A 60,948-nucleotide genomic window follows, 5' to 3' on the forward strand; every position below is an offset into this window, starting at 1 on the left:
TGTGCCTAAGACTTTTGCACAGTACTGTACTTCCAGGGGTTTATCACTCTATTTCTTGTCCATTGTCTCAACCTGTCAGAATTCTGGACAAGTTGAGACAAAGGTAAGGACATAGAGAGATGAATACTAATTGGAAAATGTAAAAATGTAAAAAGTTCAGGACTCTCTTTGATATTTTTAGGTGTAGACATTTTCTGTATCTGCATGACCTTTATATAGAGTTATACAGAAATTATTCTCAACTGGTCATGTTTTAAAATGGGTGTCACTTGAAATAAATTATAATTCTAGACCACCCCAAGATAGTAACCCAAACAAATGATGGTTTACACCATAATTATTGGTTGTAATTTACAAACTATGCATTTTCAGCTTTTCTATGTACTAGACCTTATGACATACAGTGGTGCTTGAAAGTTTGTGAACCCTTTAGAATTTTCTATACTACTTCTTCATGAATATGACCATCATCAGATTTTCACACGTCCTAAAAGTAGATAAAGAGAACCCAGTTAAACAAATGAGACAAAAATATTATACTTGGTCATTTATTTATTGAGGAAAATTATCCAATATTACATATCTGTGAGTGGCAAAAGTATGTGAACCTTTGCTTTCAATATCTGGTGTGACCTCCTTGTGCAGCAATAACTACAACTAAACGTTTCCGGTAACTGTTGATCAGTCCTGCACACCGGCTTGGAGGAATTTTAGCCCATTCCTCTGTACAGAACAGCTTCAACTCTGGGATGTTGGTGGGTTTCCTCACATGAACTGCTCGCTTCAGTTCCTTCCACAACATTTCGATTGGATTAAGGTCAGGACTTTGACTTGGCCTTTCCAAAACATTAATCTTATTCTTCTTTAACCATTCTTTGGTAGAACGACTTGTGTGCTTAGGATCGTTGTCTTGCTGCATGACCCACCGTCTCTTGCGATTCAGTTCATGGACAGATGTCCTAACATTTTCCTTTAGAATTCACAGGTATAATTCAGAATTCATTGTTCCATCAATGATGGCAAGCTGTCCTGGCCCAGATGCAGCAAAACAGGCCCAAACCATGATACTATCACCACCATGTTTCACAGATGGGATAAGGTTCTTATGCTGGAATGCGGTGTTTTCCTGTCTCCAAATATAAAGCTTCTCATTTAAACCAAAAAGTTCTATTTTGGTCTCATCTGTCCACAAAACATTTTTCCAATAGCCTTCTGGCTTGTCCATGTGATCTTTAGCAAACTTCAGATGAGCAGCAATGTTCTTTTTGGAGAGCAGTGGCTTTCTCCTTGCAACCCTGCCATGCACACCATTGTTGTTCAGTGTTCTCCTGATGGTGGACTCATGAACATTAACATTAGCCAATGTGAGAGAGGCCTTCAGTTGCTTAGAAGTTACCCTGGGGTCCTTTGTGACCTTGCCAACTATTACACACCTTGCTCTTGGAGTGATCTTTGTTGGTCGACCACTCCTGGGGAGGGTAACAATGGTCTTGAATTTCCTCCATTTGTACACAATCTGTCTGACTGTGGATTGGTGGAGTCCAAACTCTTTAGAGATGGTTTTGTAACCTTTTCCAGCCTGATCAGCATCAACAACGTTTTTTCTGAGGTCCTCAGAAATCTCCTTTGTTTGTGCCATGATACACTTCCACAAACATGTGTTGTGAAGATCAGACTTTGATAGATCTCTGTTCTTTAAATAAAACAGGGTGCCCACTCACACCTGATTGTCATCCAGTTGACTGAAAATACCCGACTCTAATTTCACCTTCAAATTAACTGCTAATCCTAGAGGTTCACATACTTTTGCCACTCACAGATATGTAATCTCATCTCATTATCTCTAGCCACTTTATCCTTCTACAGGGTCGCAGGCAAACTGGAGCCTATCCCAGCTGACTACGGGCGAAAGGCGGGGTACACCCTGGACAAGTCGCCAGGTCATCACAGGGCTGACACATAGACAACCATTCACACTCACATTCACACCTACGGTCAATTTAGAGTCACCAGTTAACCTACCCTGCATGTCTTTGGACTGTGGGGGAAACCGGAGCACCCCCACGCGGACACGGGGAGAACATGCAAACTCCACACAGAAAGGCCCTCGCCGGCCCCGGGGCTCAAACCCAGGACCTTCTTGCTGTGAGGCAACAGCGCTAACCACTACACCACCGTGCCGCCACCAGATATGTAATATTGGATAATTTTCCTCAATAAATAAATGACCAAGTATAATATTTTTGTCTCGTTTGTTTAACTGGATTCTCTTTATCTACTTTTAGGACTTGTGTGAAAATCTGATGATGTTTTAGGTCATATTTATGCAGAAATATAGAAAATTCTAAAGGGTTCACAAACTTTCAAGCACCACTGTATACCTTGGAAATTAGTCACTGCAGACTGTGCAGATTAGTACTTACACACATGTCCCATATTTTATGTTGGTTTTGTTGGTTTTCCTTTTTTTTTAATTGAAGAAGTCTAAAAGGTAGCCACCCACTGCCAATTAAAACACACTGTATATAGCACCCAGTGGTGGTTAATATTTCTTACTGCAAAATAGTCTTAACATGTAGAACAGCTACAATACTGTATGTCCTTGTTATGTGGTCATGTGATTACACAAACCATTAATATGAAATGCAGTGTCTTGCAAAAGTATTCATGCCCCTTCGTGATTGTCCTGTTTGTCGCATTACAAGCTGGAATTAAAATGGATTTTTAGGGGGTTAGCACCTTTTGACTTACACAACATGCCTACCACTTTAAAGGTGCAAATTATTTATTGGTCTCATCTCATTATCTCTAGCCGCTTTATCCTTCTACAGGGTCGCAGGCAAGCTGGAGCCTATCTCAGCTGACTACGGGCGAAAGGCGGGGTACACCCTGGACAAGTCGCCAGGTCATCACAGAGCTGACACATAGACACAGACAACCATTCACACCTACGGTCAATTTAGAGTCACCAGTTAACCTAACCTGCATGTCTTTGGACTGTGGGGGAAACCGGAGCACCCGGACATGGGGAGAACATGCAAACTCCGCACAGAAAGGCCCTCACCAGCCACGGGGCTCAAACCCGGACCTTCTCGCTGTGAGGCGACAGCGCTAACCACTACACCACCGTGCTGCCTCTGTTTGTTTGTTTTTTATTGTGACAAGCAATAATTAAGATGAAAAAAATAGAAATCTGGAGTGTGCATAGGTATTCACCCCCTTTCGTATGAAACCCCTAAATAAGAGCTGGTCCAACCAATTCACTTCATAAGTCATAATTAGTTGATTAAGAGCCACCTGTGTGCAATCAACGCATCGCATGATCTGTCACATGATGTCTATATAAATCAACCTGTTCTGGAAGGACCCTGACTCTGCAACACTACTAAGCAAGCAACATGAAAACCAAGGAGCACTCCAAACAGGTCAGAGACAAAGTTGTGGAGAAGTATAGATCAGGGTTGGGTTATAAAAAACAACAACAACCCAACTTTGAATATCCCACGGAGCACTGTTAAATCCATGATAGCAAAATGGAAAGAATGGCACCACTACAACTTGAAAGAGAAGGCTGCCCCCCAAAACTCGCAACCCAGACAAGGAGGGCATTAATCAGAGATGCAACACAGACACCAAAGATAACACTGAAGGAGCTGCAAAGATCCACACCAGAGATGGAGTATCTATCCATAGGACCACTTTAAGCCGTACACTCCACAGAGTGGGGCTTTATGGAAGAGTGGCCAGAAAAAAGCCACTGCTTTAAGAAAAAAAGCAAGAAAACACATTTGGAGTTTGCCCGACTCCCCAAACACATCAAAGAAGATTCTCTCGTCAGATGAGACTAAAATTGAACTTTTTGGCCATCATGTCAAGTCAAGTCAACTTTATTGTCAAATATGCTATACATGCTTGACATACAGCACAGATGAAATATCAGTCCTCTCTGACCCACGGTGCAAACAGGCAATGCAATAAATAAAAATAGAATAGAATAATTGAAAAAAACAAACAATATAAACAGTATAAACACTCTAGATAGGAACTAGACAGACTAAACACTCAAACAATATAAACAGTATAAATAAACAGTATAAAAACTAGATAAGAACTACACACAGACTAAACACTCAAACAGACAATATAAACAGTATAAACACTCTAGATATGAACTAGATGTAGACTAAACACTCATATATACAGTATACATACATACACACACACACACACACACACACGGGAAACATGTGTAGCACAAACCCAACACTTCCCATCACCCTGAGAACACCATGTCCTACAGTGAAGCATGGTGGTGGCAGCATCATGCTGTGGGGATGTTTTTCATCTGCAGGGACAGGAAAGCTGGTCAGGATTGAAGGAAGGATGGATTGCATTAAATACAGGGCAATTCTGGAGGAAAACCTGTTTGAGCCAGCCAGAGGTTTGAGACTGGGATGAAGGTTCACGTTCCAGCAGGACAATGATCCTAAACATACTGCTAAAACTACACTGGAGTGCTTTAAAGGGAAACATTTAAATGTCTTGGAATGGCCTAGTCAAAACTCAGACCTCAATCCAATTGAGAATCTGTGGCATAATTTGAAGATTGCTGTACACCAACACAACCCATCTAACTTAAAGAAGTTGGAGCAGTTTTGCCTTGAGGAATGGGCAAAAATCCCAGTGGCTAAATGTGCTAAGCTAAGAGAGACATACCCCAAGAGACTTGCAGCTGTAATTGCAGCAAAAGGTGGATCTATCTATGCACACTCCAGATTTCTATTTTTTTTTTTCATCTTAATTATTGTTTGTGTCACAATTTTAAAAAAAAACCCAACTTGCTCCTTTAAAGTGGTAGGCATGTTGTGTAAATCAAATGGCGCTAAGCCCCCAAATATCCATTTTAATTCCAGCTTGTAATGCGACAAACAGGACAAACACCAAGGGGGATGACTACTTTTGCAGGACACTGTACGTTAATAAAAACTAAGGAATAGGTATAAGTGAGTCAAAAAAATTATTTTTAAATGTTTAGTGAATAGAGAAATTTTAGAAATAACTAATTTATTGGAACACTCTAGATCTAATTTAATTGGAAAGCCCAACATCTATATCTTTCCACTGTTTACCTACAGGCTTGACATTATTTTTCCAAGTATGACTGCCTTTAAGCATTTATTGAGAATCCCAATAGGATCTGAAAACAAGCAATTTATAAGTTCCACAAAGATATGGGTTTCTTTAAGTGCTAATATTGATTAAAGTGTAATAAAACATAAGAAACTTCATATGCTGACTGGCAGTGTAACTGTACATTCACTTAAGGATGATGAGCCTTCTCTTGACACACCTCATGAAAATATTTCAGATTCCTCTGCAAACTTGGCATAGAGATGGGAAAATAGGGCCCAGGTTTAAAAAAAAATCCCGGAGTTTTCCTTTAAACACTTGAAGTTAAATCGTAAAAAATTGACAGTAGAATTCAAGGATATAGAAGAATAGAATAGAATGCCTTTATTGTCACTATACCCATGTACAATGAAATTAAAAGCAACTCCAATAACAGTGCAAACAGTGTGTAGAGAAAAAAGGAAAAAAAAAGTGAGGGTGTAAGGTGCACAGTCCTGAGGCGTATGTGTTGTGTTTCACATTTTGGAGTGAGGTATTGCACATTATAAAGTACTGCACAGAGAGAGTCATATTATAAAAGTATTGCACATTGTAAATTATTGCACGAAGAGAGTCACATTATAAAATAAAGTATTGCACATTATGAAGTATTGCACAGGGGGGTTAGACTATAAAGTCAGAGCATATTCGAGTTCAGGGTGGTTATGGCTTTTGGAAAGAAGCTGTTTTTGAATCTATTTGTTTTTGTCCTGATGCACCTGTAGCACCTCCCCGAGGGCAACAGGTCAAACAGATTAAAGCCAGGGTGGGAGCTGTCCTTGATAATGTTCTTAGCTCTGCTAAGGCAGCGGGAGGTGTAAATGTCCATCAGGGAGGGGAGAGGGCAGCCGATGATCTTCTGTGCTGCCTTTACTACTCTCTGGAGCATCTCCCTGTCTGCAGCAGTGCAGCTGCCGTACCATACTGTGATGCAGTATGTCAGCAGGCTCTCGATGGATGAGCGGTAGAAGGTCATCAGCAGGCTGGAGTCTAGGTTGTGCTTCCTGAGGACTCTCAGGAAGTGTAACCGTTGCTGAGCCTTCTTAATGACTGCCGTAATGTTCTCTGACCAGGAGATGTTGGTGGAGATGAGGACCCCGAGAAACCGGAAGGTGTGGACCCTCTCCACATACTCGTTATTGATGTAAAGGGGGGCTAGGTCAGTGCTGTGCTTCCTGAAGTCAAGGATGAGCTCTTTGGTTTTCTTGGTGTTCAGAGCGAGGTTATTCTCTGAACACCTGGCTGCCAACTTCAGGACCTCCTCTCTGTAGGCTGCCTCATCTCCCTTTGATATGAGTCCGACCACTGTGGTGTCGTCAGCAAACTTGACGACAAGGTTGTTGTTGTGGGTCGAACTACAGTCGTGGGTGTAGAGGCAGTACAGGAGAGGGCTCAGCACACAGCCCTGTGGAGAGCCGGTGCTCAACATGCGGGTGGAGGAGAAGTGAGGGCCAAGTCTCACAGTCTGGGGCCGGTTGGTAAGAAAGTCCTTTATCCAGGCACATGTGAGAGGGGGGAGGCCGAGAGTGTCCAGTTTTCTGATAAGGATGTCCTGGATTATTGTGTTAAAAGCTGAACTGTAATCCACAAAGAATATGCGGACGTAGATCTGCTGCTGCTCCAGGTGGTTCAGCGCAGAGTGGAGAGCTATGGTGATGGCGTCCTCTGTGGATCTGTTCACGCGATATGCGAACTGGTAGGGGTCGAAGTCTGGGGGGAGGTGGTCCTTGATGTGCTGAAGAACTAGTCTCTCAAAACACTTCATGATTACTGGGGTGAGGGCCACAGGACGGTAATCATTCAGGCTGGTGACGGGAGACTTCTTCGGCACTGGGATTATTGTTGCAGATTTTAGGCAGGGCGGGATGACCGCGTGAGCCAGGGAGAGGTTGAAGATCCTGGTGAAGGTAGGGGCGAGCTGGTGGGCGCATGCTCTGAGCACCTTACCAGGTACACCATCTGGGCCGGCAGCTTTCTTGGGGTCCACTGCCAGGAGCACCCGTCTGACATCGTGCTCCTGTACAGTGAATGGAGTGGTGTAGGAACTGTGTGGTGGTGGGGGCAGGGCTGGAGCAGATGAGTGCTGCTGAAATGTATCAAAGCGAGCAAAGAAGCAATTTAGCTCCTCTGCCAGCGGCGCACTCCAATCTCCTGTTGACGCATCACAGTCTCTGAAGTTTGTGATGTCTTGTATGCCCTGCCACACCTCCCGTGTGTTGTTGCTGGACAGGTGGGACTCTATATGCAGCCTATGGTCCGCCTTGGCTTTATTTATTCCTCTTTTCAGATCAGCTCAAGTGGCTCTTTACAGAGCTCTGTCACCTGACCTGAAGGCAGCGTCGTGAGCCCTGAGGAGTGAGCGGACCTGGCTGGTCATCCAGGGTTTCTGGTTTGGGAAAACCCGGGTGTTTTTATCCACCATCACATTCCCGATGCAGAACCTGATATAGTCCAGCACCATTCCTGTGACTGTCTCCAGCTCCTGGTGTTCAAATAAGTCCCAGTCTTTCCATTTAAAGCAGTCCTGTAATTTGGATAGTGCGTTGTCAGGCCAGGTTGTGATGGTCCTTGTGGTGGGTCTGGCTCTGCGTCTGAGGGGGGTGTAGGCTGGGGAGAGCAGGAGGGAAAGATGGTCTGACTGGCTGAGGTGGGGGAGGGGTATGGCTCTGTACGCATGCTTGATGTTGGAGTAAACATGATCCAGAGTGTTCTCTGATGATATGTTAAATAGTGAAAGTAAGATCATTTCTACATGCACAGTTCAACAGTAACTCACAGGATTGGGACTAAGGCCCTGTCCACACGGCAACGGATTCAGGTGACTCCGATACAATTGCTTATCGTTTAGGCCTGGTGTCCACACGGCACCGGCGTTTTGGGTGCCCAAAACGCAATCTTTTTGAGAACGGGTTCCAGAGTGGAAAGATCTGGCAACGTTGCCGTTGTGAAGTCGTCTGGATGAGTAGAACGGATTTGTTTACGATGACGTCACAACCACATGACTGTGAGTGCTTCACGCCGGGTAGAAGTGTAACGAACTCGATGCGAGTTGTCAACAAATCCTATAACTTGGTTCATGAAACGCGCTTACAAAATATTTTCACTGTGAATATTTATTGTGTAATGGTGCAAAGTGAGAGAGAGAGAGAGAGAGAGAGAGAGAAAGAGAGAGAGAGACTCTGCCCTTAGGGCAGAGTCAATCCCGCCAGCAAAAATAGGGAAAAAAAGGAGCGATCTCACCTCTTCAGATGTTGGTTTAAGTCCTAAAGTACATTCCTCAAAAAGGGCGTAGAAGAGCAAATTAATCCATCAACGTGTAGCATTCAATTTATTCCGGACCATTAAAGATGCCGCCTTCCGTGTAGAATCATACGTCATCCTCGCCGCCATATTGGATCGGTCAAAGCGGAGAATAAAGATTAGCTGCGTTTAACTGTACCAACAGGTTTGCCGTCCAAACGAGATCACATGGGATTACCTTTCACAGGTGAGACTGGAAAAATACTTTTCATTGTATTTGGTCATTATAATGTAATTTTACGAACAGATTTTCCTGACTTTGTGGCTAATATGAAGTCTCGCGCATAATAGTTTATGCGTATGCGTCCTTACTTCTTCTATTGTTCTGGTATCTCCGAAGGGACCGTCTTACAGCGCCCCTAGAGGTGTGGCATGTGTATTGCATCGTTTTCAGCAAGCGTTGCATTGCCATATGGACCTGATATTTTACTGATCGTTGCCCATTTGGACGCGATATATTTTTAAATAACATCTCGTTGTCGTGTGAATGTAGCCTAAAGAGCTGTGTGGCCATAAGAAAACCACTTGTTAGTGAGACTAATCAGAAGAAAAGGCTTCAACTTGCTAGCAAGCATAAAGATTGGACTCTAAAGAGATGGAAAAATGTCATGCAGTCTGATGAGTCCAGATTTACCCTATTCCAGAGTGATGGGGGTGTCAGGGTAGGAAGGGAAGCACATGAAATGATGCACCCATCATGCATATTGGCCACTGTACAAGCCTCTGGAGGCAGTGTTATGATCTGGGGTTGCTTCAGTTGGTCAGGTTGAGGCTCACCAACATTGTGGTAGTATTATTAAGTCAGATGATGACCTGAATATACTGAGTGGCCAAGTTATCTAATTAATTAATAAATAAAAAAAGTAAAAATTAAAATAAATAAATTTTATTATTATTATTATTATTCCAGGATGACAATGCCATGATTCATCATACTCAAATTGTGAAAGCGTGGTTCAGGGAGCATAAGGAATTGGCCCCCACAGAGTCCTGACCTTAACCCCATTGAAAGTTTTTGGGATGTGCTGGAGAAGACTTTACAGAGTGGTTCAACTCTCGATACAGGATCTCAGTGAAAAATTAATGCAACTCTAGATGGAAATAAATGTTATGATGTTGCATAAGGTTGTTAAAACAATGCCACAGTGAATGCGCTCTGTAATCAAAGGTAAAGACAGTCGAATGAAAGAATGTGCTTTTTTTGGCTAAGCAGTGTGTCTGTATATTTAGATAGATTTGCAATAACAATATTGACACAACAATACACTTTTCCAAGTTGCTCTGGATGAGATGACTTATCCAGATAACAATAACACTGTAATCTGTGGGTGGTAAAAGAGAGCAACTGGACTTGCTTGAAGATTCTTGAAGACATTTCACCTCTCATCCGAAAGGCTTCTTCAGTTCTGTCTGACTGGTAGGGAGTATCGGGTATTTATCCTCTCATGGATGAAAAGCTCATCTAAGGTGTCATTGAGTCATCCTGTTGGTGTGGGTCACTGGGGGCTGGTTGTGAACGGCCTCGAGAGTCATTAGGATGATCAATGGATTGCCCGTTAGGGTGATCAATGGAATGCTGATTCTCTCTGTCCTCCTGTGAGTCACTGAAAACAGCTGGGTTTTGGTGTGCATTCAGTTGTCTGGGAAGTATGCCAAGGACTGCATTGTAGGTGGCTGATAAATGATGTCTTAGACCCCCACCTCTGTTCAGTGATGGCCGTTCCAGGTTAACAAAAATGGCTTCTTTAACTCCTCGCTCATACCAACGATCCTCTCTGGCTAAAATGCGTATGTTGCAATCCTGAAATGAGTGTCCTTTGTTGTTAAGATGAAGGTAGACAGCAGAGGCCTGGCCTGAGGAACTGGCTCTCCTGTGTTGAGCCATGCGCCTGTGAAGCGGTTGCTTTGTTTCACCAATATACGAGTCTGTGCATTCCTCACTGCACTGAATTGCATACACTACAATTCAGTGCAGTGAGGAATGTCTGACTGGTAGGGAGTCAGGCAGGGAGTGGTAGGGAGTCAGTTTCATTCATGGACTCAGGCCAGGACTCTGCTGTCTACCTTCATCTTAACAACAAAGGACACTCGTTTCAGGATTGCAACGTATGCATTTTAGCCAGAGAGGATCGTTGGTATGAGCGAGGAGTTAAAGAATCCATTTTTGTCAACCTGGAACGGCCATCACTGAACAGAGGTGGGGGGCGCCACCAACGGCTAAAGTCTCAGGCACATTTCTGCATGTAACTTTTCAACCGTTGGTCCGATTTTCGAAAATTTGGTTTCCCTGGAATCCTTGGACCCAGCCGAGTCCAGTGGACCCTATGACGTCATTTTCCGCCCGACTACTTTTCCCGCCATTTTGATTTTATTCTTGTTCATCTTTCCATGCAAACTTTGATTGCGTGTTACTCGGCCCTGTCCACACGGCAACGGATTCAGGTGACTCCGATACAATTGCTTATCATTTAGGCCTGGCGTCCACACGGCACCGGCGTTTTGGGTGCCCAAAATGCAATCTTTTTGAGAACGGGTTCCAGAGTGGAAAGATCTGGCAACGTTGCCGTTGTGAAGTCGTCTGGATGAGTAGAACGGATTTGTTTACGATGACGTCACAACCACATGACTGTGAGTGCTTCACGCCGGGTAGAAGTGTAACGAATATCACCAGGAAAAAGCCTTACAGAGCACTAGTGAGAGTGAAACACGAGCTTGGATATTATTATTATTATTATTATTATTATTATTATTATTATTATGTTCAGTGTTAGTTCACAGTAGTAATGCAAGAAGCAGAATAGTGACAGTAATAGTGAAGCAAAAACATGCAATTGTACAAACACTGCAGCTCTACAGCAAAATATTCATTTATGAAATGGTCTGATTCTTAACACCAGTAGTGCCAATGATCTTCTCATTGCGATGTGATGCGAGTTGTCAACAAATCCTATAACTTGGTTCATGAAACGCGCTTACAAAATATTTTCACTGTGAATATTTATTGTGTAATGGTGCAATCCCGCCAGCAAAAATAGGGGAAAAAAGGAGCGATCTCACCTCTTCAGATGTTGATTTAAGTCCGACAATGCATTCCTCAAAAAGGGCGTAGAGGAGCAAATTAATCCAATTTATTCCGGACCATTAAAGACGCCGCCTTCCGCGTAGAATCATACGTCATCCTCGCCGCCATATTGGAGAGGTCAAAGCGGAGAATAAAGATTAGCTGCGTTTAACTGTACCAACAGGTTTGCCGTCCAAACAAGATCACATGGGATTACCTTTCACAGGTGAGACTGGAAAAATACTTTTCATTGTATTTGGTCATTATAATGTAATTTTACAAACAGATTTTCCTGACTTTGTGGCTAATATGAAGTCTCGCACATTATGCGCATGCGTCCTTACTTCTTCTATTGTTCTGGTGTCTCCAAAGGGACCGTCTTACAGCGCCCCTAGAGGTGTGGCATGTGTATTGCATCGTTTTCAGCAAGCATTGCGTTGCCATATGGACCTGATATTTTACTGATTGTTGCCCATTTGGACGCGATATATTTTTAAATAACATCTCGTTGCCATTGTCGTGTGGATGTAGCCTACTGTCTACCTTCATCTTAACAGCAAAGGACACTCATTTCAGGATTGCAACATACGCATTTTAGCCAGAGAGGATCGTTGGTATGAGCGAGGAGTTAAAAAAGCCATTTTTGTCAACCTGGAATGGCCATCACTGAACAGAGATGGGGGTCTAAGACATCATTTATCAGCCACCTACAATGCAGTCCTTGGCACACTTCCCAGACAACTGAATGCACACCAAAACCCAGCTGTTTTCAGTGACTCACAGGAGGACAGAGAGAATCAGCATTCCATTGATCATCCTAACGGGCAATCCATTGATCATCCTAACGACTCTCGAGGCCATTCACAACTAGCCCCCAGTGACCCACACCAACAGGATGACTCAATGACACCTTAGATGAGCTTTTCATCCATGAGAGGATAAATACTTGATACTCCCTACCAGTCAGACAGAACTGAAGAAGCCTTTCGGATGAGAGGTGAAACGTCTTCAAGAATCTTCAAGTAAGTCCAGTTGCTCTCTTTTACCACCCACAGTTTACTATGACCTGGATGACTGAGAATCTTATGAAAAATATGTTATTTATCCTTTTACTGTAGTGTGAGGTATGCAAGTAATGATTGGACCCCAATGTTTTCTTCTGTTACATATTTGTGGATAAAACTTAATCTTCAAAATATAATTAATTAAATATGTTTGAGTATTCAACCATCATAATAAAGCAGGAATTTAGCAAATGCTCTTATTCAAAGTGACGTACAACAGGACACTGACATACCCACAGCAGTTGCGGGTTAGGTGCCTTGTTCAAGGGCACTTCAGCCATTCTTGCTGGTTCAGGGAATCAAACCAGTGATCTCTTAGTCCCAAAGCTGCTTCTCTAACCTTTAGGCCATGGTTTCTCCACAAATATCCCTATAAAAATGTTACCCAATGTTTACATGACTGATGTACCCACTGGTCCACTCACATGATAGAAGGATTATGCTTACAGTGTTACATTTATTTGCCATTTTAAAATCCAGCATAGACATTCAAAATATTGGTTGAATCTTTCCCAAGCAAAACACATGCCATCCACAGCACTTGACAAAACATGCATACTAATACCCTACTACTAATTCATACAAACACACTATCTAATCTATCTACCTACCTACAATGGTGCTTGAAAGTTTGTGAACCCTTTAGAATTTTCTATATTTCTGTATAAATATGACCTAAAACATCAGATTTTCACACGAGTCCTAAAAGTAGATAAAGCGAACCCAGTTAAACAAATGAGACAAAAATATTATACTTGGTCATTTATTTATTGAGGAAAATGATCCAATATTACAAATCTGTGAGTGGTAAAAGTATGTGAACCTTTGCTTTCAATATCTGCTGTGACCCCCTTGTGCAGCAATAACTGCAACTAAACATTTCCAGTAACTGTTGATCAGTCCTGCACACTGGCTTGGAGGAATTTTAGCCCGTTCCTCTGTACAGGAAGGAAGGCCTTCCCTAAAAAAGACTTTGTCTGGATGGCGGCATATTAATGATGCTTTCCCAGATGTAAAAGCTACCCCGTCATGCGCGCTAATACTCATTCATACCATCGCAGATGCTGGCTTTTGAACTGTGCACTGATAACAAGCCGGATGGTCCCTCCCCTCTGTAGCCTGGAGGACATTTTGTCCATGATTCCTAAAAAGAATGTCTAATTTAGATTCATCAGACCTCGGGACAATTTTCCACTTCGCCTCAGTTCATCGTAAAAGAGCTTGGACCCAGAATTTCTGGATATTGTTTACATATGGTTTTAACTTGCATTTGTGGATGCAGTAATGAACTGTTTTAACAGATGATGTTTTTCTGAAGTGTTACTGAGCCCATGCAGTGTTTTCCACCACAGATACATGTCTGCTTTTAATGCAGTGTCGCCTGAGGGCCTGAAGATCAGAGCTATCCAGTGTCAGTTTTCAGCCTTGTCTCTTGCATGCAGAGATTTCTCCAGATTCTCTGAATCTTTTAGTGATATTATGCACCATAGATAATGTGATCCCCAAATTATTTGCAGTTTTATATTGAGGAATGTTATTCTTAAATTGTTGCACTATTTGCCCATGTGGTCTTTCAGAGAGCGGTGAACCCCTCCCCATCTTTACTTCTGTGAGACTCCACCTCTCTGGGATGCTCTTTTTATTACCCAATCATGTTACTGACCTGTTGCCAATTAACCAAATTAGTTATTTTTAGCATTACACAACCTTTTTTGTCTTTTATTGCCCTGTCTCAACTTTTCTGAAATGTGTTGCTGACATCAAATTTAAAACAAACATATATTTAAAAATAAATAAAATTTCTCAGTTTCAACATTTGATATGTTGTCTTTGTACTATTTTCAATTAAATATAGGGTTTCCATGATTTGCACATCTTCACATTTTGTTTTTATTTATGTTTTACACAGTGTCCCAACTTTTTTGGAATTGGGATTGTAAACAATAGCTCTGCATTGCATTCAGTGACATTAGCTAATTTAACTAACAATACTTGCTGTACTACATGTATTTTTCAATTTCATGTGCTTACATTTTATTCATTTGTACCTCACTGTTATAATGAACCCTTGAGGTGTCCAGTTACTTATGAAGTCCAGTTAGTTGGTGAAAGTCTCCCAAGCCTATGAGGTACCCGTGTGTGTCCAATGGTGAGGCCTTGTGTCAAAGAAGTGTTCTTGATGGCCAAACACGCGCACAAACAGCTAGACATTCCCTCTTTCAGCAGATACAGGTGTCACACAATTGTTCATAGTAGTTTCAGAGACCTAGCTAGGAAGCTTTTCCCAACTCAATCTTCTTCTGTATAGCTCTTGCTGAGTGGTATATTAAAGAATCGATGAGTCCAGCAACTAGAAAAGAGAAAAGGAATAATCTCAGTTACAGTTATGGCATAAATTTAGGTACAAACAGTCATGTGTCACCTACCTGTGAAAACGCCACCTATAATAGCACAGATTCCTGTTAGAAAGTGAGTGAATGACCTGGGAGGACAAACAACAGTCAGTTAGTCTGCTCTTTTGTACACGATTATGTAAACTACATATTAACACGTGTCTGTGTTATTATTTCCTCTCTTTGGGAAATTACAGCAAATCTCAATTATTTTAATTGAAACAAATCAAGATTCAGGCACAAGGTATTCCTACATGAGCATGTGTGCTGTGAAAACATACACTGTAAAAAAGAATAGTTGAGAATACTTGAAATTTCAAGGCAACAGTCTGCATTAAGAATTTTATGTTTTGCCAATGATGTGGCCATGATAATCCAAACTATAACACTGTTATCTTTATTAAGAATTCTTAATTAAGTCAATTTTCAATTCCTCATTCTGCCAACATAGATTTCTCTTTTTGCTGAACAGTGGCATTCACAGTAGTACAAAAAGGCAATTGAGGTTATCACAATTTTTGGGGGGCTTTTTTTTTTACCTTTATTTGGATAGGACAGTGTAGAGACAGGAAATGAGCAGGAGAGAGAGAGATCAGGAAATGACCTCAAGTCGGAATCAAACCCAGGCCCCCGGATTTATGGTATGGCACCTTATCCACCTGAGCCACGACAACATGAACTCCAACTGGAGAGAGAACCACATTGCCCAGCCCTTGCATTTGGGAGAGGAAACCACGTGTCTTGGTCATTCAGAGCATGCGCTGAATAAACACCTGTGACAATTATGTATTTTCAATTCAGATTATTCACTATTATATATTTACACATCATTGAGGTGCACCCTATCAGTTTGATGTGGATTTTTCTTGATGTGGATAATTCTAAAAAATAGAATTACGCTTTGTTCAAGTAATTCCATATTCACAATTGAATGGACAAGAAAATATGAATAATTATTAACGAACAGAAAAATCCACATCAAACTGATAGGGTGCACCTCAATGATGTGTAAATATGCAATAGTGAATAATCTGAATTGAAAATACATAATTGCCACAGGTGTTTATTCAGCGCATGCTCTTAATGACCAAGACACGGGGTTTCCTCTCCCAAATGCAAGGGCTGGGCAATGTGGTTCTCTCTCCGGTTAAAGATCATGTTGTTGTGGCTCAGGTAGATAAGGCGCCATACCATAAATCTGGGGACCCGCGTTCGATTCCGACCTGAGGTCATTTCCCGATCCCTCCCTGTCTCTCTCTCCCGCTCATTTCCTGTCTCTACACTGTCCTATCCAAATAAAGGTAAAAAAAAGCCCCCCCAAAAATTGTGATAACCTCAATTGCCTTTTTGTACTACTGTGAATGCCACTGTTCAGCAAAAAGAGAAATCTATGTTGGCAGAATGAGGAATTGAAAATTGACTTAATTAAGAATTCTTAATAAAGATAACAGTGTTATCATAGTTTGGATTATCATGGGCATACATCGTTGGCAAAACATAAAATTCTTAATGCAGACTGTTGCCTTGAAATTTCAAGTATTCTCGACTATTCTTTTTTTACAGTGTACCGCTGTTTCTCTGTGAATTTGACCATCATGGGTGAGAGCTCATACAGCACAAATACACCAGGCAGACCCTGATCTCCAATCAGCCCATTGGCTACTTTTTCATGTCTGGTCACTGAAAATTGGTTTGTTTTCACCACCTAAGAAAACAAAAATCATTTAGAAATACAATCTGCTCATTAAATACTACTGACCTACAAGTTCCTGACTGGCTGGTCACACCACTGATATCCACATTGTTTCTTTTTTTTATTCAAAGACCTCTTGTTGTGGAAGTACTACGTTCATTAAAACTCTTGTTGTTTTCCGGCATTTCTGAATTTCCAGATCTGTATCCCAAAGGCGGATATACACAGATCAGCAATAACATTATGACCACTGGCAGGTGATGTAATTACATTGATTATCTTATTACAATGGCGTCTGTCAAGGGGTAGAATATACAGTTAGGTCCATAAATATTTGGACAGAGACAACATTTTTTTAATTTTGGTTCTGTACATTACCACAATGAATTTTGAACAAAACAATTCAGATGCAGTTGAAGTTCAGACTTTCAGCTTTAATTCAGTGGGTTGAACAAAATTATTGCATAAAATGTGAGGAAATAAAGCATTTTTTAAACACAATCCCTTCATTTCAGGGGCTCAAAAGTAATTGGACAAATTAAATAATTGTAAATAAAATGTTCATTTCTAATACTTGGTTGAAAACCCTTTGTTGGCAATGACTGCCTGAAGTCTTGAACTCATGGACATCACCAGACGCTGTGTTTCCTCCTTTTTAATGCTCTGCCAGGCCTTTACTGCAGCGGTTTTCAGTTGATGTTTGTTTGTGGGCCTTTCTGTCTGAAGTTTAGTCTTTAACAAGTGAAATGCATGCTCAATTGGGTTGAGATCAGGTGACTGACTTGGCCATTCAAGAATATTCCACTTCTTTGCTTTAATAAACTCCTGGGTTGCTTTGGCTTTATGTTTTGGGTCATTGTCCATCTGTATTATGAAACGCCGACCAATCAGTTTGGCTGCATTTGAGCACACAGTATGTCTCTGAATACCTCAGAATTCATCCAGCTGCTTCTGTCCTGTGTCACATCATCAATAAACACTAGTGGCCCAGTGCCACTGGCAGCCATGCATGCCCAAGCCATCACCCTGCCTCCGCCATGTTTTACAGATGATGTGGTATGCTTTGGATCATGAGCTGTACCATGCCTTCACCATACTTTTTTCTTTCCATCATTCTGGTAGAGGTTGATCTTGGTTTCATCTGTCCAAAGAATGTTCTTCTAGAACTGTGCTAGCTTTTTTAGATGTTTTTTAGCAAAGTCCAATCTAGCCTTTTTATTCTTGAGGCTTATGAGTAGCTTGCACCGTGCAGTGAACCCTCTGTATTTACTTTCATACAGTCTTCTTTTTATGGTAGATTTGGATATTGATACGCCTACCTCCTGGAGAGTGTTGTTCACTTGGTTGGCTGTTGTGAAGGGGTTTCTCTTCACCATGGAAATTATTCTGCGATCATCCACCACTGTTGTCTTCTGTGGGCGTCCAGGTCTTTTTGCATTGATGAGTTCACCAGTTCTTTCTTTCTTTCTTTCTTTCTTTCTTTCTTTCTTTCTTTCTTTCTTTCTCAGGATGTACCAAACTGTAGATTTTGCCACTCCTAATATTGTAGCAATTTCTCAGATGAGTTTTTTCTGTTTTCGCAGCTTAAGGATGGCTTGTTTCACCTGCATGGAGAGCTCCTTTGACTGCATGTTTTCACAGCAAAATCTTCTAAATGCAAGCACCACACCTCAAATCAACTCCAGGCCTTTTATCTGCTTAATTGAGAATAACATAACGAAGGAATTGCCCACACCTGCCCATGAAATAGCCTTTGAGTCAATTGTCCAATTACTTTTGGTCCCTTTAAAAACAGGGTGGCACATGTTAAGGAGCTGAAACTCCTAAACCCTTCATCCAATTTTAATGTGGATACCCTCAAATGAAAGCTGAAAGTCTGGACTTTATGTCCATGCCCATTATATAACTATAACCTGAATATGTTTCACTAAACAGGTAAAAAACCAAAATTTGTGTCAGTGTCCAAATATATATGGACCTAACTGTATTATGCAGCAAGAGAACAGTCAGTTCTTGAAGTTGATGTGTTGGAAGCAGGAAAAAACGACCTGGTCAACTTTGACAAGGGCCAAATTGTGATGGCTAAATGACTGGGTCTGAGCATCTCCAAAATGCCACATGTTGTGGTGTGTTCCCAGTATGCAGTGGTTAGTACCTACCAAAAGTGGTCCAAAGAAGGATAACCGGTGAACCAGCAATAAGGTCATGGGTGTTGAAGGCTCGTTGACATGGGGCACGAAGGCTAGCCCATATGGTCCAATCCCATAGATGAGCTTCTTTACACAAACTGCTGAAAAAGTTAATGCTGACACGTTTCTTTTTTAGCCAGCATTAACTTTTTCAGCAGTTTGTAGCTGTTCTGTGGGATTGGACCAATTAGGCTAGCCTTCGTGCCCCATGCGAATCAATGAGCCTTGTGTATGGGTGTTCCTAATAAAGTGGCCAGTATGCATCCAAAAATAAAGTCAAAGTCCTTCCTGTGCCAGAACCTGGTCTTCCCAGACAGTCTCCCATCCCAGTACTAACCAGGCCCTTAAGGCACATTGGGTGGCACCGATCTCCACTTCTATAGCCCTCAGCCTCTTGCCTATACAGCTAGGGTTACGGCTGGGAGGCTAGTCCTCTGGTAACCATGAGAGTTTGACTCTCCACTCGCATCTGTATTGCAGCATGCCTTGCCAGATGGCAGTAGGTACCATTTTTATGAAGGTCTTTGGTACGACCCGACAGCAAGTAGAACTCACGATCTCCCGATCAAGAGACAGACACGCTAACCACTAGGCCAGGGAGTGTATGTGCAGTTAAATATTTATTTCTACCAAAACTTGTATTTTCTCCTTCACAGTCCACATCCATCCTATGGTGTAATACTCATATATGCTGGTGAATTCGTAATTTGTTAGGAATTAAATTATGTAGCCCAGAGTTACCATATATAGTATCATTTATTAAATTCAAATTCTGGGAAAAAACATTGAAGAACATTGAACATTTTTTTTAAATGGCCAGATGGGGAGAGTTGGGACAGTTCATGTTACAGGTTTTGTCTTGTGGTTTACAAATATAAAATTGTTTAAAATGTCTGTTAAAAACGTGGGAGTGTACTTGCATGAGGATTAAACTTATTTCATTCCTTCCTGAGAATGGAATTGTTTTGTCTAGTCAGGTTTTGGGTAAACTGACATTTTTCTTTAGCTGTACCAGCATTGTGTGTTCATACAGTTCATATGTTACAAGTTTTGATAATAAATGAAAATTAAATATGTCGGCCTAGGTATTTTATTTTTGTTCCCTGTCTTCCTACAAAAAATAATCACAGAAAAAGGGAAGCCCGAAGACCAATATATATGACACGTTGAGAAATGTTGTGGTAAGAGGGTATAGTAAATACCTTAATGCAGTATGAATGTGACACTATCTCCAAAGAATTTCACACAATGTACAAAAGCTGAAAACTTTTCCCAAGTCTCCCCACTTTTCCCTATTGAAAACAGCATGAGGAAAATGTGAGGGTTTTTTTTGTAACCTTATGCATCACTAGTCACAATATTTTCAACATTTGTTCATAAGATTATTTTTGAATATATCTCACTTATTTCTAACTTCACGCTCCCATTAATATATGCACAAAAATGTTATTTTTAGTTTTAAAATGTCTTTTATTGGTTCTTATTTACAAGCGACTGTAGACATTAGAACTAACCCATCTAAAATGACACATGCTTGCAGATGGTGTCCGACATTGAGCTCTATATAAAATTTGGAGAGCTCAGAGGCTCGTCAGAGTGAAGCCTTCTGACTGCCATCTTACCACTCGCATCGTGTGTATTTGGCTTATGTGTTAAACCGTCGTATCCAATCAAACTTGCCCCAAGAGAAGCATCTCCTGACTCCCCCCAATTTCATTGCCTCCTCTTATTTTTTCCACTTTACCCACATTACTTACATATTTTCTTAGCGCTCTCCTTCACTGTTATTGTTTTTTTTCCCAGTCCAGTCTATGATCATTTATTTTGAATGGCTCTTTTACGACTGTAATTATTTCAACAGAGATTATTTCAGTTTTTCTCTTATACAGTGTATCTTTCTCTTTCGTATCATTCTCCTTCCTTTCTATTATCCATCCATCCATTATCTGTAGCTGCTTATCCTGTCCTACAGGGTCACAGGCAAGCTGGAGCCTATCCCAGCTGACTACGGGCGAAAGGTGGGGTACACCCTGGACAAGTCGCCAGGTCATCACAGGGCTTGACACATAGACACAGACAACCATTCACACTCACATTCACACCTACGGTCAATTTAGAGTCACCAGTTAACCTAACCTACATGTCTTTGGACTGTGGGGGAAACCGGAGCACCCGGAGGAAACCCACGCGGACACGGGGAGAACATGCAAACTCCGCACAGAAAGGCCCTCGCCGGCCACGGGGCTCAAACCCGGACCTTCTTGCTGTGAGGCGACAACGCTAACCACTACACCACTGTGCCACCCCCTTTCTATTATTATTATTATTATTCCGCCACCAACACAAATGCTGTACAATACTTCCTTTCTGTTTAGGACAGTTGCTGAAACAGGACATTTTCTCATGTCATTTGCCACTTCTTTCTCACAGTCATGTCTTAACAGTATTTATTGGTCACATAATTCACTGTCACAATATTCATGCAGGTTGCAACCAATAAATACTGTTAAGACGTGAGAATGAAGTGAAAATGGCACATGAGAAAATAATCCTGTTTCAACAACTGTCCTAAATAGATAGGAAGTATTGTTCAGCCTTTGTGTTGGTTTAACTAACAAACAAACAAACAAATAGAAAGGAAGAAGAAATGTAGGAAAGAGAAAGATGCACTGTATAAGAGAAAAACTGAAATAATCTCCGTTGAAATAACTATAGCTGTAAAAGAGCCGTTCAAAAAAAAAAAGATCAGAGACTGGACTGGAAAAGGGAAAAAAATAACAGTGAAGGGGAGCGCTATAAAGATATGTAAGGAATGTGGGTAAAGTTGAGAAAATAAGAGGAGGTAATGAAAGGGAAAAAAGTCAGGATATACTTTTCTTGGGTCAAATTTGATCGGATACAGCGGTTTAACAGATAAGCCAAATACACTTGATGTGAGTGGCAAGATGGCGGCCAGATGGCTTCACTCGTCTCTAGAGCTATGAGCTCTCTAATATAGAACTCAGTGGTGTCTGACTTGACGTCTAGTCCGTCAAAGAGAGGTGCAGCTGAATCAGAACACACTCCACCCATGCTTTACTATAGAAATGTTATATTTGGTTGTTATGAGGTGGCACGGTGGTGTAGTGGTTAGCACTGTCGGCTCACAGCAAGAAGGTCCTGGGTTCGAGGCCGGTGAGGGCCTTTCTGTGTGGAGTTTGCATGTTCTCCCAGTGTCTGCATGGGTTTCCCCCACAGTCCAAAGACATGCAGGTTAGGCTAACTGGTGGCTCTAAATTGATAGGTGTGAATGGTTGTTTGTCTCTGTGTGTCAGCCTTGCGATAACCTGGTGACTTGTCCAGGGTGTACCCCGCCTCTCACCCATAGTCAGCTGGGATAGACGCCAGCTTGCCTGTGACCCTGTAGAACAGGATATAAGCGGCTACAGATGATAGATGGGTGTTATGATCACAGTAATAAGGACAACTAGAAAAGCACTCGGAGAGCACAGACCTCCGCCAAGAATCCTTGAAAAAAATCCGGGATCCAGAAGGTGATCCAGATCACCGCCAAAATTTAATGGATTGTTACTTGTGCTCAGTCACACCTCTGGAAAAAATTTCAGAGCAATCCATTCATAACTTTTTCCGTAATGTTGCTAACAGACAAACCAACAAACAAACAAACCAATGCTACCGAAAACATAACCTCCTTGGCGGAGGTAATGATGTCATCAGAGTGAAATATCGGAAATTATTATACATACAGGACACTTTTTTGATGGAATAAAAACATTCTATTCCCTTCTAGTGGGTTTAATTAATTTTGTTCGATAGCATGCAATATTGTTATCATATTGCTTATCCTACATGCATTATGCCACTCTACCCAATTAACATATTAACATAAACTGAGATTTTACAAGTTATAGAAGCAAATATTAACAAATCTGCTCTCTTATATTTTCATTATCTTTAAAATGAGTAAAGCTCGCAGTGTTTGAAGCCCACAATAATTTATATTTATACAACCCCGATTCCAAAAAAGTTGGGACAAAGTACAAATTGTAAATAAAAACGGAATGCAATAATTTACAAATCTCAAAAACTGATATTGTATTCACAATAGAACATAGACAACATATCAAATGTCAAAAGTGAGACATTTTGAAATTTCATGCCAAATATTGGCTCATTTGAAATTTCATGACAGCAACACATCTCAAACTAGAAAAGCACTTGGAGAGTGCAGACCTCTGCCAAGAATCCTTTAAAAAAGTCCGGGATCCAGAAGGTGATCCAGATCACCACCAAAATTTAATGGATTGTTATTTGTGCCCAGTCACACCTCTGGGAAAAATTTCAGAGCAATCCATTCATAATTTTTTCCGTAATGTTGCTAACAGACAAACCAACAAACCAACGCTACCGAAAACATAACCTCCTTGGCGGAGGTAATAATAATAACTAGAATGCATTTCTGGAGAAAATGCGAAAGTGTGCTTGCACAGGTGTGCCGCCATGGCGACCCGGTAAGAGAGGTGACCGCACGCCCACACGACAAGTTTTGTGTCAACACGCGAAAGTTTGGCCAAGACACAAGGCGGATTCTCATACAGAGATGACAGGCTGGCAAGGTTCTTTACAGGGACATCCCAGAGCATCACTAACATGAAAATTTAGATGTAATTCTAAATCCGTAAAGAGATATGACCCAAAACACGTTTTTGCTCATTGTGGCGCCCCCTAGTGGCCAAATGACACCAAATTTGATGAGCATACATGAACTGGTGCCGAAAGTCATCTCAACAAATATGGTCTTGATATGTCAAAGCGTTTCTGAGATATGAGCCAAAATACGTTTTTGCTAATTATGACGCCCCCTAGTGGCCAAATGACACCATATTTGATGAGGGTAGTTTGGATGGTGTCCAAAGTCATGCCACTAAATATGGTCTTGATATGTCAAAGCGTTTCCATGATATGAGCTCACTTCCTGTTTGGCAGTGTTGGGCAAGTTACTTCAAAACTGTTTTGCATTATTTATTACTTGTTACTGTAATTTTAAAGTAATTTGTTACATTACAATATTACTGTATTTAAAATGTAAGGCATTACACTACTATTGCATTACTTTTAAGTTACTCTCACCAAAATAACTGGAAGAATGGATTTGGCAATCTAAATGTAGCTCAAAACGCTCAATTAGCTCATCACACATCCAGTGGAAGGTGATGTGGTATCTGACTGAGCTAGGCTTATGGCTAAAAACAATAGAATATAATAGCCACAGTGACGGCTCATGGCACAATACAAGGAACAATCATCGCAAGAACAGACAAAAGGTGAAAGTCTGGCAAATTGTGATAGAAATACTGTAACTTTAGGCCTATTCATATTAACATTAATTGAACTGTATTGTATTGTAATGTCTAAAGATATGACAGGATACAAAGTTAGCATTTCTATGCCTTTATTGTTTTCAAGTTTACAGCATTAAGCATAGTTTATGCTTCATTAAAAAAAAAAAAAAAGATTAGCCGTAAGGGATATGACTCCATTTCAGAAATTTAACAAAAATGAACATATTATGGCAAATCGTAGCCTACAATAAAACTGGCCTGAAAAAAAACCACAAGCCTTTTAAATCACAGCTAGACAATGACTATTAGCTATATGAGGCTACCCAGTCACATTTCGAAAAACGGAATTAGAAATAAAATCAAAGTGTTTTTAATTATACTGAAGTGCTTAGGCCTATTAGCCCTCGAAGGAAAGGCAGCTCAATCACTTTAGTCTGACTTCCGACCAGAAAAAAAACTCAGTTATACAGGACAAAAATGTAAACAAACTGTCAGCATATCTTCAACAACATACTCCGCCACAAGTCTCCTAACCTCTTGAGGCTGAAGGAGCATCTCAGAGTGGCAGAACGTTAATTTTGGCTGCTTTGTGATTTTATCGCCACTCTCATCCTCCGCTTGCTTCCTTGCTAACTTCATGTTACTATGGCACCTCTGTAAATGTTTAGTTAAATTACTAGTGCTATTTCGGGAAGTGGACGTTCTTCAGGTTTAGCACACAAAGTGCATTTGACTATGATGTTCTTCACATCCTTATTTTTCACAAACTTAAAGTAATGGGCGTATGCCCATCTGGAGAATGTGCTATCCAACATTAGATCAGCTGCAGGTTCACTCATCTCTCTCTCCTGTCTGACTAGCCTAAAGGAAAAGGAAGTGAAACATTTTGCGCAGACGTTTCACCTCTGCTGATCTCGCGTGATTTTGGTGAATTTGTATGAAGAAAAAAAAGCCCACCACTTCATTCCAGGTTAAAAATGCATTGTAACGCGCGTTATTGACATTTGTACCGAGTAAAATATTACCAAATTTTTTTCTGTAATGCCTTACATTACCGCGTTACTGCAAAAAGCAATGTATTACAGTAATTCATTACTTTTGTAACACGTTACTCCCAACACTGCTGTTTGGTGGCTTCGCCATCGATTTTGATTGGTTGCCACGGGCGAACGCTTTGACATATGAGAACGAAACGAATATCATTCATTAGGCATGGACTGGAGATCATGTGTGCCAAGTTTCGTGATGATCGGACAAAACATGCGGCCAGGGTCACTTTACCTTCACTTTGGACAAAATTCAAAATGGCGGAAAATCTAATTAGGCGGAGAATGACGTCATAGGGTGCGTTGGAATCGTCTAGCTCCAAGGATTCCAACGGCACCAGACTTATGGAAATCGGACATACGGATCAAAAGTTACGTGCATGAACGCATGTAGGCCTTTGATCAGTTGGTGGCGTGAGACGCACCAACATGAAACTTGATGAAATCAATCAGGGTCCACTCCTCTATCAGCGTGCCACGTTTCATGACTTTACACCTTACGGTCTGGCCTACAGAAGGGAAAATCTGTTGTTTTTTTTGTGTCGCATGCCCATTCATTTCAATGGGGAAAAAATTAATCCTTTAAAACAGGGGTTTTCAAAGTGTGGGAGAGTCAGCCCCCCCTCAGAGAGCAAATAAACAACAGCGCCCCCCTTACAATTTTTGTTGTTGCTATACTTAATGTTACATTCGTATTTAAAAAAAAAAAAAAGGCTGTCGTACACGGGCGGCACGGTGGTGTAGTGGTTAGCGCTGTCGCCTCACAGCAAGAAGGTCCGGGTTCGAGCCCCGGGGCCGGCGAGGGCCTTTCTGTGCGGAGTTTGCATGTTGTCCGCGTGGGTTTCCTCCGGGTGCTCCGGTTTCCCCCACAGTCTAAAGACATGCAGGTTAGGTTAACTGGTGACTCCAAAGTGAGTGTGAATGGGTGTCTATGTGTCAGCCCCCGGGGCGTCGTAGTGGGGGGAAAAGGGGGACTGAGTTACCAGGGCCCCAAGTGGGGGGAGGGCCCTTGAGGAGTCTGTAATTTTATTTTCCTTTAAATATCAATACCATTTAAAGATCACAATATATGTTGCTAACTAATGTAAATGTAATGTTTTGGGTAAATAAATTGTTTGTTTAATGGATTGAATTGTTTGTCCTAGCCTACATATAGTGTCTGGGGACAGGCCCCCCCCACCCTTTGCACGAAATGGTTTAGTCCGCTTTCACCGGGCTTTAAGCGCATTTAACGTAGCGTTCATTCTGCTGAAGCAGCACCTGCGCATGGGAGGCTATCTGTGCTATGGAAGATGATGCATAAGAAAACAAAATCCGGTTTTCAGAAACGAAAAGAGAGGCAGGAAAGAGACAAGAAAAGAAATGAGGGAAAGCAACTGCTCAAAACTTCTTTCCCAAGAAAGGTGAGCCCAAGTCTGTGAAAGCAAATAGCCTACAGTAAATGAACACCCGTGGTTATAAATGCTTCAATACCACCGCGATTGTCAGTGCTAAAAACTGCACAACACAAAATTAGAAATAACATGATGCCTTTTTTCTCTGCCTTGCAATAGTATACTAATCGAAAATTAAATTATATTGGGCCATAACATAATTAGGCTAATAGCTGGGGTATAAATTCCAGTGTTTAGCACTTTGTGGAAGCCTGTTTTCTTTTTGCCCTTTTTAAAATGAAAAATGACAAGAGAGTCAAGTTTTGTTTACCTTTCATTCTAAAGGAAGTATTTTGTTAATGTAGAAATCTGGAAATGGCATTTCTTTTATGGAATAAATAAGCTACTTGATAAAAATCTGTTCTCTTCAGCCCAATGCAAAGGTGCTCAATTTTCATGCAGGCCTATTATGTTTGGTGACCTTTGGTGGCATTTACTGTTACAACTTTTAATCATTCTGCAAATAAAACAAAGATTCAGTGACGTATTGTGTGATTAGGGTTTTTTATTCATTTAGGAGTTGTTAGATTAATGTGTGGCTACATAACTGACTGGACTGGTAGTACGCCCTTGTTGTTAGATACTTTCAGCATTGTTAACTGCTGAGCTTTTTTTGGGGGGGCCCATGGCCACTGCTTGTGCATAGGGCCCAGAATTTGGTGCAACGCCCCTGGTCAGCCCTGTGATGACCTGGCGACTTGTCCAGGGTGTACCCTGCCTTTCGCCCGTAGTCAGCTGGGATAGGCTCCAGCTTGCCTGCGACCCTGTAGAACAGGCCTATTCAATTGGCGGCCCGTGGCCCGGATGCGGCCGACGTGATGCTTCACCTTTAAAAGTAAAATACCATTCACCAGTCTCCAAAACTTAATATATGTATTTTAATTTACCAAATATCAATAAATAGATGATGTTATAATAGTTATTTTGCACTTTTATTATTTCCCAGCTACTGTTAACTCAGTAAAATGCAAATAGTTAGCAAATATGCATTCTCAATCAACGTGTCGCGAGAGCGTGAAGAGTGGTGTGCAGCAACGCTGAGCGTCCCTAGCAACGTGTGCTGCATATTAAGCTCGCCGTTGTTGTAAAAAAAAAAAAAGAAACATGTCTCTCTCTGCACTTAAAAGAAAAATTGACGATGAGAATCGTCGGTTCAATCCAGCATGGACCAAGAAATATTTGTTCATTTTGCCAACTGCCAACGCCAAACCAATGTGTTTGATTTGCAACGAATGTATTGCTGTACTAAAAGATTACAATATTCGGAGACACCACATCGAAAAACACCCAACGTTCCGCCTGACCTTCCCGGAGGGATCTGCAGAGAGGGCTGCAAAAGTACAGAGCCTGGTCGCTTCTTACACTCGGAGCACCACCACCATGGTGAGAGCGTGCACATCTCAAGAACGAGCTACACAGTAAAAATCATAGTGTCAATTTTACTCTTTAAGAGTTGAATTTAACTCTCTGTCAGATAACATTTGGTCCCACTCAAAATCAGTGTAAAATTTACTCTATAGCCAGTGTAAGATTTTTAGAGTTAATTTTACTCTATTTTGTGTCAAAATTAACAATGATCATCACCCTGCAGAGTAGATTTTGTCGTTGTGTGCAAGTGGGAATTAACTCTCACTTTTGACACTACCATTTAGACGATTTTACTCTGCATAGTGTTATAACTACTCTACCCAGAGGAAAATAGGTTTACACTGCAATATTGACACTCCATTTTTTACTGTGTACAGCTGCATCTCTCCGCGTAGCATGGATCTTGGCCAAAAATAAAATGCCCTTCACTGACTCCGAAACGGTGAAAGATTGTATGTTGGCCATGGTGGAGGAGGTGATAAGTGACGAAAAAATTAAAACAAATGTGGTGTCATCTAGTAAAAACGTCCCCCTGTCAGACACTTCAAACAGTCATAGGGTTGAAATGCTTGCCACCCAAGTATTTGACACGCTGCTAAATGATCTGAAGAAAGCTGATGTGATGTCTGTAGCTGTAGACGAGTCAACAGATAGAACTGATATAGCCCAATTGTGCATATATGTGCGTTTTTATGATGGCAAGATCTTCCGAGAGGAGCTGCTCGGCCTACTACCTTTGGAAGAACACACAATAACAGGCGAGGTGATTTTTGAGAAAATTTCATCTTTTTTCCGCGACAACGATCTGGACATGAAGCATGTGTGCATGCTTGTGACTGATGGGGCTCCATCCATGGCTGGTAAAAAAGTGGGTTGGCAGCGCGTTGGTCAGCTATCTCACCTGACTTGAGATATATACACTGCATTGTGCACCAGACGGTGTTGTGTTCAAAGCTAAGCGGGGACCTTAAAGAAGCAATGGATGACGTGATAGCAATAATCAACTTTATTCGATCCACGTCAAGCCTCCAACATCGCTTGTTTCGTCAGCTGTTGGCAGAAATGAATGCAGAGCATTACGACCTCCTTTTGCACAATGATGTCCGGTGGCTGTCCAAAGGCCGAGCACTGGAGCGCTTCTGTTATCTCCGAGAGGAGATACCGTAACAGTTTTTCTGCGCAACAGCAAGCACAGAAAAGCGCATATCCACCTGAATCGCATGAGTGATGATACTTTCATGTCTGATGTCTGCTTTCTAAATGACATATTCAAGCATCTGAATGACCTGAATTTGGCATTACAAGGCAGAGATAAAACGGTCATTGATCTTGTGGAACAGATGAGGGCATTCCCCGTCAAGCTGGATCTTTTCGCGACTGACCTAACTGGCAGAATGCTACATTTCCCGGCGCTCCGCAAATACATCTCATCCCTGGCACAAATCACAGATGTGATGACAGATTTCATTGCGAAGCTTAAAGAAAATTTTGCTGGTCGGCTGGATGGACTTGCTCTGTCCACGGAGGTTATGGCCTTTGCCAGAGACCCATTCACCGCTGCAAAAGAAGGCGACTTATCTGCCAGAGCAAAGCAAGCGGTCCCTTCCATCGATGAGGATAAATTCATTCTTGAACTTGTTGACATGCAGTCATCTGCTACCATGGCTGTGGTGCTTCGCAACGATGGGCCAGTCAAGTTCTGGAGTGACGTGAACACACACCAGTTCCCCAACATTAAGAAAGTGGCAATCTTTGTGCTCGGTATGTTTGGATCTACATACACTTGTGAATCGAGCTTTTCACACGTGAACGCAATTAAGAACAGTTCTCGGTGCTCCCTAACTGACCGCAAACTTCACCAGTGCCTTCGGATTGCATTGACATCTTATGAACCAAACATCACAGATCTTGTGCAAAACAAGAAATGTCACTTCTCTCACTAAAGTCAATCGCAGCTGTGGGCTAAAGCTGTGTTCTGTTTAGTATCAGTAGCCTGACAAGCATATCAATGAGAAATGTTGAGATAAATGTTCTATTTTTTTGTTTGTTTGTTTGTTTTAAATAAAGGAGATGGGAAAGAGAGTTGTGTGTGTGCATTTTGAATATTCAATGTTAAGTTGAAGGCTAAAAATGAATTATAATATAATATAATAGACCTTGTAGGCTACTTGAAAACTGAAAAATTACCACTTGTTAGTGAATGCGGAAAATTTGTGGCCCACCTCAAGTTCTTGGATTTGAAATGTGGCCCAAATGGAAAACTAATTGAATAGCCCTGCTGTAGAAGGATAAAGCGGCTAGAGATGATGAGATGAGACATTTTAAACATCTGTGCTTTTTTAAAACATCTTTTTTACACATTTAAAACATATGAGCTTTTTTAAAAAAAAATCTTGTTTTACACATTTTAAACATCTCATAGCATCGTTAGCTAGCACCTCTTGGCAGACAACACACTGTGGCAGTGGAGCATCTTCAGATCCAGTCCATGAAAATCCAAACTTTAAATAATCGTGGTCATACTTCCTTCTTTTTTTGCTTGGCCCAGACTCTGTCTCCTCACTCACTGTAGCTTTAGGTACTAAAAATCGATCCATTTTGTCTCTGGTAAAGGCTAGCTGAAGTTCGCTAAATGTCTGCAGTAGTAACTTATTCTGGTTTATTTTTCCTCACGTTGCGCCCCCCTTGAAGAACTCTGGCGCCCCCTAGGGGAGGTGCACCCCACACTTTGAAAAGCCCTGCTTTAAAAAAATCCAGGATCCAGAAGGTGATCCGGATCACCGCCAAAATTTAATGGATTGTTACTTGTGCCCAGTCACACCTCTGAGAAAAATTTCAGAGCAATCCATTCATTACTTTTTCCGTAATGTTGCTAACAGACAAACAAACAAACACTACCGAAAACATAACCTCCTTGGCGGAGGTAATAATGCATTTTTCCTCATCAATCTGATCTTGCTTCTTGCCAAATTTCACATTCCTAAATGCAAATTCTCAAACAAGAAGCCTCATTTCTTGGCGCTCAAGACAGAACTGGAGCACTACGTTGCAACAATTTCCCCTGTACAAAACAAAAAAGCAGCTAAAACAATTAATATATGCACTATGTTTAATGTCTTTCCTTGATTTTTTTTATTCAGTAACCTTGCGTTTACTATTTTATTTTTTGTATTATTATTATTTGTTTTATCTTTTTCTTCAGTTCATTTAATCTGTCCCTTTGGTCTTTCTTGTGAATGTTCACTGACTGAAATAAAGTTGTAACAAACAAATAAACAAAAATCCCACACACGCCACGCATGCGCTTTTGGAAGACATCGGGGCTCCAGTCTCATGTATCTCACATATTTAGGTTCATTTTACATTTGACTGTAGGAAACTCACCTCCCCGTTTCCTTTAAACTTTAAAGCGATTAAAGGAACAGTGGACTGTTCCTTTAAAGTTTAAAGGAACAGTCCACCGTATTTCCATAATGAAATATGCTCTTATCTGAATTGAGACGAGCTGCTCCGTACTTGTCCGAGCTTTGCGCGACCTCCCAGTCAGTCAGACGCAGTCAGACGCGCTGTCACTCCTGTTAGCAATGTAGCTAGGCTCAGTATGGCCAACGGTATTTTTTGGGGCTGTAGTTAGATGCGACCAAACTCTTCCGCGTTTTTCCTGTTTACATAGGTTTATATGACCAGTGATATGAAACAAGTTCAGTTACACAAATTGAAACGTAGCGATTTTCTATGCTATGGAAAGTCCGCACTATAATGACAGGCGTACTAACACCTTCTGCGCGCTTCGGCAGCGCATAGCATAGAAAATCGCTACGTTTCAATTTGTGTAACTGAACTTGTTTCATATCACTGGTCATATAAACCTATGTAAACAGGAAAAACGCGGAAGAGTTTGGTCGCATCTAACTACAGCCCTAAAAAATACCATTGGCCATGCTGAGCCTAGCTACATTGCTAACAGGAGTGACAGCGCGTCTGACTGCGTCTGACTGACTGGGAGGTCGCGCAAAGCTCGGAGAGGTACGGAGCAGCTCGTCTCAATTCAGATAAGAGCATATTTCATTATGGAAATACGGTGGACTGTTCCTTTAACGTAAATTGTTGGGACTATTTTCACGAAGTACTGGTACATCATGTTCATACAATACTTTTGAAATATCAAACAAAAACGATAAATCAAAATTTAAAAAAAAAAGTCAATTTTTTTAGACTGGCAAACAAAATTTTCGTGTAATCGTGCAAAATATCAGTCCATTACTCTTCAGAAACCTTTTATTTTTGTTCCGCGTCTTTCTCGGTTTTGTTTGACGTAATTTATTTTGGTTGCGATTCCAGCTCTCTCGTTTGCGCTCCCTGACTTTTTGCTTGCAGTTTTGGCGCAAACTTCATGTGTGGGTGGGCTGTCCAGGAATGCATTCCCATTGGCTAACTTGTGTTTGACTGACAGCTACGCTCAGCCATTCCCTACTCGGATTCTGGCGGACTGTTTGACGAGTGACCGATCCATTGACGGTAAACAAGGCTCGAGTGGACTTCAGTGGCGACTATGATATTGAATTAATTCAACAAAGTGTAAGTACGGGACAGATGTGTTGTATGTGTTGCAGTAGTGCACATTATGCAGGCGTGTTTAACGTTAGCAAGACAGCTATTATATTGGGTAGTGGAGCTAACATTTGACTTGCCACGAAACACCTGCATAATGTGTACTACTGCAACACATACAACACATTTGTCCCGCACTTACACTTTGTTGAATTAATTCAATATCATAGTCGCCACTGAAGTCCACTCGAGCCTTGTTTACCATCAATGGATCGGTCACTCATCAAACAGTCCGCCAGAATCCGAGTAGGAAATGGCTGCAACAGCTTCCGGGGGAATCGCTGAGCGTAGCTGTCAGTCAAACACAAGTTAGCCAATGGGAATGCATTCCTGGACAGCCCGCCCACACGTGAAGTTTGCGCCAAAACTGCAAGCAAAAAGTCAGGGAGCGCAAACGAGAAAGCTGGAATCGCAACCAAAATAAATTACGTCAAACAAAACTGAGAAAGACGCGGAACAAAAATAAAAGGTTTCTGAAGAGTAATAGACTGATATTTTGCACGATTACGCGAATAATTTGTTTGCCAGTCTAAAAAAAAATGACCTTTTTTAATTTTTTTTTTGAATTATCATTTTTGTCTGATATTTCAAAAGTATTATATGAACATTTTGGCACAAAATTGATTCCATAAAAAATATTGGGGAAATAATTAAAAAGGTTTAAACACACGCACACGCACCAGCTGCAGTCTTGGCTCTGCCTGTACGAGGCGCTAAATGGTTCTGTTCCCCTCTCACTGTTTCCTGTTACGTCATGGTGTGTTGCTAAAGGACAAGCATCGACAACACGTTTGCTGTACAAACTGCGAGTGTCTAATCAGCTTTTAAAACGCTTCTTGGAAAAGGTATAAATTATTCTGATTTTCTACATTCTGCAACGTCAGGTTTTTATGTGTCCTTTTAAAGGTTGTTCAAACTAAGCCAGACCTGGACGGCACACTAGCACAGCTGCTAACTGCGCACTTAATAACCCAGTGGCTTCGAGCAAACCTGGATTAGCAGTTTAACATTCTCTGGAACAAAACTTAGGGACTAATGTTGCGATGAGTTACCTACATAGCAGCTAGGGAAGGGTATTTTCCCCTAAACATTGCTTTTGATGCGTTCAGCTGAAATGAAAGCAACTTTATGGAGGTTTCTAACTCGACATGTGCAAGGGGTTAAAATAATTTAGGGTATGATAATATACAATACGATACAATTCAATATTCATGTTCGTCAATGAATTTCTTAGAACCTCACATTTACTTTAGCCTTTGAAACTGTAAAGATTCTTGTAAAGTTAGATACAACCTCCCCAGTGGCGGATCCTGAATTTTTTTTCAGGGGGGGCAATTTCCCCCCGTTATGTCTACAGCAGGGCTGGGCAATTATTTTTTCCATGGGGCCACATGAGAAACAGAAAATTTTGTGGAGGGCCGGACCAAAAGGCTGAACTAAATTCTGCATAATATTAATTGTATTTCTTTATATAAAGCAGTAAATAACATTGTTTTTACAAGCTGCTAAGACTGGTAAGAGTCTGGAAAAAACGAGGTTGCCTTACAAAAAATGTCATTTATTCAATCAAATTTCCCAAAACAATGCTTAACAAAATGTGAACGTTTGTACCATTTTTTTTTCCAGTCACATTCACCCCGAAACACAATAAAGACATCACAATATTGTCTTTCTACTCCAAACATCAAGCAAGATACATCAGATTATAATAATGATGCCCACATTTGTAGTCTAATCACCTCTTTTGGTGTTTTTTATTTGTTCAGTGAGAGAACTCTAGTCTCTGTTGGTCTTTAACGAGTGCATCAGAGTCAGGTTGAATGTCTGAGGTGGAGATGCGAAGCACAGCTGACAGATGATCATCAGTCGATTCGGTGTAGGAATCAGATCTACAGATCGGCTCGGGCTCCGGCGCCTGCTGGTGACGTCACACTATGTGATTGGCTGGACCGTTTGAAGGATGACGTACAAGTTTGTGGTTGGTCTGGACAAATTACGGAAGTAGTTATCGCGGGATTAGGTTTCGTGGGATTTCATGTCATGTTCATGTCGCGCGCATTACGTTTTTGTTGAACACAACTTCAAAATAAAAGCACTGCACATTCAGTCCATGCATGAGGTAAAATTAGAAAATACGTTTATTTTTTAATTTCTAATTAACCTTATGCGGGCCGGTCAGAATGAACCAAAGGGCCAGATGCAGCCCGCGGGCCGTAAAATGCCCAGGTCTGGTCTACACGGACCATAAATGTCCACTGGACTGAAGTAAATTGACCTAGGTTAGGTAGCAAGTCAACTGTTCTACAGAATGTTCTGTAAATAGATTTTGTACTTCAAACTCCATGACCAGCAAGAATTTTACAGACTGTGCAACTTAAGGACAAACAGGAAAGTGCACTTACTGTAACAAAACATTGTAAATAGTTGGCCAACATAACAATAGCAGTTGAATAAATAGATGAGTGGATCTTTAGATCTTGCAATTACTGGTATTTACCAAGGATATTACAAAGTGCTAACTCCCAGAGCAGAGTGTGGCAAAAATAAAAATGCACATTGAAAACATCAAAAGTGAATGGATACTAATGCCGCTTTTCCACTACAAACGCGGCTGAGTCGGGCTGAGCCGTGCCGTGCTGAGTCGAGCTGAGCGGGGCTGTTGGAGTTGCATTTCGACTACAACCGCGCTGAACCGTGCTGGCTGGAAGTGGGTGGACACATTGGGTGGAGTTAGCGAAAGTGGGTGGACGTCAGGTGATGTCGTTAAGCAGCGCAAACAGTGACATCAGTGAGCTTTTAAGCGGTAGTCTCACGACCCGAATAGTAAACAATAAACATGGAGGACATGGAGTCGTTAGTGTTGCTGGTCTTGGTGCTGTGGCTTGTTGTCACCGACAACGCGGACAGATACTGGCAAGAGCGTATAGATATAGGCGCATAAGGCTTCAGAAATTCTCGCAATTCTTCTCCTTCCGGGTTTGCGGTGTTTACAGATCCCAGCGCGCTCGCGGGGCGTGTGTGGGCATGTGAGGACACTCCTCCTCACCAATCAGTGCACAGGGGAGTGTCTGCTCACGCCCCCAGCCTCACTCGGCTCGCTTCAGCCCCACTCCAAAACCGTGCGAGTTTTAGGGGCTAAGCAGGGCTGAAACGAGCTGAGTCGTGCTGGGTTTTGGTAGTCAAAACGCGAGCCGTGTCGGGCTGAAGTGCACTGAAGTGAGCTGAAAAGGGGTAGTGGAAAAGGGCCATATATGTGTGTGTGTGTGTGTCTGTGTGTGAGAGAGAGTCACGAAGTCAACCAAACCCAGAAAAATACCACGGTGACTGGAGCCCTCAGTTTCGTCTTTGCCTCGTAGAGCTAACTTGAACACTTCACAAAATTTCACGCATTGGGTGAGCCGGTTTAATATGTGCCTGTTCTTGCTCACCTCATCGTTGTGGCGGTGAACTGCTAGCCTGTAGCCCTCATCCAGTTGTGTAGCGATGTTCACTCTCCCAAAAGCCGAAAATTTCAGGCAGCTGCCCATGTGAATCTTTGATGACTCGTTTTTTTATTTTCTCCGACAAATGATGCATGTCCGAAACTCCAGTGACCGTCCAAGCAGTGTTGTCCGTGGAGCCACCTCCAGGGTGGAAAAGTAAGCAAGGGGAGCAGAAAACCGCTGAGGCGTCCTCGCAGCCAGCTCGCCAGGATTTGCGCTGGGACCATGTTGAAGTAAAACCTCGAGTATATGATTTCCCCCCCTTGTCGAAATTTGTTTTATGTTTAGATTTGGTTGAGGGGGTCCAGCTTGTTTTGTTGCCAATTTAGCTCGATTTGATCGCTGACTAAATGGAACTTCTTTTAAGGACCACACTGAATTGCTTTCCGCATCCATCTCCCCTCAGAAGCTGAGCGGATCGAACGCAACTTTGCCGCACTTCGCAGTGACGTAAGCACGTTAGGGCAAGCCCCCCCCCGGAACCCATAGAGATTGCATTGAAGTGTCAGTCAGGAGAAAAAAAAATATTAACATGGGACTCTATCATACCCCTTTTCCACCAAATCAGTTCCAGGGCTGGTTCGGAGCCAGTGCTGGTGCTAGTTCACAACTCGTTCAACTTGCGAGCCAGCTGAGAACCAGTTTGCTTTTCCATCGCTCGCGGTGCCACCAGCGCTCGAAACTAACGGTGTCCCGATGTCCCGGGGACCATAAAAAATGTCATCGGGACACAAAATTATCATGTCTGGGACAATCCCGGGACAATGGAAAAAAATAGATCTAGAAAAAAAGTTCTACATTAATATTATTTACAAAGCCGTAACACATGCGTAGACATTCACCTAATTTGTCAATTTTAATTTTAAAACGTTAACAGCGAAAAATACATAGTAGCTACACTTTCGATGCACCTGCATCCGTAGGCTACAGAGCAGCGCATTCTGTTCTAGAATCTTCGGCCGGAGTCCGCGTTATATGGACTTTGAATGGAATTGCTACCGCACACGCTGCGCCGACTCTTGCCAGAACAAAAATGCTGAAGTGGTTGAAGCGGACCGACCGCGGGGAAGAAACTGAAAGCCCAGACATAACGTCTCCGGGACCTTCAGGATCCAAAGTGCCATCGCCTGGTCTGCAGGCAACGCTAGCAACTGAATGAACTTAATGAACACTGTTAGACACGTTATAAAATACAACAGGAATGATGTGGATGATATTGACGGAAGATACCGTTCAACAGAATAAGTGAGTTTTCTTGGTGTCTTTCTAGTTCAGAAAGTTTAGTCAGTCAGCAGCACAACTAGGCTCGGACCTGCTGGCACTATGCTGATGTTGCTAACATTCGCACCCGGCAGCGAAAGTTCATAAAATGGATAACGGAAATGGATAACGGAAAGTTCATAAAAATGGATAACGGAAAGTTCATAAAAATGGATAACGGTAATGGATAACGGAAAGTTCATAAAAATGGATAACGGTAATGGTGAAAATTATAAGTTGGCCTTATAAGTGCCAACAGATATTCAAGGTATAAGTAGATGAAATGAACATAAAAGGGGTCTTATTTTCAACTAAAGTGTACTGCAGATGTAGGGAGTTGAAACATTTTCTGAATGAGCTAGTTGGCCCCTTTAAATAAACGGGTATCTATTCATACAGTGAGATCGCCAAAGTTTAATAAACTGAAAATGCAATAACTGTAATTTTGAAGTAGATGATGTATAGGACATGTGTCGCTTGTGTCTTGTGACTTATTGTAAAAATGATATAAAGGGTTCAAAATCACATAGTTACAAATATAATAGTAACTTCATATGATGGGCGGCACGGTGGTGTAGTGGTTAGCACTGTCGCCTCACAGCAAGAAGGTCCGGGTTCGAGCCCTGGGGCCGGCGAGGGCCTTTCTGTGTGGAGTTTGCATGTTCTCCCCGTATCTGCGTGGGTTTCCTCCCGGTGCTCCGGTTTCCCCCACAATCCAAAGACATGCAGGTTAGGTTAACTGGTGACTCTAAATTGACCGTAGGTGTGAGTGTGAATGGTTGTCTGTGTCTATGTGTCAGCCCTGTGATGACCTGGCGACTTGTCCAGGGTGTACCCCGCCTTTCGCCCGTGGTCAGCTGGGATGGGCTCCGGCTTGCCTGCGACCCTGTAGGGCAGGATAAAGCGGCTAGAGATAATGAGATGAGATGAGACTTCATATGATAATATTAACCACTGGTTATTTCAGAGAGGAAAAAAATGGGGACACTATTGCTTCCATTCGGGACAATACAACACAGAATTCGGGACCACTGGGGGACACAAAGAAAAAAAGTTAATTTCGAGCCCTGGGTGCCACGTCATTGTCAGTTACGTCGCTACATTTGCTTAAACCTTGGCGCGAATATCGAAGCAAAAACAAGAGGGAAGAAGCAGGAGCAACAACAATAATAATAATGGATGACTTCGCGTTTGTACAGCTGCGGCTTCTCGCCGCTTAAAAATGGCGATCTTTCGCGGTCTTATTGTTGTTGGTCTTAACAACTCCGCCCCCCCGCTGACGTAAGTGGTTCTTTCCTCTGGCCCAGCAAAGAGTTGGTGCTAGCCTGGAACTGGTTTTTCTGGCCCCAGAGCCAGTTCTTTGTCAGTGGAAACAGAAAACCTGGTTCCAAACTAAGCACTGGCCCCGAACCAGCCCTGGAACTGCTTTGGTGAAAAAGGGGCATCAGTGAACTCTTGGGCGATTTTCAGCGTGACTGAAATCGCCCCAAAAGGGGTGGTACTCTAGAAGCAAGACCACCCTGATTGGACAATGATACCCAGAGACATTAAAACGGCCTCGAGCAGCGCTGGTGAAAGTTTGTTTTAAAAAAAGAAGAAAAACTTTTTTTTTTTCGTTTTGGCAGTGCGTCGCCCAATCGCCCTTATGCACTAGCCGCCCTTGAACCTCCCCAATCTATCTATGCCAATCTCCCTTAAAAAATACAAGCCCCAGGAAAACTTGACTTATCCCCCTGGTCTTTTCAATAGCTAGAATAGAAGATTTTTGAGTTTATGTGATAACTAAGATTTTTAAGTTTTGAAGAAAGTTGTGCCAACTTATACTTTTGGTCTTCATATTCACACAAACTTATTTTTTTCAGTTTTACATGATAAGAATTCAACTTTAAGGCCACTAATCTTTCATCCAAGTAAAAACTAATTTGACAAACAAAATGTGCAAACAATTCAGTACAGGTAGTCGTCGACTTACGACCGATCGACTTTACAACCGTCTGGTTACGACTGGCGAGTGTTTCCCAGTGTGAGCAGTATCCCGGTGTCACGGTCTGAATTTACCACCAGTCTGAATTTACCAGGCCATCCTTTAAAAAAAATCCGTTTCCTGTCCACCGGGTGAGCAAAAAAATTTTCAGTAGGGAGGGAGGGATTTTTATAGATGGATGGATAAGAAATTGCAATGCTGTGTTTGCTTTTTCTTTCAGTACTTTTTTTTATTACAAAAGCAGACATATTTAATAAAATGACATTTTAATCAACGGAAACTTGTACAAAAACGGTCCTCGGCATTTCACTGCCTCTTTGATCATGTCCTGGCGGCCGTCTAAATACCACAAGCAGTTTATAATGTTCATTACTACATTGTTCCTTCAGTTTGGCCAGTATGTCTAGATAGACAAGGTCCTTCTCTCTGGATGTCTTTTTTTAATTTCGTTGTGTAATTCGTTCTTTTTATTTGCTACAGACAGTTTTTAATTCTGTCCAGCCAACCTTCATTAGTTCCGTAAACGCATTTTTTTTTTTTTGTTGTTCAGTTCCATTCTCATTTTGAATAGATACATTAGGTTCTCCTACAGATCTGTCAGGGTCATTAACAAAGTAGGTAATGAATTTCGCATAACAAAACTCAAAAGCTGTTTGTAATGTCTCGGATGGCTCAAGATCAAACGAATTTTCCAGTAACGGTTTGTGATGGTCCGACACACGGACTTCTTGTAGTTCTAAATCGAGCGTTAGGCCTAGTTCGGATGAAATTACACTATTAAAATGATCACTGAATGATTTGTTTTTCTGAATCTTTGCTATTTTGTTGTTCGCTAGAATACCATTTTGCGATTTCACACTTAAGCAAATGTTTGAAAACTCCGGATCTCCTTCCTTCATGGTGGCTGCCATTTTTTTTGTGCCACACGGCGCATGCGCAGAGCTGATTCGATTCTATGTTCTGCACAGAATGCGTAAATGTCAAGTTCGATTTTAGATTTACGAACCCGAAAAAAATGTCGAAAAACTGGCGTTTAAAAAAAAATTTCAACCGCACAAACGGCACTCACCCGGCCAGTGGACCGGTGTTCTGATAAACTGTCCTACACGTCAATGCATCCTACAAAGCCCCACTGCGCATGTGCAAAGCACAAAACGTCATTTCTTGGCATTTGAACAGATTTTTGTCCTACATCAGCTATGCTATAAACGGTGCAGATTAACGGTGTGCATTCAATCTTTACTACTTAATCTAACATGATGCTGATTTCTAACCATTGCGTGAGTCTTGCAATACATCTGAAATATCTCATTTATTCATTTATTAATGTAGAAGCATATTCTGATGGGGTCATATGAGTTGTGAGAACGTCCTGCGGCGTCATTTGAATTGTAATAACATCCTACACTCATTTTAATAGAGCAAATGGTACTTGTGAATAGTGACAAACTATTAATTCTACATATTCTGACAGGGTCAATTGAAGAGTCAGAGCGTCCTAGATTCATATGAATGTACAACCCCTGGCAAAAAGTATGGAATCACCAGTCTTGGATGAGCACTCATTCAGACGTTTTATTCTGTAGAACAAACTGAGATCACAAACATGATACAATAATAGTCATTCCAAAGTGCAACTTCTTGGCCTTCAGAAACACTAAAATAAACAAGGAAAATACATTGTGATAGTCAGCAAATGTTACTTTTATAGACCAAGCACAGGGAAAAAAATATGGAATCACTCAATTCTGAGGAAAAAAATATGGAATCACTCAATTTTCAGGTAGAAAATAAGGACTCACCCAGTCAATTTCCTTTCCCTAAATTGACACCTGCCTCAGATTAGATCTGCTCATTAGTCTGCAGTTAGAAACAGTGCAGTTATCACACCTTGGAGGGCTGCTGGACCAAGTGGATTGGCAAGAATCATGGCTCCAACAAGAGAGATGTCTCTTGAAACAAAAGAGGGGCTTGTCAAACTTCTTAAAGAAGGTAACTCTTCACGCATGGTTGCCAAAGATGTGGGCTGTTCACAGTCAGCTGTATCTAAGATATGGACCAAGTACAAACAGCATGGGAAGGTTTTTAAAGCCAAGCGTACTGGTAGACCAAGGAAGACATCAAAGCGTCAAGACAAAAAAACTTAAGGCCATATGTCTTGAAAACCGAAAAAGTACAACAAAACAAATGAAGCATAAATGGGAGGAAGCTGGAGTCAATGTACAAGTATGTGACTGAACCGTGAGAAATCGCCTTAAGGAAATGGGATTTTCATATAGGAAAGCTAAAAGAAAACCATCGTTGACACCTAAACAGAAAAGAACAAGACTACAATGGGCTAAGGAGAAGCAATCATGGACTGTGGATGACTGGATGAAAGTTATCTTCAGTGATGAATCACGAATCTGCATTGGACAAGGTGATGATGCTGGAACTTTTGTTTGGTGCCGTTCCAGTGAGATTTATGAAGAGGACTGCCTGAAGAAAACGTCCAAATTTCCACAACCCTTGATGATATGGGGCTGCATGTCAGGCAAAGGCACTGGGGAGATGGCTGTGGTTACTTCAATAAATGCACAGGTTTACATAGACATTTTGGACAGTTTTCTTATCCCTTCAATTGAAAAGATGTTTGGGGATGATGAAATAATTTTCCAAGATGACAATGCATCGTGCCATAGAGCAAAAACTGTGAAAGCATTCCTTGGTGAAAGACACATCCAGTCAATGTCATGGCCTGCAAATAGTCCAGATCTCAACCCAATAGAAAACTTGTGGTGGAAATTGAAAAAAATGGTCCATGACAAGGCTCCGGCCTGCAAAGCTGATCTGGCAACTGCAATCAAAGAGAGTTGGCACCAGATTGATGAAGAATACTGTTTGTCACTCATCAAGTCCATGCCTAGGAGACTGCAAGCCGTTATAAAAGCCAGAGGTGGTGCAACTAAGTACTAGTGATGTTTTGAATGTTCTTTTGTTTGTCTGTTTTTCATGATTCCATATTTTTTTCCTCAGAATTGAGTGATTCCATATTTTTTTTCCCTGTGCTTGGTCTATAAAAGTAACATTTACTGACCTCCACAATGCTTTTTCTTCATTTCTTTTAGTGTTTCTGAAGGCCAAGAAGGTGCACTTTGGAATGACTTTATTATTGTATCATGTTTGTGATCTGAGTTTGTTCTACAGAATAAAACGTGTGAATGAGTGCTCATTCAAGACTGGTGATTCCATACTTTTTGCCAGGGGTTGTAAAAGCATATTCTGACGGAGTCGTTTGAATTGTCAGGACGTCCTACATTCATATGAATTCTGACAGGGCTGGTGGACGTTGTATCAGTGTAGAAGCATGTTCTTTGCAGAGGGAAAAACCGCGAGCTATGACTAAAAGTTAAAGTTGAATCACACTGTAGGATTTCCTGCAATGTAGGACTGCTCGACAGACATGTCTGACATCCCCTCCTACCGTAGGACGCTTCGCGGATGTAGGACCGTTTATCAGAACACTGGAAACAGGACATTTTTTAATAATGGCCCCAGGTAAATTTATACTGTAGCAGCCACCGTCTGAATTTACCACAGTATAAATTTACCAACTTGGTATAATTGGGCCTAGTCTGAATTTACCAGCCTAATATGAGATTTATGTTCATGTTCATACTTGAATTATTTACACTTTATCTTGATGAATATTGATTTGTTTAAGTAAGACTCCTCATGATTATAATAATTTAGTTATTCTCTCAAATTTACCAACTTGGTATAATTAGACTGCTGTCATTGGGCCTAGTCAGAACTTACCAGCCCAATATGATAGATTTATGATCATACTTGATCCACAAATAGATTATTTTCACTTTATCTTGATAAATATTGATTTGTTTGAGTGAGACTCATCATGATTATAATATAGTTATTCTGTCAAATTTACCAACCTGGTATAATTATGCCGCTTTTCCACTACAAACGCGGCTGAGTTGGGCTGAGCGGGGCTGTTGGAGTTGCATTTCGACTACAACCGCGCTGAACCATGCTGGCTGGAAGTGGGTGGACACATTGGGTGGACGTCACGTGATGTCGTTAAGCAGCGCAAACAGTGACATCAGTGAGCTTTTAAGCGGTAGTCTCACGACCCGAATAGTAAACAATAAACATGGAGGACATGGAGTCGTTAGTGTTGCTGGTCTTGGTGCTGTGGCTTGTTGTCACCGACAACGCGGACAGATACTGGCAAGAGCGTATAGATGAGGCGAGGCGCATAAGGCTTCAGAAATTCTCGTAATTCGTAATTCTTCTCCTTCCGGGTTTACGGTGTTTACAGATCCCAGCGTGCTCGCGGGGCGTGTGTGGGCATGTGAGGACACTCCTCCTCACCAATCAGTGCACAGGGGAGTGTCTGCTCACGCCCCCAGCCTCACTCGGCTCGCTTCAGCCCCACTCCAAAACGGTGCAAGTTTTAGGGGCTAAGCAGGGCTGAAACAAGCTGAGTCGTGCTGGTTTTTGGTAGTCGAAACGCGAGCCGTGTCGGGCTGAAGTGAGCTGAAAAAGGGTAGTGGAAAAGGGCCATTAGACTCCTGTCATTGGACCTAGTCAGAATTTACCAGCCCAATATGATATGGGATTTACGTTCATACTTGATCCACAAATAAATTATTTTCACTTTATCTTGATGAATGAATGAATGACCCGTGTTTTAGTTCCAGTTTATGCATTAAGTAGGCTGATCAGGACCAGCCAGGAATGATGAACTTTATCTTCATGAATATTGATTTAAGTATATATGAAAGAACGAAGTCAGAATGTAAAGTGTTTTGAACAACTTTATTAACTTCATTTACACATGTACAGTGGTGCTTGAAAGTTTGTGAACCCTTTAGAATTTTCTATATTTCTGCATAAATATAATCTAAAACATCATCAGTTTTTCACACAAGTCCTAAAAGTAGATAAAGAGAACCCAGTTAAACAAATGAGACAAAAATATTATACTTGGTCATTTATTTATTGAGGAAAATTATCCAATATTACATATCTGAGAGTGGCAAAAGTATGTGAACCTCTAGGATTAGCAGTTAATTTGAAGGTGAAATTAGAGTCAGATGTTTTCAATCAATGGGATGACAATCAGGTATGAGTGGGCACCCTGTTTTATTTAAAGAACAGGGATCTATCAAAGTCTGATCTTCACAACACATGTTTGTGGAAGTGTATCATGGCACGAACAAAGGAGATTTCTGAGGACCTCAGAAAAAGCGTTGTTGATGCTAATCAGGCTGGAAAAGGTCACAAATGGCCCTTTTCCACTACCCTTTTTCAGCTCGCTTCAGCTCACTTCAGCCCGACACGGCTCGCGTTTCGACTACCAAAGAACAGCACAACTCAGCTCGCTTCAGCCCTGCTTAGCCCCTAAAACTCGCACGGTTTTGGAGTAGGGCTGAAGCGAGCCAAAGCGAGCTGAGTGAGGCTGGGGGGCGTGAGCAGACACTCCCCTGTGCACTGATTAGTGAGGGGGAGTGTCCTCACATGCCCACACACGCCCCGCGAGCACGCTGGGATCTGTAAACACCGTAAACCCGGAAGAAGAATAATTACGAATTACGAGAATTTCTGAAGCCTTATGCGCCTCGCCTCATCTATACGCTCTTGCCAGTATCTGTTGGCGTTGTCGGTGACAACAAGCCACAGAATCAAGACCAGCAACACTAACGACTCCATGTCCTCCATGTTTATTGTTTACTATCCGGGTCGTGAGACTACCGCTTAAAAGCTCACTGATGTCACTGTTTGCGCTGCTTAACGACATCACGTGACGTCCACCCACTTTCGCTAACTCCACCCAATGTGTCCACCCACTTCCAGCCAGCACGGTTCAGCGCGGTTGTAGTCGAAATGCAACTCCAACAGCCCCGCTCAGCCCAACTCAGCACGGCACGGCTCAGCCCGACTCAGCCGCGTTTGTAGTGGAAAAGCGGCAAAAGCCATCTCTAAAGAGTTTGGACTCCACCAATCCACAGTCAGACAGATTGTGTACAAATGGAGGAAATTCAAGACCATTGTTACCCTCCCCGGGAGTGGTCGACCAACAAAGATCACTCCAAGAGCTAGGCATGTAATAGTCGGTGAGGTCACAAAGGACCCAAGGGTAACTTCCAAGCAACTGAAAGCCTCTCTCACATTGGCTAATGTTAATATTCATGAGGCCACCATCAGGAGAACACTGAACAACAATGATGTGCATGGCAGGGTTGCAAGGAGAAAGCCACTGCTCTCCAAAAAGAACATTGCTGCTCATCTGCAGTTTGCTAAAGATCACATGGACAAGCCAGAAAGCTACTGGAAAAATGTTTTGTGGATAGATGAGACCAAAATAGAACTTTTTGGTTTAAATGAGAAGCGTTATGTTTGGAGAAAGAAAAACACTGCATTCCATCATAAGAACCTTATCCCATCTGTGAAACATGGTGGTGGTAGTATCATGGTTTGGGCCTGTTTTGCTGCATCTGGGCCAGGACGGCTTGTCCTCATTGATGGAACAATGAATTCTGAATTATACCAGCGGATTCTGAAGGAAAATGTCAGGACATCTGTCCATGAACTGAACCTCAAGAGAAGGTGGGTCATGCAGCAAGACAACGACCCTAAGCACACAAGTCGTTCTACCAAAGAATGGTTAAAGAAGAATAAAGTTAATGTTTTGTAATGGCCAAGTCAAAGTCCTGACCTTAATCCAATGGAAATGTTGTGGAAGGACCTGAAGCGTAAGGAAACCCACCAACATCCCAGAGTTGAAGCTGTTCTGTACGGAGGAATAGGCTAAAATTCCTCCAAGCCGGTGTGCAGGACTGATCAACAGTTACCGGAAACATTTAGTTGCAGTTATTGCTGCACAAGGGGGTCATACAAGATACTGAAAACAAAGGTTCACATACTTTTACCACTCACAGATGTGTAATATTGGATCATTTTCCTCAATAAATAAATGACCAAATATAATATTTTTTGTCTCATTTGTTTAACTGGGTTCTCTTTATCTACTTTTAGGACTTGTGTGAAAATATGGTGTTTTAGGTCATATTTATGCAGAAATATAGAAAATTCTAAAGGGTTCACAAACTTTCAAGCACCACTGTACTAATAAAATTCAATCCAAACCATTCTTGTCTACTGCAGAGACTCAGATTTTTTGCAGGTCAAGGGGCCCACAGGGCCTCTCCTGGGGAAAAAACAGGGGCCCATTTCTACAATGGGGGGCCCAGTGATTATCCTTCAGTTGAAGCGAACCTAGTGAGCGAAGCGAGCCCAATGAACAGCTGGGGCAGCCCAGGGGCTGTTTTTTTTTTCTTCTCAATTCTGTTTTTTTTTTGTATTAGAAGCCATATGAAGCAATGTAGATGACAAAAATCAATGCTTCAACCAAATATACTGAGATATTGTTTAATCAGTGGCAATATTTTGGAATTCAACCACAGGCCACTATATATCACATCTATATTAAGCCTAGGTCACAACCGGACGTACGATTTTTTTGGCCGTGCGATTTTTGGCGTTTCCCAAATCGCTGCGCTTTTTTGTTCGTGGAGAAAGATGCACGTTGGCCGTAAGTTTGTCTTGCAACCTGAAAAAAACGTAAGCACCCGTAGAGTTTGTTTGACATGACAAAGAACCTCTGCGGCCAGTCTACAGCTCAAAAATCAGCACGTCACACGCGCGCCCTCCGTGCGTTTTTTGCACGTAGACCGGCCGTAGGAGCACGTACGGCCAGTTGTGACCGAGGCTTTATCTCCTCCTTGTAAATTATAATTTATTTTATTAACTTGTTTTCAGTTTGGTGTAGGTCTATAGTAGTAGTAGTAGTAGTAGTAGCTGTTGTAGTAGTTGATGTTGCAGTAGTTGTTGTAACTCTAGTATGACTAATTACCTTGGGTATCAGTTTTTTTTCAGGTGAATGTACTCGCTTTCTGCCAAAGAATGACAAAATAGATGTATTTTTCTTTTTTTTTCTTATCCATGTTTTTTGTCTCTTTTTCGAATATTTGTACATAGACCATAAGACGCCACCTAGCAAAAGACTTGGATCAGGTTTTACTCGCTTGGGACGCTACAAACGGGGCGGCGTATATTCAATATGGCGGCGGTCAAAACAAATTCATCCGATGCTGAATCACAATATACACATCACAATATACTTACGTTCATTTAATGTAGGCCGACTTGCGACCAGATCGGTTTACGACCGGTCAGTCGTAACCAAATGCAGTCGTAAGTCGATGACTACCTGTACACTGAATTGTTTGCACATTTCGTTTGTCAAATTAGCTTTAGGCTTAAAATAAGTGAATGTGTGACTTAACAAAAAAAAAGCACTGCCACTACAGTTTTATAGCAGTCTTGCTACCATCATGTTAAAATAAACATGCTATTTGAACTGGATTGTTATTTGTTTTATTGTGGGATAAAAAGAAAATTGAACTCAAATTTTGAAGTTTTTACTTGGATGAAAGATTAGTGGCCTTAAAGTTGAATTCTTATCATGTAAAACTGAAAAAAATTAAGTTTGTGTGCAATATGAAGACCAAAAGTATAAGTTGGCACAACTTTCTTCAAAACTTAATCTTAGTTATCACATAAACTCAAAAATCCTGTGCAGTAAGTTGTCTTGAATTTTTAAGTTGGCGTAACTTTTTATAGTGTGGGCTAACTAACGTATGATGAAAACCACGGTGTCATTCTGTGTTCGGTTCGGAAATCCACAGGAAATTCAGATTCCTTCACTGTTGAATGAAAGTAACTTTATGGAGGTTTCTAACTCGAGATGTGCAAGGGGTTAAAATAATTTGGGGTATGATAATATGCAATGTGATACAATTCAATATCCATGTTCGTCAATGAATTTCTTACAACCTTGCATTTACTTTTTTTGTGAACAACAGCAAAACAATACATGTGCATCAATGAGAATGGGGATGAGAGTGTAGTGAAGCTGCAAGGAGTAGACAAAGTTGGTGAATTCAAGTACCTGGGGTCAACTGTGCAGGAAAATGAAGGCTGTGATAGTGAGGTGAGAGAGAGTATGCAGGCAGGGTGGAGCAGTTGGAGAAGGATTTCGGGAGTCATTTGTGATCGGAAAGTCCCAGCAAAAGTGAAAGGCAAGATGTATAAGACAGTAGTGAGACCAGCTGTGATGTATGGATTGGAGACCGTACCCTTAACGAAGAGACAGGAGGCAAAGTTGGAGGTGGTGGAGTTGAGGATGTTAAGGTTTGTGATGGGAACTTGGACAGGATAAGGAACCAGCACGTCAGCGGGACAGCACATGTGAAGAGCTTAGGAATTAAGCTAAGAGAGATGAGACTAAGATGGTATGGGCAGAGCATGTTGGAAGGAGAATGTTGAGGATGGAGCTGCCAGGCAAATGAAAATGAGGAAGGCCAAAGAGGAGATACGTGGATGTGGTGAGAGAGGACATGACCGTGGCAGGTGTGGTAGAGAAGGATGCGGAAGACGGAGCAATGGAGACGAAAGATCCACTGTGGCGACCCCTAATCGGGAGCAGCCAAAAGATGATGATTGTGAACAATAGCAAGATAGAATACAGTTCCACTTGGCCAATCATCTGGTTCACTGTAGCTCATCTGGTAGTGGGAGGAGTGGTCAGAAGATGCCTGTGGACCCTGCATTTAAAGGCCTGGGGGCCAGTGTCTACGGGTCCAATTGCATGTTCTGGAAGGCTATTTCATACCCGGACAGCAGTGTGGAGGAAGGTTCTATCCAGGGTGCGAGTATTAGAGGCTGGGAGGTCCAGGGCATGATCTGGCATAGCTGTGCATAGGCGGATGGTTCGCGGTCTAGGGTATGGCGGAGGGAGCATATCCTGGAGATCCGTAGGGCAGTGGTGGGTGTGCATTTTGAACAGGACTGTAGCAGCAGCACCCTGTCTTCTGTGGCCAAGGCTGGGGATGGAGAGTTTTGTGCTAGCAGTGTCCTGGTCCACTCCTATAATCTTTAGGGCCTTCTTCTGGATGTTGTCGAGTAGGCCAAGATGTGTTGGTGAGGCACTCATCCAGTTGAGTGAGGCGTATTCCATGACGCTGCGTACCTGTAGCTTGTAGATAGTTGCTCGGCTCTCCATGGTGAGTTTACTGGCCACTCTCCTCAGTGCTGCCAGTTTCTGACCTGCCCGTATGGAGATTTTGGTCAGATGTTTCGACCAGGACAGCTTCTTGTCTGTTGTGACCCCCAGGCTTTGAAACTGCTAGCATGTTTGTACTTTTTAAAATGGGCCACAGTTCTTATAAATATCAGAAATTTAGACTGCTCTGAGAAAAATATCCCTATACTAACATAATATTAAAGGAAGAATCTTTTTTTTTTTTTTTTAACCTGGGCCTGAAGCTGAAATAAGTGTGTCTTGTATCTTGTAAAGTTAGATACAACCTCCCCAATCTATCTTTGCCAATCTTGCTTAAAAAAAATACAAGCCCCAGGAAAACTCGAGTTTTCCCCTGGTCTTTTCGATTGTTGGGACGTTACATCTGTCTAATTAGTTATTCAAAACTTTAGCTGGTGGACTGCCAAAGCTCTGCTGACAAAGCGTTTGCGCTGAGAAGGTGCATTGCTCGCATGAAAAATGCCTTACGCTTGTGTTGTTTTAGGTTGTTCGAATCGATCAAACCGTGAAACTGCTAAGTTTCTTCAGGGTTCCCAGTGAACTAATAAAAATAAAAACTGAACGAACACAGGATTTCACAAAAAGATGTTAAGAAAAATGGCTTTTGAACCTCTGACTGAAATCAAAGGGAGCCGAGTCGAAGCATGCTCAAGTTTGCAGTGATTACTTGGTGAAAGGTTTGTATTTCCCTCTCAGCTATGGCCTTAGTGTTTTCCAAGTACTTTTCTTGCCACGTGTCGTTATTTTACGGTACTTTTTTGTTTTTAGCAGCTATTTCTTTGTTTACTTCTCACTCCTCACAAAGTCCATATGCATGAAGGTCGTGACAAAACTCTTACCCAGCCATACAGTTATAATGCGCCATGATCACTTCTCCGTCTTGTTTAACTAAGATCCAGGTCTTTAAAGGGGTTTCTGATGATTTTTGCGAATGATTTACCTGAGAGATAAGCGCCAACACAAGTGAGAATCAAGCCAACTGTTTGTTTACACTTCAACTTGCAGCGCTTGGTTGTAAAGATGTGAACGAAGAGCTTAAAAAAAATACACGTTACACAGGCAAAAACAATACAGGATTCATTCAGCAGCGACTTGATACTGAGGTCCTTTACCCAGCCACGTACAAAAAAGTCGTAAGCCTCCATACTCTTCCACGCTTTCATCTGTTTTGCGGTGTAGAAGGACGTCTGCAACACCAGATAGTTTGAAATGTCGGGGAACTCGACTGAAGGGTAGTTTTCGAGATCGTATGACACATCCTTCTTTCCCAGACTGTAGGGGTCGATTCCACTGCACATAGCGATCTTCTGAATATATCTAAAGCGAGCAGTGGCTTCTAGATTACGACCATACGCCGATGAGTTATCGCTAGTTGTGTGCACTACGGCAGCCATTTAGACCACCAGCTATTTCACTTTCGGTAAAACTGCTAAGTCACGTGACTGAAACCCAGCAATAGCTACAACAGAAACGGCACTGGGCTAACTAACGTATGATGAAAACCGCAGTGTCATTCTGTGTTCGGTTTGTAAATCAATGGGAAATTCAGATTTCTTCACTGTTGGTTGTTCCAAGACTCTTCTCGACTCTGTTCAGTTGTAAATCAAGTTGTGTTGAAGTAAAAGGTAAATGGAGTCCTAATACCTCTTTTGAATAATTCTATGTTAAAATGACCTTAAGTAAACTCAAACTAAAGAAGTTTATTTTAGCTTGATGGTGGACAGGGTGCTCAAAATCAAGTCTTTCTTATTAGAGGCTGGAGTGGAGCCCAAATTTTATATATAGTGAAGAGGCCGAGCTGTATCTGTATAAATATGGGTTGTTTTACAATCAGGGTACGCAAGCTAAAAATCACATTGAACACTTATCTTCAATATCAAAAGGCTTGACTAAATAAACTTGGTTGTTTATTGTAGCCCTGTGATAGCTCTATTTACCATGCAAAAAAAAAATTGGTGATAACGTTATTTTTGGTGAATGTATGGCAATATGTGTCATATTTAGCAAAATTACTCGTGTCATTTAGAAAAAGTGCTTTTTTGACCACAGGTAGCTCCAAAAGGGATGCACTTAAATCATTCTTCATACCATAAAACACATATTTGGTTCCATGTCATTGGAAACATAGTTAAGTTTTAATGTTGAATGCCAGTAAGTTTTCAGACTATTTTGATCAAATTCATATGTAATTGTGTCAAAAAAATGTCCTCTCCGAGACAGCTAATTTTTCAATATAAAATAACATATCTAAAATGATTATTTTCATCCTAAAATGTGGTCAAGATATTGGGACATAAATATTAGAGACAATGAACACAAAGCTTAGAGCCTTATATTTAAAAGCACTATGGAAGTAGTGGATTCTGAATTGTCAAAAAAAATGTCCTTTCCGAGAATCACTTCATTAGTTTCTCCCAGCCCTGCTTAAAGCTACACTTAATCTTCTTTATCTTATAGCAGATTACACAAAACTACTATACACACGTCAAAAAATTACCTGAAATCTGTTCTTTAACCTGTCCTTCACTTAAAAACTGGTACAAGAACCAGTTTGAATCAATTTGAATTTTGGACCCCGGTGACACAAACTTTGTACCCTGATTGTAAAACAACCCATATTTGAATTGTGCCAGTTTGGTTGGTATAAACCTGTATTAAGTCCACTTTGATAAATTAGTAACTAAGAAAAAATGCAGACTAAGTGAAGAATATTTCTTTGACTTGATTTTTCAAGGAAGAAAGTGGAGAATATTTTTCAGAACCCGGGGGAACCCTGTAGTTACTGTAGTCCCCCCCCCCAAAAAAAAAATTTGGACTGATTTTTTTTATTTTTAACCAAACTCTTCACTGAATCTTCCAAGTAAACTGTCCTTGTCATTTAAGTTTAGACAAACATTTCTTCTGGGGTAAATGGAGCTGAGCGTTTGGATGCAATTACTCGTTCGTCCATTTTATTTACTTTGGAAAAAAGTCTTAATTTATCCAGAATTCATTGTACCATAGTCCTGCTTAAGACAGTCAATTGCAAAACTACTTTGTGCGACGGACAAATTTAGACGTCTGTCTTTATGGTTCACTTTGATGTGGATAACTGTCCTGTAGAATGACACATAGCTGTTTTGTGGTTGTAGCATTCAAACTCAACACTTGACCAATTTCAATAGGGTTTTTTTTTTTTTTTGGTCCCTAGTAAATATTTGGACCTGGAGGGGGGAAATAGGGCCAGGATTAAAAAAACCCAGACTTTTCCTGTAAACGTACAGCTATCTCTATCCTGAAACATACCATTTTCCTGGAATACCATCCCAGCTCCTAGTCCAAGTTTATCATGAAGATAAACAATGTAATACGCTAGCCAAATCAATAGGTAAAATAAACCTTTTTGGTCACAAACAAACAGCATGAGTTGATGGCGAAACGCATGTGTGTTCTTATTCAGATCTGTCCAGAGTAGAAAAATGCCTGTAGCTGTAGGACCATATGGACAGGCACAGCCAAGCTGTTTCGACAGAGTCAAGATGGGCTTCATGATGGGCTTTGCAGTTGGAATGGGTGCCGGTGCCATGTTTGGAACGTTCTCCTGCCTACGGTGAGACCTCCACTTTGCTGAAGAATTTAGAGAGTGGTTCTCAACATCCCAAGGATAGAACAACATGGTCTGTCGAGTACAGGGGTGTAACACTCATTTTAAGCAACATGCCTTACGTGCTCATACCCTTGAATTTTCTATTGTTACAAATACAATACACAGCTTTTTATTTAGAATGTATTTAGAGATGTATTTTTCTCTCTCTCTCTTCTATTAATCACACTGACACTAGGCAATCATGGGAGTGTGTGAGCTCACGCATACGAATTGGGAGTACAGTGCTTTCCCGAGTGTGTGTCACACTAACCATCCGGATGCAGTCGGCTGGCTGTACGTGTCTTGGGGGAGGCAGAAGCATGTGATGGCTTTTGCCCTCCAAATTCATGTCCTTAAAATAGATACACAGAACCTTTTATTTTTAAATAAATTTCTGAGTGGATAGTAATCTCCATCCTTGACTCTTGTATGCTGCATAAATGGGAATTAAAAAAAAACCCCACATTTTTGAGAGTTAAAATCGACCGCAAAGTTGGCATGCGAGCTGCCCCGCTGAGCCAGCCAGCCGAGTGCGTGACGTCACAGCGGTAACCGGTTTTAAGGCCGAGGCCTTTGATAGCTATAGACCAAAGTCATATAAATAAAAAAATTTATGGTGAAAGTAAGAAATGGTGTTGCCGACTTGCTCAACTAAGACTGATTTGACTTCATTGTGGGTTGACTCTCATTGAAACAGGATAGGTGCTATAACTTGTGCAGCATACATGTGCATGCATGCATTTTCACTGATAAAATGTAAAAGGCTCATTAAATAATCAGATGAACTGAGACAATCACATTCTGAAGCAAATTAAATAATCTTATACCGCTAACTTAAACACACAAGTTACATGTATTAATCTAAATGCAGGTAAACAATCACTACGTTTACATGCACATGGAGAGAATCGAATTTCTGCCGTTGCTCGACTGAAATCGAAGTTCAAAATGCCATGTTCAAAATGCCACCTTAATTCGGCTGAAATTGAACCGAACTTGATTTCTCGGAATCGAGCTACACGACCTAGTTTATGCGATTTCTGCCGAGCTACTTTGTGCATGTATACCCTATCGAGCTAGTTGTCGAGCTACTTCCGGAAGTGACGAGACCACAAGCGGGAAACACAACAGCCTCGGTCGGCATGACAACAGTAGTAGCGAGCAGCAGAAGAGGTCAGGAGGAACAAACGAAGAAGAGAAAATGGCGATGTAGAGCTCTCTGAAGTGTGGGTGGAGCACAGAGGACGGCAGGACAAAGCTTCTGGTACTAATAGGCTTTTTATTGTCAGACTTTTCAGTTTAACAGCCTACTTTTATTCTTGAGAGAAAAACACACGCGCGCGTGCTGTGCTCTAGTCCCAGGATGAGCTCTCCCTCTGCCTCCTTAAATAGGGCGCGGTTACTGGGAAAAGACACAAACACAGGTTAATTACCGTCAGGTGAAGTGATTCTGCCACTCACCTTCCCTGGCTCCGCCCTCCTGTCACAGACCGGCGCTTGACCACGCCCCCACTGCTACAGGCAAGCAGAAACGTGCACTTCTGGAGCAATGAGGAGACAGAGTTCATGCTCATTCAGCTTAAGGAGTTGAATATATTAAAATTCATGGACGGGAGAAAAACGCGCAATGGAGAACACGGAACTGATAACTTTGTTTACACTCTTGAATAGCTCTTCTTCATGACGACAACCGGAAGTGTACCAACACGATGGGGCGTGTTGCGCCACCTGTGGCTCGGGTGCACAATGCACCTCACACAATAGCCCGATTTCAGTTGTATGCATGTAGGATTGGATTTCTCTGGCACCCTGCTGGGACCTTCAGCTCGATTACCGACAGCAGCTCGATTTGGATGTGCATGTAAACATAGTCAATGTGTTTTGATTTTTGCTGTTTTGTATCTAAATGAGAGTCGACGCTTACCCGTCTGTGTTCTCGCTTCTTGAAGGCCGACCTTGTGGCCGATTGTTTTGAAACAATCTGACTTTCAGTTCTCCGTTCATTCGCTGCTTCCACGTAAGGGCGAGATGGCAGCGATATCCAGTGGAGAAATCAGATGGCTGGTCCACTCATTCTCCATTTTCTCCATGAGTACTCTGCCATTACTGCTCGGCTCAGGCAATTACTAAAACCGGGACAGGATGTAACCGGTTTTAGCAACAACTGCAGGGAGGTCACTGCCCGAGTGATATGTCACGTCTCGTTGCGTCCCAGGTACAAGACCGCTCAGTAAAATATGCAGAGGAGAGCCGACTTCATAGCCGCCCAGTGTGCCCATGAACAACTCGCAAAACGTGTCCAAATCTTTGCAGTTTGAACATTCTTGGGCCATGAATGCAACATAAATCCACCTTCTGTCGTGTTGCTGCACCCACCAGCAACACATCTACATGGCATGGCGATAAATTGGCTCAAAATGGAGGCTTGGAGTTGCAGTTAGCTGTGTGTTTTAGCATAACGGAAATGGCGATGAGACCAATAGACTTCCTGCTGTGATGTTGCGGATGTCAAGGTCATTCACTCAGACCGCGACCTATATGAATCTCTTTAATCGTAAAAATTACATTATTGTTAACGCTTAAAACTATTCCTGTGCCATTCTTGAGGTCTCAAGGCATTTATAAACGAAAGTGAGGCAATGGTTCTGCGTATCTGCTTTAACTTGCTGCTACTAGACAGATAATAATGTCGCCCTTTGGTTCAATATGATGCACACAGGATATAGATGCCTTTTCTGTACTGTACTAATTTAATATACTTCTGTTTCTTTACAGAATTGGGATGAGAGGTCGAGAGCTGATGAGTGGTGTGGGAAAGACCATGATGCAAAGCGGGGGTACATTTGGGACCTTTATGGCCATTGGCATGGGCATTCGCTGCTGACTCGGCTGTTCATTTTAATTGACTATATTTCATATATTCACAATGCCACAAAACTGAGTGTGTTAATAAAATTGTAATTTAAAAAAGCTGTAAGACATACAGATGCTGCAGAAGTCTGTTGTGTTTTAGAGAGATTGTAGGATAAGTCACTATCACTTTGTAGATGCTGATATGCGGCTTTTGGAGAGAAGAGGGTTGAGGTAACAAAGGAGAGGAGCCAGCTTCAGTTTCTTCTACAAGCACCAATATATCATTTGTCCTACAAGTTAGGATGAAAATGGTCCTTTTCACAAATGGTGGAATGTGATAGCGTTGTATTAATTTAAAATACAACTTAATACAGCTTAAAACATTTCAGGGTTGACAGACAGTCGTTAGGTTGGTTATAAAGTCAACTGATTCTGAAGATCATTTTCTTGCTCACCTCTGTTCACCTGGATTGCCAATCAAGATTGTCCATTTCCATTGAAAAATGAACCTCCTATTTGTTGCTGCCTATGTTTTATCTCTATTCTTCCTCTACACACCTCTGTAGGTGTTTGTATTAAAACAAAAGCAAAACAACATTCTAGTTTTTTTTTTTCTCCGTACACTAGCCAAGTCCAAATTCTCAGATGATGCTTAAAAATAAAAAGAAACCTTTATTTGTCACATGCATACTCAAGCACAGTGAAATTCATCCTCTGCATTTAACCCATCTGAAGCAGTGAACACGAATGCGTGCATACACTCTCTCTCACTACCCAGAGCAGTGGGCAGCTATGCTACAGCATCCAGGGAGCAGTTGGGGGTTAGGTGTCTTGCTCAAGGGCACTTCAGCCCTGGGCTGCCCCATATTAACCTAACCACATGTCTTTGAACTGTGGGGGGAAACTGGAGGAAACCCACGCAGACATGGGGAAAACATGCAAACTCCACACAGAAAGGCCCCCATCGACTGCTGGGCTCGAACCCAGAACCTTCTTGTGAGGCCACAGTGCTAACCACTACACCACACTTCTTCTTTTAGACAACTTCTTGCATAGTGATTTGGCCATTTCAGTAAACGTTGGCTATGGAGTTACAATTGTATCCATTACAAATTTGAATTTAAGTGCAGGAATCTTAATGTGAATGCACTTATTTTAAATGTGCATCAGACCATCTGAAATTCTACGTAAGGGTGTGCAGCTGAACCTTTGAAATTTGTGAAGTATATGCACAATCAATATCTAAAAAGATTTCAATCGCCTTCAATGTGTTTTTTTTTTTTTTTTAGATTCACTTTAAAAATATTCAAGAACTTGTTCTGAATTGTATATTGTGTATATGTGTATATATATGATATATAAAATTTTGCATGAAATTCAGATTTTAGATTGCATTTTGACAAGCCATGAAATTTATATTAAGTCAAATAATTTCCAAATTGCATGGTACAAAATCAAAATATTCCAATTGAGATTTTTGCATTTAAATTCAAATTTCTAATTGCATGATTTGAACTTGAGACTTGGCAGTTTGTGTTACCCACGTTCATGTAGTTGTATTGATAAACATATGAAGGGCAAAAACCTTGATCGGAAATTCGATATTGTAAACTTAACGAATGCAACCTACCTTGAGTTGCCGCAACATTGGTTCCATCTAGTGGGTTGACAATTCCAGGATAATCTCTTCCAAATGAGAGATGTTTAATATAATGGGTCATGTTGACCTATGGATATTTAAGAAAGTAAATTCACTTATACCAATGGCAAGAAAATTGATAATATATTGTATCTGACTTTGCAGAATAAATGGAAACAAAGAAGCAAGCAAGGCTTACGTTATCCAGTCCATAACTCTGCAAATCATGAACTGAGGAGCAAAAAAAAAGTTTTGGCAAATATAAGTTGTTTCCTTGAACAAGGTAATTCCTCGATTCTGATTAGTCAACAAAGTCACAATTCTGGAATGGAAGCAAAGCAAAATAAAACAGTGAGAAATCAAAGGCTTTCAGGTACAAAAGATGAATGTATTTAGAGGACTATAATTCTATGTAAGTAAAAGATTGACTTGCTTTCCACAGCATGAACTGCAGAAAAAGAAAAAGGAGTCACGGTAATGTCGTCTCCCCCCCTTGGGAAACAAGTGTCCAAGAGGACATACTTAGTCTTATATAAAACTTAACATTTGTTTTACCCTTTCTTTTTAATGGGGAGCATCTCTTTTTTTTTTTATAGCAATGAATAGCAATTGATAAGATAACTAAACTACACCGAGTGTGTTTACTATTTCTAATAGTAAATCATGTGTAACTAATACAGTGTTATTGAAAATTCAAAAGAAGAAACCCCTATTTCCTGGGTTGATGGTTGAAAATATTCAAATACATAAATATTCCTCATGTCACTAAAACAATTACATAAAGCGGCTAGAGATAATGAGATGAGATGTAATAGTTAACATATCATGGTATATACTTGAGAAACAGGTCTTGCTATCAACCCAGGAAGTACATTCACCAGCCACTTTATAAAGAACTTGTTCTTGACTCTAAGGTTCCTGTTCTTGGCTGACAGGAGTGGAGCCCAATGTGGTTGTGGCAGCAGGGGCATAACCAAGCGTCAGTTTGTGAATGGAGGGCAGAGCCGGGGAAGGTGAGTGGCAAAGTCAGTACACCTGTTGTCGATTAATGTTGTGTGTGTTTGTTGCAGTGATGGTGGAGGATAGAAAAGGAGGGGGAGAGCAAGGAGAAGAGAGCCCTCCCAACCAGAAGACATGTGGGGGTGTGTCTGTCTGTGTGTGAGCAGCGAGTGAGTGAATGAAGCTGAAAAGCAACGAAATTATTGAAAATAAAGTGTGTGAGAACATCAGCTCCCACTTGCCGTGCTTCAGTACCCCACCCACATCAGGGGCGTACTACAGTGGTGCTGAAACCTGGGGATACTGAAGGGAACCACACATGAAGTCCTCCCCATTCAAGGACCTCATCCATGCCCTCGCTACCGCCCAGCAAAATCAGCACCAGGTGCTGATTGCCTTCCGAAAGGAGCAAGAACAACACTTTGAAGCCTTGATACTGGCCCAGCAGGAAGATCACCAGGTGTTTCGGCACCTGTTCGCATCGGTGGGGTTGACTGTCACCACAGCAGACACACACACACGCACCCCACATCACTCTCACCAAGATGGGGCCACACAGTGATCCGGAAGCCTTCATTTCACTCTTTGAGCAAGCGGCCGAAGCATGGGGGTGGCCGGTTGAGCAGGCCACGCAGTATCTCCCCACCGACAGCCGGCTCATATACACACACCTGAAGTGAGCCATCCTGCAGCGTGTCAGCCACTCCCCAGAACAACACTGCCGGCCCTTCCAGACACTGATATTAGAGGAGGTCAGCCTGCCATTTGCATTTGGTCAACAGCTCCGGGATGTTTGCCAGCGGTGGCTGAGGGCAGACGACTGCAACGCCGAGGGGATCATTGACCTGGTGACAGTGGAGCAGTTTGTTCCATGACTTCCAGAAGGAACGGTGGAGTGGGTCCAGTGTCATTGCCTGGCATTGTTGGATCAAGCCATCGAGTTGGTGGAGGTTCACCTGGTGGTGGTTTCGGTGGCAGGCAGACATGTCGCCTCTTTTTCTCTCTCCTCCTCCTTCCTCCCCCCACCGCAGAGGCAGGGGCCGGCTACCCCCCAGCCGGCCTGTTGCACCCGTCATGTCCTCCCGTCTTCCCCTTCCGTGTCTATGTCTTCTCCCCCCCAGGGTGAGTGATGCCCATGCTACTGGTGCAGAGGTGAAGCCTGGGCTGGTATGCTGGCACTGCGGGGAGCCTGGGAATCTCCAGAGTTAATGTTCCACGATGGTGGTCCGGATCCCCAATGCACCAGAGACCGCCCTCAATTGGGCCGGAGCGTATCGTATACTGGTGAGTGTTCAAGGGGATACGTATCACGCGTTGGTGGATTCTGGCTGTAATCAAACCAAAGCCTGGTGCAAAGTGAGGCATTGGGGAGAGCACAAGTGGTGAAAGTTCTGTGTGCGCACAGGGATGTTCATAATTATCAATTAGTGTCCGTCCACATTCTATTTCGGGGAGAAACACAGCATAAAGGTGGCGGTTAATCCTCGTCTCACCCAGCTGCTGATTCTGGGGACTGATTGACCGGGGTTCAGAGGCTTAATGGAACACATAGTAAGGGGTGGGTCCTGCGATAGTACGTCATGGGGGGATCCCAGTGAGGCTTTGACTGGGGATGCTGTCACAGAGTCGTCTATGTCAGCACCGCATCAGGGTGATATGAGGAGTGAGGAGCACCGTGCCTCTCCTCCCTCTCTTAGAGATCCCCTTGAAGATTTCCTTTTAGAACAGTCACAAGACGAGACTGTGCGTCATGTGTTTGAGTAAGTGAAAGTAATCGATGGTCAAACTCTCCAGCCAAATGCAACACCCTCCTTCCCGTATTTTGCTATTATTAAGGATAGGCTGTATCAAGTGACGCAGGACACTCAAACCGGCAAACAGTTAACCCGGTTGTTAATCCCAAAGAACCGTAGGGAACTTGTATTCCATGCGGCTCACTTTAATCCAATGGCCAGACACTTAGGGCAGGATAAAACCCTAGCCCGAATAATGACCCGGTTCTACTGGCCAGGGATTCGCGGGGATGTTCATCAGTGGTGTGCAGCGTGCCGCGAATGCCAATTAGTAAATCCCGGGGCCATTCCAAAAGTACCTTTGCACCCTCTCCCTCTAATCAAGACCCCCTTCGAGAGAATTGGCATGGATCTCGTCGGGCCATTAGATCAGTCAGCACAGGGATATTGCTTTATTTTAGTTCTGGTGGACTATGCAACGTGATATCTAGAAGCGGTGCCTCTCTGCAATATTTCAGCATGCAGTATTGCAGAGGTGC

General features: G+C 41.9%; 1 protein-coding gene and 1 long non-coding RNA gene across 2 annotated transcripts; one reads left to right on the forward strand and one right to left on the reverse strand.

Moving 5' to 3' along the window:
• Positions 1-14,492: 14,492 nt before the first annotated feature.
• LOC132884359 (uncharacterized) lies at positions 14,493-16,688 on the reverse strand. Its single transcript, XR_009654446.1, has 3 exons — positions 16,556-16,688; positions 15,021-15,076; positions 14,493-14,944 (listed from the first exon to the last, which is right to left on the reverse strand). It is a non-coding gene; the product is annotated as an uncharacterized LOC132884359 (long non-coding RNA).
• A 16,710-nt stretch (positions 16,689-33,398) lies between these two features.
• romo1 (reactive oxygen species modulator 1) lies at positions 33,399-56,633 on the forward strand. Its single transcript, XM_060919208.1, has 3 exons — positions 33,399-33,514; positions 53,000-53,149; positions 55,961-56,633. The coding sequence occupies exons 2-3, from the start codon at positions 53,019-53,021 to the stop codon at positions 56,067-56,069; spliced, it is 240 nt and encodes a 79-aa protein (XP_060775191.1). The 5' UTR covers positions 33,399-33,514; positions 53,000-53,018; the 3' UTR covers positions 56,070-56,633.
• The last annotated feature ends 4,315 nt before the right edge of the window (positions 56,634-60,948 follow it).

This window comes from Neoarius graeffei, chromosome 4 (genome assembly GCF_027579695.1).
Source record: "Neoarius graeffei isolate fNeoGra1 chromosome 4, fNeoGra1.pri, whole genome shotgun sequence".
Taxonomy (NCBI): domain Eukaryota; kingdom Metazoa; phylum Chordata; class Actinopteri; order Siluriformes; family Ariidae; genus Neoarius; species Neoarius graeffei.

Coding starts and splice junctions, on each gene's coding strand:
- romo1 (XM_060919208.1), top strand. CDS start 53,019: ATGCCTGTAGCTGTAGGACCATATGGACAGGCACAGCCAAGCTGTTTC. Junction 53,150..55,960: donor GGAACGTTCTCCTGCCTACG/GTGAGACCTCCA, acceptor GTTTCTTTACAG/AATTGGGATGAGAGGTCGAG.